Source organism: Pongo abelii, chromosome 16, assembly GCF_028885655.2.
Source record: "Pongo abelii isolate AG06213 chromosome 16, NHGRI_mPonAbe1-v2.0_pri, whole genome shotgun sequence".
Taxonomy (NCBI): domain Eukaryota; kingdom Metazoa; phylum Chordata; class Mammalia; order Primates; family Hominidae; genus Pongo; species Pongo abelii.
The window spans coordinates 13216824-13287522 of NC_072001.2; the positions used below are offsets into that span (position 1 = coordinate 13216824).

General features: G+C 48.2%; 2 protein-coding genes and 1 pseudogene across 4 annotated transcripts; 2 read left to right on the top strand and 1 right to left on the bottom strand.

Annotated features, from left to right (window-relative positions):
• Positions 1 to 14861: 14861 nt before the first annotated feature.
• LOC112129091 (tubulin alpha-3 chain) lies at positions 14862 to 22994 on the bottom strand. The gene is made up of 5 exons (XM_024232771.2): positions 22827 to 22994; positions 20382 to 20604; positions 19306 to 19454; positions 17998 to 18678; positions 14862 to 15244 (listed from the first exon to the last, which is right to left on the bottom strand). Exons 1-5 carry the CDS (start codon positions 22827 to 22829, stop codon positions 14948 to 14950), a joined length of 1353 nt encoding a protein of 450 aa, XP_024088539.1. The 5' UTR covers positions 22830 to 22994; the 3' UTR covers positions 14862 to 14947.
• A 31-nt stretch (positions 22995 to 23025) lies between these two features.
• Positions 23026 to 28522, top strand: LOC129050067 (uncharacterized). Of its 3 annotated transcripts, none has more exons than XM_054531340.2 (3): positions 23026 to 23173; positions 26228 to 26345; positions 28042 to 28522. In XM_054531340.2, exons 2-3 carry the CDS (start codon positions 26313 to 26315, stop codon positions 28246 to 28248), a joined length of 240 nt encoding a protein of 79 aa, XP_054387315.1. In that variant the 5' UTR covers positions 23026 to 23173; positions 26228 to 26312; the 3' UTR covers positions 28249 to 28522. The 3 variants fall into 3 exon arrangements, with proteins under 3 accessions (XP_054387315.1, XP_054387317.1, XP_054387316.1); XM_054531342.2 differs by having other exon boundaries at positions 23107 to 23696; positions 28042 to 28434; XM_054531341.2 differs by lacking the exon at positions 23026 to 23173 and adding an exon at positions 25604 to 25777 and having other exon boundaries at positions 28042 to 28433.
• An 11849-nt stretch (positions 28523 to 40371) lies between these two features.
• LOC100441797 (L-lactate dehydrogenase B chain-like) lies at positions 40372 to 41408 on the top strand (annotated as a pseudogene).
• Positions 41409 to 70699: the final 29291 nt, after the last annotated feature.

Consider the following 70699-nt stretch of genomic DNA (forward strand, 5'->3'; position numbering starts at 1 on the left):
GGAGAGCACCATGCACCTCTGAGAGGTAAGAGATGACCTTAGCACCATTCCTCAGAGGAAGAAACCAAGGTTCAGAGAGGTCAGGGAACATCCCAGAAACACAGCACAGGTGGCCAAGCCAGTGCAACTTATGCACACACCACCTCAGTCCCACACAAATAGCCCACTCTGCTGGCCCTGGTGGGTGGGAGTCGGGGCCACCCCAGCCCTTCTCCAGACAGGGATGGGGAGGAACAAGAGATGGCAGCACGGTAGGGCCTCTCTGGCCAGTCTGGAGAGAGGCTCTGGGAGCCAGAGATCAGCTGGCAGCCCTGCCGGGCCATCTGGACAGGGTGAAAAAGCAGCTGCCTAGCCCTCCAGAGGCCTCACATCCTATGTAAGCAGGAAGGGACTCCGCTCACCCTGCCCCCACCATGCCCTGGGGTGAGGTCGCTATGGGTGATGCCTGAAGAGGGGTAAGAGGAGGAGACGGCAGCTGCAAGAAGCCGCAAGGGCCACCCACTATTTCAACTCCTCCAGGCGGCTGGTGGAGTGGGAGTGGGAGGAGAGTGAGGCCTGCTCTGACTTCAGGCTTTTGGCAGAGACATGCAGATGCTTCAGCAGCAGGTGCACCACCAGCACATGCTCCTCAGTGGGCCCGAACCACTGCTAGGTGGAGGAAGAGAGGGTCAGGGATGGGAAGGACTGCGGTGCCCACGGCACTCGGCCTCCAGGTCTGACCACATCCTGCCCTGGGCCATTTGCTCTGCTTCCCCACAGGAGGCATGAGATGAGCCAGGCCGGCAGTGGGGCCACCATGCCCTGGGACACCACTGTGCCTGGCACCCAGCAGATGTACTTTGCACTGCTTGGTCTAAACTGCAACCAGCTCGTGGTAGGGAAGCACTTGGCCTAACACCCACAGAGCCCACCCTGGGGAGGGCTCGCTAAGCAGACACATCTGCAGGGGGTCTCCCAGCACTGACCCCTCCCCTTCCCCACTGCTGTGCACCTGCAGTGGGTGGCACAGGATAGACCTCACCAGGCTGTGCCCTTGGGCACTGCTTGACCCTCAGGGCAGGAGAAGGCCAGTGTCACCCCCAAGCTTTAGACCCAGGGTCTCCCACCTGCCTCCCAAGTGTGTGCAGAAAGCACAGGGAACCCAGGCGCGGTGCCTCAGACCTGGAATTCCAGCACTTCGGGAGCCCAAGACAGGAAGATCGCTAATGCCAGGAGTTTGAGATTAGCCTGGGCAACACAGGGAGACCCTGTCTCCACGAAAGATTTTTAAAAGTTAGCTGGGTGTGGTGGTGCACACCTATAGTCTTAGTGACTCAGGAGGCAGGGGTGGGAGGATCACTTGAGCCCAGGAGTTCGAGGGTGCAGTAAGCTAGGATCATGCCACTGCACTCCAGCCTGGGTGACATAGTAAGACCCTGTTGAAAAAATAAAACACCATGGCTTCACTTTCCTCCCCAATTCCTTCCACCTGCTCCTCATCCCAGACATAGCCCGACTAGGGCTCAGCGCAGGAGAAGCTCCAGGCATCACTTCCTCTGTTGCCCATGGACTTGTGGTCAGGAAAGCCCCAAGACAAGAGCACTGTCAAGTGTATAAGCCAAACTTTTGATTTGCAACACACAAGCAGGATCCCGGAGACCTAGCCGGAGAGGAAAGCCTTTTTGCTGGCTGTGGGCTTCCTCTGGTTGCTCAGCATTAGGAGGGCAGGTGGGAGCATCCACTGGATGAGGCCAGGGGAATGGGGGCACTGAGGGTGGGATGTGAGTCTGAGTGGACATGCTCGCCTCTCCACGCTTGCCCCCCAGCCCTTTGGGCCTCAACACATCTGTGCTGCTGAGGCTGGTGCAGGGCATGGCCTCCAGGTATATCCTGGGATGCTGCAGATCTTGCAGGGGTCACTGCCCACATCACAGTCCACTCAAGTCTCTGTCAGAAAAATGTCCCACAGGTCCAGGTGACACCCCGCAGATAGTGGCTGAGTCTGAGGATCGAGCTATGGGGTGAGGGGTATTTTCTTCTTTCTTGAGACAAGGTCTCACTCTGTCACCCAGGCTGGAATGCAGTGGTGTGATCTCGGCTCACCGTAGCCTCTGCCTCCTGGGCTCAAGGGATTCTTCCACCTCAGCCTTCTGAGTACCTGGGACCACAGGTACATACCACCACACCTGGTTAATTTTTGTATTTTTTTTTTTTTTTTTGTAGACACAGGGGTCTTGCCATGTTGCCCAGGCTGGTCTCAAACTCCTGAGCTCAAGCAATCTGCCTGCCTCACCCTCCCAGAATGCTGGGATTACAGGCATGGGCCACCATGCCCTGCTATTTATTTCTATTTATCTATACTGTTAGGTCTTTGGGCAATAAATTTGCGCTGTTTTGGAAGGATGGACTAGGCATGGTGGCTCATGCCTGTAATCCCAGCACTTTTGGGAGGCTGAGGCAGGCAGATCACTTGAGGTTAGGAGTTTGAGACCAGCCTGGCCAACATGGTGAAACCCTATCTCTACTAAAAATACACAAATTAGCTGGGCATGGTGGCATGCACCTGTAATCCCAGCTGCTAAGGAGGCTGAGGCAGGAGAATCGCTTGAACCCAGGAGTTGGAGGCTGCAGTAAGCCGAGATCATGTCACTGCACTCCAGCCTGGGCAACAGAGGGTGACTCCATCTCAAAAAAGAAAGGAAAATAAAAAGAAGAAAGGAGAGAAGTATGAGATGGAATACTTGTACCTATACTGCCTGACTAGAAGAGCACCAGCAGGGTGGGTCCAGCGTCCTTCTCCAGTCTCAGCCCTGGCCATCCTTCCGATCCTGACCTGGGATCCTGAGTCATGACATCCTCCTTACAGTCAGGGGAGCAGATGACCTCCACATGGGAACTGGAAACCCGCCTTCCCCGACTGGTGCACTCACCCCATCTCACCTGGTCCTTCAGAAGAGTATGGAGGGCTCACTGCCCCTGCCCCCAGCAGTCACATGGAACCCTCTCATGCTATTTTTCCACAGGTTTGCTGAGCCAAACTTCTCCCCAAGCTTTGCACCCCTCCTGGGCCACATTCCCACATGGAGTCCCTGGTTACAGTTGCACCTGTTTGCTTCTTAAGGATGTGTCCGCAAAGCCCCACGTTTCCTACTTGGCACAGCCTTATAGTACCTCAGCTCACCCGGCATGGGCCTCACTAGTCACCCCTCCCACCATAGGGTTTGCCAGATGCTTCCTGGACACTGCCTTCCCCACCTGGCCCAAGCCCCCTGGTCCCTCTTCTGCAGTGGCTCCTGCAGAATAGGGTGTCCCCATGTGCTGCAGCTGCCATCCCAGCCCACCAGCACTCAGGGCCCAACACGTTCTCTCATCTTGTGCTCAAATTCCCATTCATGTGTGCTCCTTACTGGGTGAACAGGACATACCCCTGGCTGCGAGCACCACTTGTCTCTCCCTGCTCTCACGGATCTGTTAACTCTGCCATCCCTGAAGTCCCCTACGGTCTGAACTTTGCTTCACTAACCCCAAATCCATCCACACACTTGTCATTCCTGCCTAGACAACCACAGCCTCTATGAGGTCACCACTTAAACTCATCCATTTCTGAAGGTGTGTATGAGTGGCCAGAGCTCCCCAGGTGAAGGCTGGGCCCTGGCTGGGCTGTCAAGGACTGACAGCCTCTGTGGGCTATAGGGTCAAGCCCCAGATTCTTCCCATCCCCCTGCCTCACACATAGGCTCTGTGTCACAGCACCTCCAGACAGACACTTCCGAAGAAGGCAGAAACCACACCACCCGGAAGTCCCAGGCCTCTGTATCTTCCCAAGTGCCAAACCCTGCAGAGTTGGGGTGAATCTGGCCACTGCAGAGGCCTGACAACTCCAGCTCTTCAAACCTGGGCCAAGCACGGGGCCCCCAACACCAGAGAGCTTGTGACACCTCCACTGGCTGGGAGCCTGGCCAGCCAGGGCCATACACCTCATTCTGCCTCATAGTCACACTCCTGCCCACACCAGGCTACTCTGCGAAGCCAGGGGCCAGGCCAAGCTGGACGCTGACCCCCGCCTCTTCCCAATACAGGGGTTTCATTCTGCCTCGATCTAGACTCTCGAGTCACCTGTGGCTGGACCCTTGCTTTGCCAGGCGCGGACATGCACTCCGGGCAAGGGTAAGGGAATAGAGGACCACAGCCAGTACTTCGTAGGCTGTGAAGAACCTGGAGGCTAAGTTGGGCGGGGCTGTGAAGGGTGCTGGAGACAGTAGTGCAGAATCTCCAGCTGAGAGAACCAACAGAGAAGCAGGAAGACACAGAAGAGCAAGGACAAGAGGTTGGGGTGGGGAAGGGGAGAGATGGGACCAGACATGGGAGGGCAAAGTGGAGAGAGAAAGCAATGAGAATGAGGCCGGAAGTGAGGAGAAAAAAACACTACAGTTAGTGACAATCCAAACACAGTCCCAGCAGCCATGGGTCAGTGCAGGACCCCCCCGCCACAGCCAGGCCAGGGCTGTGGCCACACACTCATCAGCCTTGGAGGCCCGGGCAGAGAGACCCTCCAGGTCACCTGGGTGGCCACTCAATGTTGCTGGGGCCTAAAGGCCTCTCCAGTTCATTGGAAGGGCCCAACTCACTGCCCTTCCAGATGGGACCCACTCTCCCCAGTGACTCAGGCCACACTATGTCACACATGCACATCAGAGGTCGTCAAGGGCCTTGGGCCCTCACTGGCACATGCCAGCCACCAAGACCTCAAGATCCTGGGGCTCAGAAAAGAAAACCAGTGGGGCATATTCCAGGAGGTGGACTCCACCCAGAAAAGACTGGATTTCCCTGGGTTGTCTTGAGAAATTTAAGACATGATCAGTTCCTATGTGTCTAAAACCCAATCAATGTTCCCTCCATGAGTGGCTGTCTGAGAAGTAAGGACGAGCACAGGTCTCCTTAGGGCACAAGGCCCTGCCCTCCACTGCTACAGTCTGGAGGTCAGCTGAGGTGTGCACATCAGTTCTGACTCTAGGAGGCATCCTCTCCTACAGCACCAGAAACTTCATCCTCCAGATATGGCAGGCTTCCAAGGGCAGGAGCCCCCAAGGATCTGGCCAGAACCACACACACCCACAGGTAGCAGGAGCCTGAGGCTCAGCTGGCTCCCAGCCAGGACCCTCCAACCTACACGCCCCACAGCACTGTGGCCTGCCAAAGCACCTCTTCAGCCTAGCACAGCCAGAGCCAGCCTGGCACACATCCTGCCCTGACAGCACCATGCCTTCTGTCCAAGCAGTGCATCCACTGGGGTCCATATCAGGAGAGATCAGAACACACCTATTAGACATCAAGACAAGCAGAGCAGGGTGGGAAAGAGCAGGGCGGGGAGGTGTTCTCCACAGCCTTCCTCTGCCATACCTGGGGCTCGGGCAGGAATCAGACATACAGTTCCCCCCGTTTGGTGTGTCCACACTTGCAGAAACACAGCGGCCTGCAGCACCGTGGCCATCCTTCCTGCCCACAGGGCCATCAGAGAGCAAGCACACACCCTGGACTCAACCAGGGAGAGGAGGATGACCCCAGGAGTCTCACTCCGTGCATCTGGAAATAAGGGCTAGCAGGAATGGGCAGGGATTTCTGTATGGCAGGTGCAGCACAGGCCCGGGAAAGGGTCCTTAGGGGACACAGACATTCATAGTTGCCTTTCTCTGACTGCCACCCACCTAGTTTTCAAGAGTAAGCGAATATGGGGAAGAAAGGAAAGGCACCTCCTACCCTCTACAGGGACAGCCACCTGTTCTTCCCTCTGGCCCGTGAGGACACAATCTTCACAGGTGACAGCCCAGAAGAGCCTTTCTGGCTAGCCTTTGAAAGATGTGTTTCCACTCGCTCAGAAGACAGAAGAAGCAACAGGAACACAATACAATGTAGCAGTCCCCGCCCCTGCCAGGCCAGAACCACATGCAGGTGCACTGAGTGTCCCGGAGCCCCGCTGGAGGAATGGGCCCTGGGAACAACCAGGCCCCCAGGCACTGGCCAGGCACATGCAGCTAGTCTGCTCTGGAAGCAGAAAGGGCACTGCAGGCTCTTTGTGACTCAGGAGGCCGAAGATGGGGCCCTCAGCTTTTCCCCATTCTCCCATGTGATGCTGAAGGTGATGATTTGGGGGACCCTGTGCTCTGAGACAGCCTCCACACTGCAAGGCCTGGCTCCGTAGAACTGGCTGCAGAGACCGTGGCAGAAGCAGACCCACAGCTCTTCCCCAGAATCAGAGGAAAAGTGACAGGATGCTCTTCTGAAGTTCAATTCCATCACCCACAGAGCCTTTATTCTGGAGGAAGCCCTCAAGAATTTTGTTAGTGACAAAGCCAAAGTCCCCAAAGCACAATGATGCACAGACACTGTGGGCACCAGACTGCGTGGCTGATGCTGCTTCAGCCAGAGTCCTGGATGTGCGTGAGTCAAGCTGCTCCATGGAGGGTGACCGACTGGGGATCTACCACATTCTCACTCTGACCAGTCCAGAGGGATGTTAGCCCCATGGACAGCAACAATAGGAGTGACCCAGGGCCTCCACCACCTCCATGCATCTGTGAGTCGCATGCTTCCCAGAGAGGGAACAGGGAGAGGTGAGGCAGAGGGAGAAAAAGCAGGCCAGGCCACATGCAGGAGGGCACCAGGCCCCATCCACCATGAGAAAGGCTGCTTGTTCATGCTCTGGAGGAGGTGGGGGAATAGGGGAGACGGGCAAAGGAGGCTCCAGGTCACCATGGTGGGCAGGCGTCTGCCCCAGGCAACCACTTCATGGGAAAACACAAAGTTGCTGCTGATGGTCAAGGAGACAGACGAGAATGGGCTCCCAGAGATGTCACGGCTCCCCCACACCCAGAGCAAGAGCACCACAGCCTCATGTGTTCCCCTGCCAGGGAGGGGGCTCCAGAGAGACCAGGCCTCAAGTGTCTACACATCAGGGTGCAACGCCCCCTGCCCTCCACCGGGAACTAGAGAACTATGCCCACCTCTTGTTTGGCTTCTGAGTGAGGGGTGGGTGGTGAGTCTCTATTCCCACCATCCAGCCTGTGCAATCTCACTCAGGATAAGAAGCAGCAGGCTGAGCAGGGTCAGAAGCAGGAGGTGGGAACAAAAACTGTGGAAACATACCTTGGCATGAGGGGACTGCATTTTTTGGCACATCTCCAAGGAATACTGGTGAAGCCACATTTCAACAAAAGCCTGCAAAAAGGCATTAGCTAGTCAAATTATTCTCAACAATGGTGCCACGACCGTTCAGTGGGGAAAGGACAGTGCCCCCAACAAGAGAACTGGGAGCACAGAATAGCCACGTGCAGAACAGTAAAGCTGGGTCCTTCCTTCACACCATCGCCAAAAACTGAAAGTCGGTAAGCAGCCCAAGGACAAGAACTAAAACCATAAACTCTCAGAAGAAAACACGGGAGAAAGCTTCATAACACTGGATTTGGTGGTGATTAATTAAATATGACACCCAAAGCACAGGCAACAAAAGAAAAAAAAAAAAAGACAAGCAGACTTCATCAAAATCACTCAGGTATCAAAAGATACTACTGAGAGAATAAAAAAGCAACCAGCGGATGTCATGGCTCATGCCTGTTGTCCCAGCACCTTGAGAGGCTGAGACAGGTGGATCACTTGAGGCCAGGAGTTCAAGATCAGCCTGGCCAACATAGTGAAAATCTGTCTCTACAAAAAAAACAGAAATTAGCTGGGTGTAGTGGGACACACCTATAGTCTCAGCTACTTGGGAGTCTGAGGTGGGAGGATCGCTTGTTCCCAGTAGTTTGAGGCTGCAGTGAGCTGAGATTGTGCCACTGCACTCCAGCCTCGGCAACAGAGTGAGACCCTGTCTCAAACAAAAAAGAAAAACAGAAGCAACTCAAGTGTCCACTGGGAGATGAATGGATACACATAATGTGGTACATCCACACAGTGGAACACTATTCAGTCTTAAAAAGGAAGGACATTCTGACACAGTTTGTAACATGGATTAATCTTGAGTCCATTTTGCTAAGTGAAGCATGCTAGTCACACAAATCAGTACTGTGTTTCTGCAGATCTAGGAGTCAAATCTGTAGAAACAGAAAGCAGAATAGTGATTGCCCGGGGCTGGGTGGGGAATTGTTTAATGGTTCGGTTTCTTTTTTGGTTGTTGTTAAAAGATATGGGGTCTCATTATGTTGGCCAGGCTGGTCTCAAACTTCTGGCCTTGAGCAATCCCTCCCTTCTTGGCCTCCCAAAGTACTGGGATTACAGGTGTGAGGCCTCCATGCCAGAGCTGATTCAGTTTCAAGTTTTGCAAGGTGAAAAGCATTCTGGAGATGGGATGCGCAGCAGTGTGAACGTACTTAACACTACTGACTGTACACTTGGAAATGGTTAAGACAGTATATTTTATGGTATGTATATTTTAAAATTAAAATTTCTTTCTTAATTAAACAAAAAGGGCCGGGTGTGATGGCTCACACCTGTAATCCCAGCACTTTGGGAGGCCGAGGCAGGCGGATTGCCTGAGGTTAGGAGTTCGAGATCAGCCTGAACCAACATGGTGAAACCCAATCTCTACTAAAAATGCAAAAATTAGCTGGGCATGGCAGTGGATGCCTGTAATCCCAGCTACTCGGGAGACTGAGGCAGGAGAATTACTTGACCCAGGTGGAGGTTGCAGTGAGCTGAGATCTCACCATTGCACTCCAGCCTGGGTGACAGAGACTCCATCTAAAAAAAAAAAAATTAATGCTTTGGTCTGGAAAACAACAGAACCTTCCAGTTCTGCCCTGTAAGCCTGTGTCATGGTCTCCTGCCCACTTCACAGCCAGCACAGCCCACAGTCCACACACCCGAGAGCCATCTGGGCACCATGGCCCCCTCTGAACAGGAGTGATGGTTCCTACCATTCCACCCCTGGAGGAAGCTGTGAAATGACATGGAGGCTTCAAAAAGCACAGCACCCCACATACTAGGAGTTCTGTACAAGGTGGGAGAAAGAATCCTATCTTATCTACATGCCAGGCTGTCAACAGTGAGGCTGTGGCTACCAGGTCAGCCCTAGGGTCCAGTGTAAGAAGAAGCACCTGCCAAATCTTTCTAAGGTGTGCCTAGAAGACACAGCCAGGACCTGAGAGATGGCCAGCACTCAGGAAGTGAGCCAGCCCACACCATCCTGAGAGGCTGCAGCCCCTCTGGGCAGACAGGGGACTCTGTCACCTACTACTCACATCCTCTGAATCAATTGAAGGCCTGTGGAGGCTGCACAGACCCCTCACCACTCAGTCATAAAAATGCTACTGGGGCAGGGCTATATATCCACATGGTGGTAATCACAGGAAACATCTCCAGCAACACAGGAGATGGACACTAAAAGACTCTGCAACAATTATATCACCATGGGCAAAATGAAACAACTCCCATGGACAGGGGATCCTGGGATGAAAAACACTGTCAATGACATATGATTTATTTTATGCTTTCTAAATGTCATAGCAGGAAAATATCAACAATTTAGAATTAGCCCCTGGCTGAGGGGCCGTCTCTGGGACTCTCCTGCACATAGTGGAAGGTGGCTGAACACTTCTTTCTTTTCTTTTCTTTTGCAGTGGCACAATCTCAGCTCACTGCAGCCTCTGCCTCCCAGTTCAAGTGATTCTCCTGCCTCAGCCTGCTGAGTAGCTGGGACTACAGGTGGCTGCCAGCATGCCTGGCTAGTTTTTGTATTTTTACTAGAGACAGGGTTTTACCATGTTCACCAGGCTGGTCTCCAACTCCTGACCTCAGGTGATCCACCCACCTCAGCCTCCCAAAGTGCTGGGATTACAGGCGTGAGCCACCGTGCCCACTGGCTGAACAGTTTCTTTTGAAACAGAAGTTGAGACCAGCCCAGCTCTCACTGGGACAGAGTTTCTGACCTCCAGATCTCATGGGATGTGGGGTCTGCATTCACAGACGTCTGATGAGAGATATTTCGCTTCAGGAGGCTAGTGTGGTGGAGGCTGTAGGAAGCAAAGGGCATGGCTGGTGTCCTGAGGGAGACACAGAAACAGGTCCAAGTTACAGGCTGCTGCTGGCCTAGCCAGGGGAAATCTGGACATCAAAATCAATGGCAGTAGGGACTGACTGCAACTTGTTCAATAGCACAATGCTCCCCCTTGCCCCGTGATCCACACTGATATCCCTGAATAAATAAATAGCAAAGAGGAGTCTTCCTTACCACAGAGTGACCACAGACCCACTAATCAATGTAGGAGGGATGAAGTTAGACAGCCACCATTTGGCAACTGCCCTATTAAGAGCTGATTTGGTCCAGAATCAACACTGAGGTCACGCATGGGGGCTCATACCTGTAATCTCAGCACTTTGGGAGACCAAGGCAGGAGGATTTCTTCAGACCAGGTATTTGAGACCAGCCTGGGCAACAAAGTGAGACCCTGTCTCTAGAAAACTATCAAAACATAAAATAACTGGGCATGGTGGTGTATGCCTGTAGTCCTAGGTACTTAGAAGGCTGAGGAGGGAGAATGGCTTGGGCCCAGGAGTTGAGGCTCCAGTGACATATAATCATGCCAACTTCACTCCAGCCTGGGGTGACGGAGCAAGACCCTGTTTCTAAATATGAAATTTCCAGCCTGGGCAACATGGCAAAACACTGTCTCTACAAAAATACAAAAATTAGCCAGGTGTGGTGGTGCCTGCTAGTAGTCCCAGATACTTAGGGGGCTGAGGCGGGAGGATCACTTGAGCCCAGGAGGTTAAGACTGCCGTGAGCCAAGATCACACCACCTCACTCCAGCCTGGGGTGAGAAAACAAGACCCTGTCTCAAAATAAAATTAATTTGAAAAAAGGAGAGAATCAACAGTAGATGCTAATAGTAGTGTTAATTACAAAGTCTCCATACATCTTCCTGGTAAATCGTCATTACCATTTTTTTTTGACAGGGTCTTATTCTGTTGCCCATGCTGGAATGCAATGATGCAATCACAGCTCACTGCAACCTCAACCTCCTAGACTTAGGCCTCCCAAGTGGCTGGGACCACAGGTGCACACTGCCATGCCTGACTAACGTTTTCCTTTTTAGTAGAAACAAAGTCATGTTGTGTTGTCCAGGCACTGATTACTAATTTTTTTTTGAGATAAGATCTCGCTCTGTAGCCCAGACTGGAGTACAGTGGCATGATCTTGGCTCACTGCCACCTCTACCTCCAGGGTGAAAGTGATCCTCCCACCTCAGCCTTCGAAGCAACTGGAATTGCAAGTGCATGCCACCATGCCTGATGTAAATTTTGGGTAGAGATGAGGTTTTGCTATGTTGTCTGGGCTGATCTTGCACTCCTGAACTCCAGTGATTTCCCCTGCCTTGGCCTCCCAAAATGCTGGGGTTACAGGCATGAGCCACCACGCCTGGCTTCATTACTATTTAATCTGGGCACAAAGTATTTATTTTACACAGACAAACCAGGCCGACACTCTTTTGCCCAGTGATAAAGCTAACATCACCAGCAATGGGGCAAAGGGGCACTGCAGGCCTCCTGATGAGACACTTGGCAAGGACCAGATGTCCCACTGCAGTGCTATTGCCAACAAAGCCCAAGCTGATAGACAGCCCAAGGGGCGGCCCCAGGCAAGCCCCAGCAAATATCAGACAGCCCAAAGGGTGGCCGCATGCTTTGGAGGGGTCAGGATCAGGGAAGACAGAAAGGCCGAGGGACGATTCTGACTGAAGGGGACTAGAAACATCACTGCACACAGTCGGTGAGGCTGTGCCGGACTCCAACTGGGTAACGGGCATGAATGGAGTAGCTAGTAATGAACCCCAAGTGGGCTCTGATGACTAGGTGTGGCCTAGTAGCAATACTAAATTTCTGGTGTGGTTATAAGCACTGTGAATATATAGGATAATGCATTCATTTCTAGTAAATATACTGAAATATTAACAGGTCAAGGGGTGTCGTATCCTGTAGCTTACTCATATTGGCTTAGGGAAAAAAAACACATACAATAGAGATGGGATAAAACAGATGCAGCAAAGTGTTAGCAATTTGGAAATCTGGGTGAAGCATCTATGAAAGTGTTTTGTTTTGTTTTTTTTCTTTTTTTGGTTGAGACAAGATCTTATTCTGTTACCCCAAGCTAGAGTGCAGTGGCACAATCATAGCTCACTGTAACCTTGAACTCCTGGGCACAAGTGATCCTCCCACCTCAGTCTCCTGAGTAGCTGGGAGCATAATTGTGCATCACCACGCTTGGCTAATTTTATTTTTCATAGGAACAAGGTCTCCCTATGTTGCCCACGCTGATCTCGAATTCCTGGTCTCAAGAAATCTTCCTGCCTTGGCCTCCCAAAGTGTTGAGATTACAGGCATGAGCCATCATGCTTGGTCTGAAAGTTCTTTTTATTATCTGTGGAAACTTTTCTGTAAGCCTGAAATTATTTCAAAATAAAAAGTTAGCTAGGTGTGGTGGCTTGCACCTGTAATCCCAGCTACTTGGGAAGCTGAGGCAGGAGGATTGCTGAGGCCAGGAGTTCAAGACCAGCCTAGGCAAAACACAGCGAGGCCCCCTCCTATATCTCTACAGAAAAAAAAAAATTTTTTTTTAAGTTAGCTGGCTGTGGTGATGCATGCCCGTACTCACTGAGGTGAGAGAATGGCTTCAGTGATGATTGTGCCACTGCCCTCCAGTCTGTGTGATAGAGTAAGATCCTATCTTTAAAAAAAAATAATGGCTAGGCCAGGCGCAGTGGCTCAAGCCTATAATTCCAGCACTTTGGGAGGCTGAGGTGGGCAGATCACTTGAAGTCAGGAGTTCAAAACCAGCCTGGCCAACATGGTGGAACCCCGTCTCTATTAAAAATACAAAAATTAGCTGGGGGTGGTGACAGGTGCCTGTAGTCCCAGCTACTCAGGAGGCTGAGCCAGGAGAATCACTTGAACCCAAGGCAGCGGTTGCAGCGAGCTGAGATTTTGCCACTGCACTCTAGCCTGGGAAAGAGAGCAAGACTGTCCTCTCAGTCAGTCTTGCTAATGCTGTCAACAGCCTGAGCCCAGGGAAATCCATTAAAGTAAAGCTCTGGCCCAAGTGTCCTTGCAGATCTTTCTTGGCTATCTTCACAAAAAAGAGAAAAGTAAGCAAATTACAAATCAAAAAAACTCTGAACCCGTGGTCTTCATCTGAATGAGACTCTGGTGGTCAGAAGGAAAGTCTCAAGCATTCAGACTGTGACAGGAACCCAGTTGTGGAATCAGCAGCTAAACCCAAGAGGAAGAGGCTTGGCCACTGTTTGCAGAACACTTGGGTAAGTAGGAAACAATGCAAGAGCTTCCAAAATCAAAATCAGAAATCTGATTCCAGGACTTGGTGACTGCAGTACTTCCTGCCTGTCACTGTCTGGAGCAGCTCAAATGTACAGTCCAGCATGAACACACCTAGAGGATGAGGCGGCGAGCCCCTGCTGCTGCTGCCACTGCTGGCACCGTCAGGGCAGACCAGGTTTGCTGTCCAGGCCAGGTGTGGACAGGCCGTGCCTACCTTTCCCTAAATGGACCTGTGGTGTGTGTCCTTTCAAAACGTTCCCTTGGCAGTGTGCTCTCTGCATGGCTTTGCTCCTGGGACACATCCTAAAAGGTCCCCTGCACACACTGCCAAGGGCTTCTGGGACATGACCTGTCTTTAGTGGTTCTGGGCCTCAGGACTCAGGGCTGATGCAGGGCCTCTAGCTGAAGCAGCTTTGATGGAAATGTGTAGACACCAATGTTGCTCAAGGAGCATGAGTACAGTAGATGCTGCAGTTACGGGGCTCGCCCATTCCTAATCATTGTGCTTTGTGTCTCCTCACAAAGAGAGAAATAAAGGCAGCACTGCCCTCAGGGGAACATCAGCCCTGGTGGAACGCAGCGGGCACAAAGGATCCAGCCAGAGGATGCCCCACCTGCCCAGCACTACCAGGCTGCCCAAGGGGGGCGGGCGTGGGAAGAGCCCTACACGGAGAAGCACCTAGGATAGGGCACAGACTTGTCACATCACTGTCCCCAGCAAAGGCTACGTGTTGTCTCCTTCAGTTGATGATAAACCTTTCTGAGATGCAGAGCATCCAGATCAGACGTTCTCTACCTTTTTGTTTTTATTATATTAAGGCACAGATTTAGAATGACATTTTTGTGCCATTCCTCGTTGTGCCACAGCTGAACTAACCAGGTCCCTTCACCATGGGGCAACTTCCTGGACCTGATTTGGGTTCTGAGAAAAGGCATCTGGATTGCCAGGTCTTTTATAAAGACCTCACCAAGCTTCACTTGAACTGAAAGGTGGGAGGTTTTCTACCAAGCCCATTGATTGACAGTGCTGAGGGGCAGAGTGGCCGTGTGTGTGCACAGAGGGCAAACACTGTCTTCCAGGTTACTGTGGAAGGCTGGCTGTGTTGTGACCTTCTGTGGGCACGAATGCTGTGCAGAACACAGTAACACTCTTTCCCCCTTCTAAAATGTCCTGACCTTACATATTTGACCCGCAGCTTTAGGGATTTCATGGACAAGCCCCATCCACAGACCTCAGATTTAAACACTCCACTTCTAGACTCTTCTTTTTAGCCAGCATCACCCATCAATAGAGAAGCCCTCAAAATTGCAAATTCAATTGAAAACCCTGACTCTGCTTTCCTAGAATTTACGAAATCTATACACTGAACACTTGGCTTTGAAGAAACAGTTTTCTCCATGTCAAGTTATTTCTGTAGCAGCTCCTTAAGTATGTACTGTCCCGCTGCACCCAACCCCACACCAGCAGGGCAGGCTGGCACCCCACCACTGTCTATGCCGGCTCTGGGGGTCCCACTTGCTCCTGCAGGCAGAGCTAAGCAGCACAACATACAGAGGTCTTGGTTTTATACAGAACCTTTAATTGCAAAGAACTTGAAAGCAGCCATGCTGGGGGTGGCAGTGGAGAACCCACCACACCCGCCCCTCAGTATTCTTCACCTTCTTCAGCCTCAGCTTCCACGGAATCCACGCCCACCTCTTCATAATCCTTCTCCAGAGCTGCCAGGTCCTCACGGGCCTCGGAGAACTCCCCCTCCTCCATGCCTTCTCCCACGTACCAGTGCACAAAGGCCCGCTTGGCATACATGAGATCGAACTTATGGTCCAGGCGAGCCCAGGCCTCCGCGATGGCCGTGGTGTTGCTCAGCATGCACACAGCCCGCTGCACCTTGGCCAGGTCTCCCCCGGGGACCACCGTGGGGGGCTGGTAGTTAATGCCCACCTGCCCGAGAAGAGGAAGAAACAGTCCGTGAAGCTTATATCAAACCTAGAAATGGTGGTTACTTTTCCTCGAACAGAAGACACCCTGTAGGTGAACAGGAGAATTCTCAGTTCACCCCACAAATGTCACTAAGCCCTTCTCTGTGCCAGGCAGGGTGACAGTTCCAGACAACATATGTTGCCCAGGCTGGCCTCAAACTCCTGGGCTCAATCGATCCACCTACCCCAGCCTCCCAAAGTGCTAGGATTACAGGCATGAGGCAGCATGCCCAGCGTTTATTTTTTTAATTTTAGAATAAGGTATTTTCTAAAGGATTTTTGTGCCCCTTTCCTGGGTGGTAGAATTCATGTGGAAAAGGTAGGTTGAACTTAGGAATTTTATGGGCATTTTGGGGAATCTTGTAGGTGGTGTATATATTTTATTTTAACTTGGGCATTACTACAAACTGCTTCACTACATCGTTCACTCCACTGTCTCATGAAGGGTTTGATTTAAAAAAAGAATGAAAACAGCAACAGTTACAGTGGCTCACACCTGTTATCCCAGCTCTTTGGGAGGCCAAGGTGGATTGCTTGAACTCAAGAGTTCAAGACCAGCCTGGAAAACATGGCAAGACCCTGTCTCTACCAAAAATACGAAAAATTAGCTGGGCACAATGTTGTGCACCTGTGGTCCCAGCTACTCAGGAGGCTGAGGTGGGGGAATCGCTTGAGCCTGGAGGGCAGAGGTTCCAATGAGCTGAGATCTGACCACTACCACTGCCTGGGTGACAGCGCAAGACCCTGTCTCAAAAAAAAAAAAAAAAAAAAAAAAAGACTGGGCGCGGCAGCTCACGCCTGTAATCCCAACCCTTTGGGAGGCTGAGGTGGGCGGATCACAAGGTCAGGAGATCGAGACCATCCTGGCTAACATGGTGAAATCCCATCTCTACTAAAAATACAAAAACAAAATTAGCCGGGCGTGGTGGCAGGCACCTGTAGTCCCAGCTACTCGGGAGGCTGAGGCAGGAGAATGGCATGAACCCAGGAGGCGGAGCTTGCAGTGAACAGAGATTGTGCCACTGCATTCCAGCCTGGGTGACAGAGCGAGACTCCGTCTCAAACAACAAAAAAATACACAAAAAACCAGCAACGTCTTTATTTCTCTTCTGGGAAGCCTAGTAATTTTGGCCTGGGTTTGCCTCAAGACACAAAATCTGTCCCCACCTTCCACTGACACAAAAGAAACCTTGCTGTCCTCTTTCAGCTTTATCAATAGTTGGTTACTAAATCTTGTGGCATTTCTCTGTTGGGCCTGTGCGGTCCTTGTGCTGTGCTTTCCCTGCTGCCTCTGACTCAGATCCCCACCGCCTCTGTGGGGAGCGACCACTGCAGTCAGCTCTGACTGGGATTTCCTACCTTGGGTGTCTCTTCCTCTCCTTCAAGGGTTAGCACAGCTGCTGGACTAGCCACCTAATTTTGTAAGTTCTTGTCCGAACATAGCCACCACACCCCTTCATTTGCCGATTGATTTTGCTATCCAACAGCAGAGAGGGGTAGGTATGACAGAGGTCTTGTGACCTCTAATGCCTAGAATTTGTATGATCTTGTCTTTTTTTTTTTTTTTTTTTTGAGACAGAGTCTTGTGCTGTCACCCAGGCTGCAGTGTAGTGGGGTGATATCTTCTCACTGCAACCTCCACCTCCTGGATCCCAGTGATTATCCTGCCTCAGCCTCCTGAGTAGCTGGGATTACAGGTGCCTGCCACCATACCGGGCTAATTTTTGTATTTTTAGTAGAGACGGGGTTTTGCCTGTTGGCCAGGCTGGTGTCAAACTCCTGACCTCAGGTGATCCGCCTGCCTTGGCCTCCCAAAGTGCTGGATTACAGGCATGGGCCAATTTTTGTATTTTTAGTGGAGAGCTGTGATCACCACACTGCACTCCAGCCTGGGTGACAGAGTGGGATTCTGTCTCAAAAAAGTAAATAAATAGGGTCGAGCACAGTGGCTTATGCCCGTAATCCCAGCATTTTGGGAGGCTAAGGCGAGCAGATCACTTAAGGCCAGGAATTTGAGACCAGCCTGGCCAACATGGTGAAATCCCTTTACTAAATACACAAAAATTAGCTGGGGTGTGGTGGTGCATGTCTGTGGTCCCAGCTACTCAGGAGGCTGAGGTGAGAGAATCACTTGAGCCTGGGAGGCAAAGGTTGCAGTGAGCCGAAATCACACCACTGCACTCCAGCCTTCTCAACAATAACAACAAAAAAGTAAGTAAGTAAAGTTCATCACAGATATATAGTGTAATGACTCAGAAAGGGAGTTCAAAAGACATCACTGGGCCAGGTGCCGTGGCTCACGCCTCTAACCCCAGCACTTTGGGTGGCCGAGGTGGGTGGATCACCTCAGGTCAGGAGTTCAAGACCAGCCTGGCCAACATGGCAAAACCCTGTTTCTACTAAAAACATAAAAATTAACCAGGCATGGTGGTGGGTGCCTGTTGTTCCAGCTGCTTGGGAGGCTGATGGAGATTGAAGTGAGCTGAGATCACACCACTGCACTCCAGCCTGGGCGACAAAGCTAAACTCTTTCTCAAAAAAAAAAAAAGACATCACTGAATTAATGATCACTCTGGTTCACTAATTGATGCCCACGCGCCTAGCCCATGGAACAAGGGTAGTCTCCTCAAAGGATGCGAGCCTTCAGGGGCAGCAGTACTCTGTGTGTATGTTGCTTGCTGAAAGGTACAAGGCCTCCACACCACCCAGTCATACCTTAAATCCAGTCGGGCACCAATCCACAAACTGGATGGTGCGCTTGGTCTTGATGGTGGCGATGGCTGCGTTGACATCTTTCGGGACCACATCCCCCCTGTACAACATGCAGCAGGCCATGTACTTGCCGTGGCGAGGGTCACACTTGACCATCTGATTGGCTGGCTCGAAGCAGGCATTGGTGATCTCGGCCACGGACAGCTGCTCGTGGTAGGCCTTCTCGGCTGAGATGACCGGGGCGTAGGTGGCCAGGGGGAAGTGGATGCGGGGGTACGGCACTAGGTTGGTCTGGAATTCCGTCAAGTCCACATTCAGGGCCCCGTCGAATCGCAGGGAGGCCGTGATGGAGGACACGATCTGCCCAATCAGACGATTGAGGTTGGTGTACGTGGGACGCTCAATGTCCAGGTTGCGCCGACATATGTCATAGATGGCTTCATTGTCGACCATGAAGGCACAGTCAGAATGTTCTAGGGTTGTGTGAGTGGTCAGGATGGAGTTGTAGGGCTCCACCACGGCCGTGGAGACCTGGGGGGCTGGGTAAATGGCAAACTCTAGCTTGGACTTCTTGCCGTAATCCACTGAGAGCCGCTCCATGAGAAGAGATGCGAACCCAGAGCCAGTGCCACCCCCAAAGCTGTGGAAGATGAGGAAGCCCTGCAGCCCCGTGCACAGATCCGCCTGAAAGAAACCAAACAACATGAGCCAATGCCCGTGGATGCCACACCACCAACCTCCACCAAGCCAGGGCCACTTCTCTGCCTCTGAAGACTTGATATGGATTCAAATCATCCATAATAAACACGCAGTACACTCTGAAGCAAAGAAAAGCAGACAAAGATCTACAGACAAATCCCCATGCATACTTCAGACTAAGACCATTGCAGACTCAACAGGACTCAAGATGCTGGTCTAAGGTTTTTTTTTGAGACAGAGTCTCACTGTGTTGCCCAGGCTGGAGTGCAGTGGCATGAGCTCCGCTCAGTGCAGCCTCTGCCTCCTGGGCTCAAACCATTCTCCTGCCTCAGCTTCCTGAGTAGCTGGGACTACAGGCAGGCACCACCACGCTTCACTAATTTGTGTATTTTTAGTAGAGACAGGGTTTCACCACGTTGGCCAGGCTGGTCTCAAACTCTTGACTTCAGGTGACTGCCCACCTTGGCCTCCCAAAGTGTTGGGATTACAGGCGTGAGCCACCAGACCTGGCCAAAGTGCTGGTCTAAGTTTTGACAAAATGACCTCCCCTTCACAACCCAAGATCTACCGTCCTGTGCAGGACAATGGTCACATGAAGCCTTCTCTTCTTACCAGTTTGCGGATGCGGTCCAGGACCAGGTCGACGATCTCCTTGCCGATGGTGTAATGGCCTCTGGCGTAATTATTGGCCGCATCTTCCTTCCCGGTGATCAGCTGCTCTGGGTGGAAGAGCTGCCTGTAGGTTCCTGTGCGCACTTCATCTACAAAAGAGACCGTGTGTACTGTGAATCTTTAAGGCCTGTACTCACCAAGATGGACACATTCCAGGACTGTTCACTTCTACAAAGTACATGCTGTTCAAAGTACATGACCTGCATGTTGCAGGTCAACAGTGGCAGTGTCTGGTAGAAAATGTCTCTGTGTGATAACCAAACTGCGATTTATGACTCTAGGAAGTTCAACTCAGCTTGCAGTATAAACGTTAGCATGACCAGTTCCCAGGGAAGGGAAATAAGCTCTAGCAACCCCACACAGGTAATTCTACAGGTACATAATTCTTTCCTACATGTAGCTACATCAAAGGCTGTAAGTTAAAAACTCTTACAAACTGGGAAGTCACCAGGTCAATGTGACTTCTGCAGGGCAGTCCCATCAGGGCACCCTGTGTGGCTGGGGCCCCACGGGCTTTCAGATGACACTGTCATCTCATGTGGGGCCACTGAAAGGGGCTGTCTCTTTGCAGCTCTTCTTGGAAACTAACTTGGGCTTCTAATCTGGAGGAAGCAAATGCATGTTCTGTACTTAACCTTCTATGCCTAAGATGCAGGTCAGGACTCTCGTGCACCAGCATTAGAGTGCACAGCATTCAGGATGGAACCAATGCCGTTGTGCCCTGCAGGCAGGGCCACCTGAACAGGGCTGAGGCAGCCACGACGGAATCTCTCCACAGCCCATCTTACTGCCGGCAAAGCAGCTTTTCCCTGTAGGTCAGGTTTTCCTAAATTAGGAGCGGAGTCTCACAGACACTTTAATCATGAACCTTTCAGTTTATCTCTTAACAACATCATGGGAACATGCTTCTCTCTCATACCTTCTGCAGAAGGATTCAAAGGAGCCCACATGGGGCTTTACCAACGATGCTCTCCCACCCTCCTAGAAAAGCTGCCATCCAGGGCCCTAGCACCTACCGACCACAGTGGGCTCCAGGTCCACAAACACTGCTCTGGGCACATGCTTGCCAGCCCCAGTCTCACTGAAGAACGTGTTGAAGGAGTCGTCCCCACCACCAATGGTTTTATCACTTGGCATCTGACCATCGGGCTGAATTCCATGTTCAAGGCAGTACAGTTCCCAGCAGGCATTGCCGATCTGGACACCTGCCTGCCCCACGTGGATAGAGATACACTCGCGCTGTGAACCACAACATAAATGTAGACCCATTCATTTCAAGGCAACTTGAAGCTATATGGCATGCAAGATATTCTAATTTAATATCTGTATAGTGCTTCAGTATCTGGTGCTTTCACAATTGATAATTCCTAGGAGGGTTAGGTGACTGACCCCTTTATCCCCATTAAAACTTACTTGCTCTAAACCATCCTAGCTACTAAGTTCCAGAGGTAGGCCTAGAACCTAATGTTTGCCACTACACAAAAATTAGATTATTTTAAAATGTGGAAGCCATGTAAGGTCATTAATCAACCCCACATTATAGCCAGTCACAGTAATGCTCTGAAGAATACACAGCAGTTTTTGATTATGTCCTGATCAAAGGATAAGGTAATTGGGTTGGGTAAGGAAATAAGACAGTAGGTCCCAGGTCACTGTGGTCCAAACCCAGATGTTCAGTATGTGTCCTCTCTCTGCCCGCGCCCGCCCCCCCGAGATCTACCGTCCATCATTCACCACCTGCTCTGTGCTCCCAGAGGCTGACCCATGAGGACGGCATCAGAGGCCTTCCTTGTCCTCTGGCTTCGTGATGGTTTGGTCAGTGACAGGCAGCAGCAGGAGACCAAAAGGCTGGAGGAGAGTGGCATCAGGGTACTCTTCCCTTGGCCCCTTCCTGCTCAACTTTCATGGGTGATCCAAATCCCTCCATCAAGGCCACAGTTTTGGCAGGTGGCCCTCTTCATAAAGTTACCCTCTCAATTTTCTGTAAGCACTCCCTCCCCTCCACCCCTTGAAGCCTAGGAGTATAATGGCTCCCAGACGTCATCAGTGCTGGGACACTGCACTGTCCTTTGGTGGTTTCTTCAAGCACTGCCAAGCCGGATGTGGTGGCTCATGCATGTAATTACAGCAGTTTGGGAGGCTGAGCAGAGATTGTTTGGGACCAGTTTGAGACCAGCCTGGGCAACTATGAAAAATTTTTTGGTTTTTTTCTTTTGAAACAGAGTCTCACTCTGTCGCCCAGGCTGGAGTGCAGTGGCACAATCTCAGCTCACTGCAGCACCTGTTTCCCAGGTTCAAGCGATTCTCTTGCCTCAGCCTCCCAAGGTAGCTGGGACTACAGGCCACTACGCCCAGCTAATTTTTTGTATTTTTAGTAGAGACGGGGTTTCGCCGTGTTAGCCAGGGTGGTCTTGATCTCCTGACCTTGTGATATGCCCACCTCGGCCTCCCAAAGTGCTGGGATTACTGGCGTGAGCCACAGCGCCCGGCCAAAAAATTTAAACATTAGCCAGGTGTGGCGGTGCATACCTGTAGTCCCAGCTACTCAGGAGGCTGAGGCAGGAGGATTGCTGGAGCCCAGGGGTTCAAGGCTGCAGGGAGCCGTGATCATGCAACTGTGCTCCAGCCTGGGCAACAGAGTTGTTGCTGAGCTGTCTCCAAAAAAAAAAAAAAAAAAAAAAAAAAAGATACTTGACAAACCACATGGCCACAGCTATTCAGACTTGGAACTTGGAAATCTATTCTTTACATGAATGCGATGGTTGCTTTTTCTTTCTTTCTTTCTTTTTTGAGGCCGGGTCTCTGTCGCACAAGCTGGAGTGCAGTGGCACCATCATGACTCACTGCGGCCTCGAAGTCCTGGGTTCAGCTGACCCTCTCACCTCAGCCTCCCGAGTAGCTGGAACCACAGATCCACGCCTCCACCCCGGGAATTTTTCTATTTTTAGTAGAGAAGGGCTTTCGCCATATTGGCCAGGCTGGTGCGGAGCCCCTGACCTCAGGGGATCCCCCGCCTCTACCTCCTGTCTGAGCTTTAATTCCTGATCTGAGCAATGTCCACAGCCCCAGCCTCCATCAGCAAGGCTCCTTGGGGGTTCTCAGTGGTTTCCAGTAGCACAGAGACGTTTGGAGACCGGAAAGCGGGAGCAGCACCCTCCTGTCTTCATGAGGCGACACCACTGTTTGCTCCCTGGGGGATGGGACACGGTCAATGCTCCCCGTCCACTGACTCAAGGCCGGCAGCTTCATCTAAAACAAAAGCTGCCGTCCCTGCCCTGGAGCCCGCAGACCCAGTAGACAATCCCGTGTCCTCGTGTCCCGCCCTGGGCCCTGCGTCCTTCTCTGGCCTCCTCTCTGCTCCCTGGCCCGCAACAGCATCCCTCCGTCCAGCTACCTCAGGAGGCCAACTTCGTCCACCCCCGAGCCTGGGCGTCTGCGGGGCAGGAGTGACCTGGCCTTACCATGTTGAACTCCGCCGCTGCTGCAGCCCAACGCTACTACTTGACCTCAACCGCCGCTGCAGCTGCGCACGCCCAACTGCAACCTCCCCCCACGCGCTGTCTGGGATTGGCCCGCTGGTGCCAGGCCACCATTGGTCCGGAGCTCCTGGGAGGTGGGCCAAGGCTCGGATCCCAGTTTCAATTGGCCGTTGCTCAACACACGTAGTGGGGCGCCCTCTGACTGGATGCAGGATTGGCGGGAAGGCAGTGGGGTCAGAGGGCAGCGCGTGGGCTGAGACGATTCCGAGGGTCCTCTGACCCGGGTTGGAGCAGCTACTGCGCCTTTGTGGGTCGAGGAACATTGCTTTGTAAGTAAGCTCCCAGCCTGGCAGTGGCTTGACCACGAATTTGTGCGGCTGCCTTCTCCCCGGTTGCCCCAGGCCGGCTCCTCTGGAGGTGCCTTATTCAGATCTTTGCAAACAGGGCCGCCTTTGAGAGGCCTTCCGGGCATCTACCTAAGTCACAGCAGCACCGCAATCACCCCACCTTCCCACCCAGCACCCGGGAAGTGCCGGGATTCGATCACTTTTGTGATCTAAAAAGGATCTGAAATCCCATCACTTTGGAGGCAGAGGCGGGCAGATCACCTGCGGTCAGGAGTTCAAGACCAACCTGGCCAACATGGTGAACCCGTCTCTACTAAAAATACAAAAACTAGCCGGGCATGGTGGGCGTGCCTGTAATCCCAGCTACTCAGGAGGCTGAGGCAGGAGAATTGCTTGAATCCGGGAGGCAGAGGTTGCAGTGAGCCAAGATCGCACTGCAGCCTGGGCAAGACTCCGTCTCAAAAAAAAAAAGAAAAAAAGAAAGAAAAGAAAAGAAGAAGCAGAGGTAAAATTAATATAAGTGGAGAGGCGGAGAGGTTGGGCCGGGCGCAGTGGCTCAGGCCTGTAATTCCAGTGCTTTGGGAGGCCTCCGCGGGAGGATTGCTTGAGGTCAGGAGTTTGCAACCAGCCTGGGCAACGTGGTGAGACCCGCCCTGCCCCCGTTTCTACAAAAAATAAAAATAAAATTAGCCGGGCATGGTGGTGGGTGCCTGTAATCCCAGCTACTTGGGAGGCTGAGGCACAAGGATCCCTTGAATCCGGGAGGTGGAGGTTGCAGTGAGCCGAGATTGTGCCACTGCACTCCAGCCTGGGTGACAGAGGGAGACTCCGTCTCAAAAAAAAAAAAAAAAAAAACAGTTATTTGGGCCAAGTTTGAGAACTGCAACCCTGGAGATGCAAGTTGCCTTGATATACACTCTAATTAGCAGCAATTACAAATGGGTTTTTAAAGGAAAAGAAGAGGCAGTTTCTAAATTGTTTACCAAGAATTTTAAAAATAGAGACAGAGTTTTGCTGTGTTGCCCAGCCTGGTCTTGAACTCCTGGCCTGAAGGGGGCCTCCCACCTTGGCTGGCCTGGCCAGAGGAATGTATATTAAAATAACATAAGCTATTTATTGGCTCTGTATTATCTTTTTTATCACAAATTCCAGTAACAGGAAGATAAAGCTAATCAGGAACAAAATGCCTTTAAATAGTCGCTGGGGCATGGGTATGAGGTGTGTGACTGAAGTCCCATATTCCTGTCTCTCTGGGCCTGATACATTCTGCACACCTCGCATAACTCAAAGTGCTTTGAACACTTTTTTTCTCTCTTCTTTAGTGAGAGGGACCGGGTTTACAGGCGCCAGGAAAGGGGAAGGCACAGCCCTGTCCTGGGAAGAGCAGAGTAGGGACACAATGCCCATTTTGGAGGAGTCTGGAACAGTCACCTGATTCTTCCTTATGTATTTATTGTTTGTTTATTTATTTTTTGGACACTGGTTCTCACCATGTTAACCACGCTGGACTCAAAACCCCTGGGCCCAAGTGATCCTCATGCCTCAGGCTTCCTTGTAGGCTGGGACTACAGGCGTGTAATTCTTCCCAGTTTGATTCTTCCATTTCTAAAGATCATCTTAACAATGTGTATTCAGTTCTGACAAAAGGCCTGGAGGAGACGTGCTGGCTTACCCCCAGCTCATCACCAGGATGCAGCACCCCATCGTGGCATCTCCCTAGAGGGTGGCCAAGCAGGCTGTTAACTTTCCCTCCTGAGAGGAGAGAACAGAAGAGAGAGGGAGCTCCCCCAGTGGGATGGGACTCATGAGGTCCAGGAGCTGAGACTTTTCTGTGGGCTTTGGGGACCTCTGAACAGTGCGATCAGGTCTGCCCTTAGAAGGATGTTTTGGCACAAAGGGGAGGGGCAGGGAGGGAGTTCTGTGGAGAGCCAGGGAAACCAGAGGAGGCCTCTGGCCCCCTGCCTCTTCTCCCCAGAAGGGTGAATCCTTCCATCTTAGTCGGCTCCAGGTGCCCTAAAAAAATACCATGGGCTGAGTAGCTTAAACAGTAGAGTTTTATTTTCTCACAGTTCTGGAGGCTAAAAGTCCCAGAGGCGTCTTGTCCTGGCTTGCACACAGCCGCCTTCTCACCATGTCCTCCCACAGGGTGGGGGAAGGCAGCACTCAAGCTCCCTGGTCTCTTATAAGGACACGAATCCTACCGGATCAGGGCCCACCCTTATGACCTCACATAATCTTCATCATTTTCTTATAGGCCCCATCCCCAAATACAGTCACACTGGGGATTGGAGCTTCAGTGTCTAATAATGGGTGGGGGGGACACAGTTCAGTCCACAGCCCTCCCGTCCCTCAGGGCTCCAACCACATCATGCACAGAACTCAGCTGTAGCCTGTATCACCCGGTGCTCTTCAGTACAGTCGTGTGTCCCTCAGAGGCTGGGATACGCTCTCAGAAAGCCATGATCAGGCAATTTCGTTGACATGAGAACATCATAGAGTGTACTTAGCCCAACCTACATGGAGCAGCCTACTGCACACCTAGGCCACATGGTACAGCGTATTGCCCCTCAGCTACAGATCTATGCAGTAAGGATTTGTGTATCTAAACACAGAAAAGCTACATGAAAAATATGATATTATAATCTTATGGGACCACTGTTGTATATGCTGTCTGCTGTTGTCTGAAACATCATTATATGCCACATGACTGCAATGTTTATTTTTCTGATTATAAAAGTAACACATATTCCCAGTAGATAGTGTAGAAAATTAGCAACAAAATATTCTACCGTAAATGACAAAAGAAAAATTGAGTCTTGGACGTGCCCATTTTTACTGTAAGTTATGATTCCATAACTGACTTGTAGTAAACAGTATTTCTGGCCCCTAAGTATTGCTGCCTTGTGTATTTTATTTAGTATACAGTACTAAAAATAAGTGTTCTCAATTATTAAATACTTGCAGTAAGTCAGCTAACAAAGTTTACATATAGTCACTACACAGAAAGGAGCACAAATTATTTCCTCTTTTGCTCAGATTCAAACAGGCTTGAGTGACAACTTGAGGACAAGGACACTGTGCCAAGATTTTACGCAGCAGCTGGCAGGGCCAGAGAGGCAGCATGGTGTGGCAGGAGAATGAGGAACTGCGCAAGGTAGGTGGCTCAGTTCTGGGTGAGAAAAGCTTACGAGACTTTGCAAAGTTTTGTAAGGTTGAGTTCATACAGATGTCTAAAGACCTCCCTGGGACTCCCACTCATGGACTGTCCCTGCTGCATGCAGGACACCAGGGCCAAGCCTGGTTCTAGGGACCAGCCAGTTGCTGCATAGCTCGTGTCAGTGGGATAAGCTTGGCTCCCAGTCATGGGTGCCTGTTAGAGCCCTGCCTGCAGCAGGCACCCACTTCACAGTCATCTGTCATCTCCAGTTCAACCCCACAAAATAAGCAGCAACTCCCCCACCCCTGCCAATTTTGAATGAGAAACTATGTCTGTGTTATCTGCAGTGACATGCTGCACCTGACACCAGTGACACTCCCTTCTCTCTCCACCATACCCCCTGCTCTTAGAAGGGGCATCTTTGTGATGACAGGGAGCTGCAAAAGAGACTTGTTAAAATGTGGGTAATTCCCCCATAACTCTTTCATAAATTTGGTTTTTAGTAAGATATGTGAAACTTTATGTTCAAATGCCAGTATAGTAATAGCACAATTAGGTTCTGTTTTCAAAAATACATTCATTTATACACTTAAGTCCTTGGACCTATAGTTTGTGATCTGTCCTCTAAAATGTGCCAGATTGTAAACCCAAATTGCTTCTTAAGATCATCTGTGGTGTCATTCCCCTGCATGACTCGTCTGGGACTGCTGCGTGGGCTGGGTGGTGTCTCATTGCTTAATGTAGTCACAATAACTCTGAGCTAGGCAGAGAGGCCTGGGGAGGCCTTTCCTCCCTCACTTCCAGTCTTAGACCAGCAGATGTGACAGTGACTAAACAACCAGATTATTGAGCAGATTGGCTGCAGGGAGGCCCGAGTCATCAGTGTAGCAAGTGGTAAGGTTGATGTCAGTGCAGCTGACCTCACGGCAAGTCCCACTGTGGCTCTCCACCCAGGGAGATTTTGATTTAAATATTTTTCTTCTTAATTTTCTTTTCTTTCTTTCTTTTTTATTTTTTTTAAGAGATGAAGTCTCACCATTTTGCCCAGAAATTGATCTTGAACTCCTGGGCTCAAGTGAGCCTCCCACCTCAGCCTCCCAAAATGCTGGAATTACAAGCATGACCCACCGTGCCTGGCCTGATTTAAATCTTAAGTACTCTGTGTGTGTGTGTGTGTGTGTGTGTGTGTGTGTGTATTTCTGTTTCCGCTTATGTTTAAGTGTGTGTGTGTATTCCTGTTTCTGCTTATGTTTAAGCAACTAGATTGAGTGCCCAAATGCTTTATTCACCTTTGCAGTTGTGTAGATGACATCAGGCAGAGGTTGATGTTACAGAGCCAGCTGTCCTGCTGTAAGCTATTCAATGCAGTTGCAGGGTCTTGCTTGGTGTGGAGTTGGTGCTCAGCACCTGAGCCCAGGTGGTCTTCCCATTGAATGTTTGGCTGGGGTGAGGTGAGCACAAGGCTTTTTCCAAACAGGGGATTTCTCCGATCTTTGGCTTTAATCTGTAACCAGCACTGGCTGTCACTTGTAACTCTTTAATATGGTGTAAGACTAAACCTTCCAGGCTTTTTTAAGCAAACATAAAACATCTATAATTGTGATTTTTTTTAAGCAATATGGTGAAGGGACTAAACCTTCCAGGCCTTTGTTAAGCAAACATAAAACATCTATAATTGTGATTTTTTTTTCAGCAATTGGTTGAAGCCTCAGAGTTATTGGAATCCCAGGCCAAAGAACTCAAAGATGCCCATCAGCAGCAAAAGCTGGCCCTGCAGAACTTCTTGGAGCTCAGTGAGCTGGTAGCAGAGCTCTGCTCCCAGAAGCAGAAGGTGTGGGACAAGGAGGGGGAGACGGAGGTGGCCATGCAGAAAGTCAACACGATGTGGCAGGAGATCTGAAGATCCAAGAAGCTCAGAAAGAGGAAGCTGTTTAGATGGTTCAGCGATGGTATTGATTGGACTTTTTAAAAATTTTTATTATGATACTTTAAGTTTTGGGGTACATTGTATGACCTTAATACAACATCTTTGAAAACTTGAGCTGCATTATGTAAATTACTTTAAAATGGATCTTAAGTTTTTGTGAAACCAAGTAAGTTGATATGCTGAGCATTTATTTTGTTCTTATCCTTCAATAGCTATCTGTGAAATTATTAAAAGAGGTTCCTGTGGTACTAAGTTTTAAAAATTCCCTTTTGGCCAGGTGCAGTGGCTCACGCCTGTAATCCTAGCAATTTGGGAGGCTGAGGCAGGCGGATTGCCTGAACTCAGGAGTTCGAAACCAGCCTGGGCAAAACGGTGAAACATCATCTCTACTAAAAAACACACAAAAAAATTAGCCAAGTGTGGTGGCGGGCACCTGTAGTCCCAGCTACTTGGGAGGCTGAGGCAGGAGAATTGCTTGAACCCAGGAGGTGAAGGTTGCAGTGAGCCGAGATCGCACTACTGCACTCCAGCCTGGGCGACAGAGCGAGACTCCATCTCAAAAAGAAAAAAATTCCCTTTTAAGTAAGTAGAGGGTATTTATGCTCTGCTGTGCTGTGGCCTGGCTTAAGTGAGTAAGAGCACCTGCAGTCCATACAAGGCCGGTGGCAGCAAAAAGGCAAATCTGCCTAGGACGTTTCAACCCACTTGCTTTAGACCAGTGCTTCTGAAGCATCTTGACCTCAGCACTCCTTTACACTCTTACAAATTATTAAGGACCCCAAAGAGCTTTTACTTACGTAGATTGCAGCTCTCAATATGCACCATGGCAGAAATCAAAACTGATAATTCTTTCAATACAACGAAAACCCATTACATTTTAACATTTGTACTGAAAAGTAACTATTTATTTAAAAATTTAGTGAGAAGAATGGCATTTTTATATTTTTAGTGTTTCTTTTTTTTGAGACAGAGTCTCACTCTGTTGCCCAGGCTGGAGTGCAGTGGTGCGATCTCAGCTCACTGCAAGCTCCACCTCCCGGGTTCATGCCATTCTCTTGCCTCAGCCTCCCGAGTAGCTGGGACTATAGGCGCCCACCACCACGCCTGGCTAATTTTTTTTTTTTTGTATTTTTAGTAGAGATGGGGTTTCACTGTGTTAGCCAGGATGGTTTCGACCTCCTGACCTCATGATCCACCTGCCTCAGCCTCCCAAAGTCCTGGGATTATAGGTGTGAGCCACTGTGCCCAGCCATTTTTAATGTTTCTTTAATATCTGGCTTAATAGAAAACACTTGGGTCCTCATGTCTGTTTCTGCATTCAATCTGTTTTGATACACTGTTCTGGATGAAGTACATAAAGAATTCCTGGCTCCTACAGAAGCTAATTATTCAAAGATGTTCCTGTGGTACTAAGTTTTTAAAACTCCCTTTTAAGTAAGTAGAGGGTATTTATGCTCTAATGACATCTCAGGATCCCAGTGTTGTCAGCCCCCACTTTGAGAACTGCTGCCCTGGGTATTCTGAATGTTCTGCTGTTGATGAATGACATGTTTTAAGCAATGCTCAGTTTAAAATTTGATTAACGGCCAGGAGCAGTGGCTCACACCTCTAATCTCAGCACTTTGGGAGGCCAAGGTGGGCAGGTCGCTTGAGATCAGGAGTTTGAGACCAGCCTGGGCAACATAATGAAACCCCATCTGTACTAAAAGTACAAAAAACTAGCTGGCTGTGGCCAGGTGCGGGGGCTCATGCCTGTAATTCCAGCACTTTGGGAGCCTGAGGTGGGTGGATCACCTGAGGTTGGAAGATTGAGATCAGCCTGACTAATATGGTGAAACCCTGTCTCTACTAAAAACAAAAATTAGCCAGCCTGCGGTGGTGCATGCCTGTAGTCCCAGCTACTTAGGAAGCTGAGGCAAGAGAATCTCTTGAACTCAAGAGGCAGAGGTTTCAGTGAGCCGAGGACACACCACAGCATTCTAGCTTGGGCCGAGGACACACCACAGCATTCTAGCTTGGGCCACAGAGGGAGACTCTGTCTCAAAAAAGAAAGAAAGAAAAAATATATAGCTGGGGTTGCGGCGTGCACCTGTGGTACAAGATACTCAGGAGTCTGTAGTGGGAGGATCACTTGAGCCTGGGAGGTGGAGGTTGCAGTGAGCCAAGATCACACCACTGTACTCCAGCCTAGGTGACAGAGTTAGACTCTGTCTCAAAAAAATTCTATTAAAACCTACTTAATGAATTCCACGAATGAGAAGGCCTGGAAGCACATGCTCATGTTCCTTTCAAGTTCAGGGCTTTTTGCTTTTTAGCCACAGAATACCTATTTGTTTTCTTTTTAGACAGTTTATTTTAGAACACAAATATATTTGTTGTTGTAGCCAGTTACAACTTGAGTTAATGAAACCCCTAACTAAGGATTACCATTCCACATATGGGTGCAATGAACATTGCCTGCGATTTGCTCTCTAATGGTTTGGGTGTAGGCAGAGGTGAAGCAGGCTTGGCTGAGTTGCTCACTGTCAAAGCTGGCTGCCAGGCACATGGGGTTCATTACTCTCTCTTCTGTGTGTGTTTGAAATTGTGCATTTAAAAAAATGAATCAGTGTTTTGCAGATATCAGAAGTACTTGTTTTCACAAGTCAGTCTCCTTTCTTGAAATCTAATCTCAAGTATCAACTTAAATTAAAATTTGAACTTGCTTTATTACTAATTGACCATTTCAGCTGAGCCCTGAAGTGTATTTCTGAAACTTTAATTTGTGATAAGATTTGATGAAGGCAAAAATATACAAAGGTCTTGTTCTCTTAGAGGTCCGTTGGGTGAAGATCTAACTGGTGAGGCTGTGCTTGCTTTGTGTTAATGAAAAGCGCATCTTCCTTTTGTAGCTGGAAGCTCAGCTCTAGAACCCTGTTGCCGAGGCCTCAAAGGAGTGCAAACTTCGTGAGCACGGTGCGGACCAAGCAAGCAGAAAGTGAGCCCAAAGCCCTCGAGGTGGTTCTGGGTTAGGGTCTTTACTCTTAACCAAGACAGAAAGCTCATCCTTGCTGATGCCATCATGTGGACATCACCTTGTGTAATGTGCTCGTCCCGGCTGAGCATTACCCAAGGCAGTTCCAGACAAGACAGGGATGTGGAGAGGTGGGGTGGGATCCTGCCTTTTGATTGCTTTCATGTTTGAAAGCCAAGTATATTAATCCATTCTCTCCCAGTTATAAAGATTTACCTTAGCCGGGCATGATGGCACATGCCTGTAATCCCAGCTACTCAAGAGGCTGAGGCAGGAGAGTTACTTGAACCCGGGAGGTGAAGGTTGCAGTGAGGCAAAGTCACAACACTGCACTCCAGCCTGGGTGACAGAGCAAGACTCCATCTCAAAAAAAAACAAAGAATTACCTGAGGCCGGGTGTGGTGGCTCATGGCTGTAATCCCAGCACTTTGGGAGGCTGAGGCAGGTGGATCACCTGAGGTCAGGAGATCAAGACCAGCCTGACCAACATGGTGAAACCCCATCTCTACTAAAAGTATCAAAAATTAGCTGGGCATGGTGGTGGGCACCTGTAATCTCAGCTACTCGGGAGGCTGAGGCAGGGGAACCACTTGAACCTGGAAGGCGGAGGTTGCAGTAAGCCAAGATCGTGCCATTGAACTCCAGCCTGGGTGACAGGGTGAGACTCCGTCCCAAAAAACAAAAGAAAAAAAACAAAAAGAATTACCTGAGACTGGGTAATTTATAAAGAAAAGAGGTTTAATTGGCTCACAGTTTTTGCAGGCTATACAGGCTTCTGCTTCTGGGGAGGCCTCAAGAAACTTGCAATCTGGTGGAAGGGGATGCAGCCGCATCTTACGTAGACAGAGCAGGAGGAAGAGAGCAGGGAGATGCTACACACCTTCAAACAACCAGATCTCATGTGAACTCACTCACTATCACAAACACAGCAAGCGGTAAATCTCCCATAATCCAGTCATCTCCCACGAGGTCCCTCCTCCCACATTGGGGATAACAGTTTCACATGAGATTTGAAATTATATCACCAAGTTTTGTTTTTTTTTCCTATATAAAAGTTTCAGGCAGTTCACGGTAAGTCCTAGTAAACCAACAACTAATCAGCTCCTATCCTGGTTCAGTCCAATCAATCCGTATCCTTCTTCATATCCTGGTTTCCTAAATTCAGTGCAGTTCAGTTTTAGAAAAGCTCCTTAAAGCCCATGACTTGCCGCTGACCAAAAAAAAGGCAGGCAGGCCATCCGTCGGGGCCCCTGCTGGGACCAGAGGGTGCAGTGGAGGCCAAGGAGGGACTGAGCACAGAAGGCCACAGTGGCTAGGCCTAGGCAAGAGGTCAGTGGACGAGTCTCCTGGCAGTGTAGCGTGGCCTGGGTCAGCAGATGGGTCTCCTGGCAGTTGTAGCGTGGCCTGGGTCAGCGGACGGGTCTCCTGGCAGTGTAGCGTGGCCTGGGTCAGCGGACGGGTCTCCTGGCAGTGTAGCGTGGCCTGGGTCAGCGGACGGGTCTCCTGGCAGTGTAGCGTGGCCTGGGTCAGCGGACGGGTCTCCTGGCAGTGTAGCGTGGCCTGGGTCAGCGGACGGGTCTCCTGGCAGTGTAGCGTGGCCTGGGTCAGCGGACGGGTCTCCTGGCAGTGTAGCGTGGCCTGGGTCAGCGGACGGGTCTCCTGGCAGTGTAGCGTGGCCTGGGTCAGTGGACGGGTCTCTGGCAGTGTAGCGTGGCCTGGGTCAGTGGATGGGTCTCCTGGCAGTGTAGCGTGGCCTGGGTCAGTGGACGGGTCTCTGGCAGTGTAGTGTGGCCTGGGTCGGCGGACGGGTCTCCTGGCAGTTGTAGCGTGGCCTGGGTCGGCGGACGGGTCTCCTGGCAGTGTAGCGTGGCCTGGGTCGGTGGACGAGTCTACTGGCAGTGTAGCGTGGCCTGGGTCAGTGGACGGTTCTCTGGCAGTGTAGCGTGGCCTGGGTCAGCGGACGGGTCTCCTGGCAGTGTAGCATGGCCTGGGTCAGTGGACGAGTCTACTGGCAGTGTAGTGTGGCCTGGGTCAGTGGACGGGTCTCTGGCAGTGTAAGCATGGCCTGGGTCAGTGGATGGGTCTCCTGGCAGTGTAGCATGGCCTGGGTCAGTGGACAGGTCTCTGGCAGTGTAGCGTGGCCTGGGTCAGTGGACAGGTCTCTGGCAGTGTAGCGTGGCCTGGGTCAGTGGACGGGTCTCCTGGCAGTGTAGCGTGGCCTGGGTCAGTGGACGGGTCTCTGGCAGTGTAAGCATGGCCTGGGTCAGTGGATGGGTCTCCTGGCAGTGTAGCATGGCCTGGGTCAGTGGACAGGTCTCTGGCAGTGTAGCGTGGCCTGGGTCAGTGGACGGGTCTCCTGGCAGTGTAGCGTGGCCTGGGTCAGTGGACGGGTCTCCTGGCAGTGTAAGCATGGCCTGGGTCAGTGGACGGGTCTCCTGGCAGTGTAGCGTGGCCTGGGTCAGTGGACGGGTCTCTGGCAGTGTAGCGTGGCCTGGGTCAGTGGAAGTCTCTGGCAGTGTAGCGTGGCCTGGGTCAGTGGACAAGTCTCTGGCAGTGTAGCGTGGCCTGGGTCAGTGGACAGGTCTCCTGGCAGTTGTAGCATGGCCTGGGTCAGTGGACGGTTCTCCTGGCAGTTGTAGCGTGGCCTGGGTCAGTGGACGAGTCTACTGGCAGTGTAGCGTGGCCTGGGTCGGTGGACGGGTCTCTGGCAGTGTACCGTGGCCTAGGTCAGTGGACGGGTCTCCTGGCAGTGTAGCGTGGCCTGGGTCAGTGGATGGGTCTCTGGCAGTGTAGCATGGCCTGGGTCAGTGGAAGGGTCTCCTGGCAGTTGTAGCGTGGCCTGAGTCAGTGGATGGGTCTCTGGCAGTGTAGCATGGCCTGGATCAGTGGACGGGTCTCCTGGCAGTGTAATGTGGCCTGTGTCTCCTCCTGTGTGAGGAGGGTGTGATGGGTCTCACCTCTTCCTCCTGCCTCAGTGACCTGTCAGCTCTTCCTCTAGCACATGTGCCCAACATATCTGTTCCTTTCTGTCGTCTTTGCTGCTGCCTGGTCCAGCCACCAGCAGCTCAGCTTGGCTGGACCTCAACATGCTGGTGCCTGGGCCTCCATGCCCCTTTCTTGGCCCTTGAGTCTCCTCTCCACATGGCAGCCAGAGTGAGCTTGGCAGGCTGAAGTCAGAACATGTCACTTTCACAGCCAGGGCCCTCATCACTCCACAGCTCTCCAGCAGCCTGGAAGCACCTCTCCCACACCTTCCTCACCACCGCTCCAGACACACTGGCCTCTCTCTGTGCCATGAGCACCTGCAGTACATTCCCACCTCACCCCCTCACCCAGGCCTTGTTCTTTGCCCCTGGCCTGATACCTCACTTAATAGGTGACCACCTCATAGATGCTGTCCATAACCATCAGGCATGCTCTCCATTCCTTATGACTCAGCCTGTGTTTGTGTCTCATCTGCTCCTTTATTGGTTGGCTGTCAGTACCCCCACCCATGAGAGCAGACACCCCAGTCACCAGAAGAGGGCTGGGCACAGAGTCAGCCCTCAAAAGAGTGTTGCATGGATGAATGAACAGAGGGTGGGACAAAGCTTCTGGGGTCCCCGGAAGATCTGGGCATGTCTCCCTGCAAGGCAGCCCCTAGAGTTTGGATCTCATTATCCAGGTCAGCAACATCATTCGGGGTAGTCCGGCATGCAAATAGTCCTTGGGAAGGTGTCTGTACTTGCCAGGGATAAAAGGAAAGTGTGAACCCCAAAGACACACAGATTCATCACTTTATGTTAACCTTCCTCTGCAGGTGAAGCAAGGAGGCCCGGGACCAGGTGCCTCTTTAGAGCATCTGCAGTAGATTTCCAAAATAAAATGCAAGCTTGAGATGAACACCTTATTTTATGAAGAGGAATTGGTCAGACATGAGGCCTCCCATGTGCTAGCAGTGAAAAACCTGAAGGAGGTGCATGATTCAGAAAGCCACCAGTTGGTCCTGAAGAGAGAAATCTTGATGTTAAAAGATAAATTAGAAATGTCAAAAGGAGAGCAGTAGGTTTTCACGTGTTCCTCAGTACAGAAAATAAAAGCTTATGCCCACGCCATAGATATGAATATTAGTGAAGTTATGAGCCCCTAAAACTGTTTATCTCATTCATCTTCGCAGGCATAATAAGATGGAGGAGGCAGTAGATATGAGGAAAGATAAATATGCACAAGAAAGAGCAGAGCTGTTTGAAAACAAGAAACTGATGCTGAAAATGAGAAAGTAATTAAGGCCAGGCACAGTGGCTCATGCCTGTAATCCCAGCACTTTGGGAAGCTGAGGAGGGTGGATCACTTGAGGTCAGGAATTCGAGACCAGCTTGACCAACATGGAAAAACTGTGTCTCTACTAAAAATACAAAAAAATTAGCTGGGTGTGGTGGTGCAGGCCTGTAATCCCAGCTACCTGGGAGACTGAGGTAGGATAATCGCTTGAACCCGGGAGGCAGAGGTTGCAGTGAGCCAAGTTCGCGCCACTGCACTCCAGCCTGGGCGACAAGAGCAAAACTCCATCTAAAAAAATAAAAATAAAAAAATAAGTCTGAGTGATCACATTGTATGCAGATTGTAACTTTTTCATTCTTGAGTCTTAGAAGTTTAGTTTCTTTTTGAAATACAGTCATGTGCTGCATAAAGATGTTTCAGTCAAGGACAGACTGCATATACAGCAGGGGTCCCACACAATTATGATACAGTTATATTTATTTATTCATTCATTCATCTACTGAGACAGAGTCTCACTCTGTTGCCCAGGCTGGCATGCAACGGCACGATCTCGGCTCAGTGAAACCTCCACCTCCCAGGTTCCTGTGATTCTCCTGCCTCAGCCTCCCGAGTAGCTGGGACTACAGGTGTGTGCCACCACACCCAGCTCATTTTTGTATTTTTAGTAAAGATGGGTTTTCACCCGTGTTAGCCAGGATGGTCTTGATCTCCTGACCGTGTGATCTGCCCGCCTTGGTCTCCCAAAGTGCTAGGATTACAAATGTGAGCCACCATGCCCAGCCAATACAGTATTATTACTGTACCTTTTCTATGTTTAGACCCTAAAGTCCTCACCACTGTGTTACAGCTGCCTGTGGTATTTAGCACAGTACCATGTTGCACAAGCTTGTAGCCTGGAAGCAATAGACTGTACCTCATAGCCTGGGTTTGCAGCAGGCTCTGCTGTCCAGGCTTGTGTAAGTATACTCGAGGGTGCTAGCACAAGGACAGATTTTTCGGAGTGTATTCTGATTATTACATGATGTATGACTGCATTTTAATTCCTTTTTTTTTTTTTTTTTTTTTTGAGACAGAGTCTCACTCTGTCACCCAGTCTGGAGTGCAGTGGAGCATTCTCGGCTCACTGCAAACTCTGCCTCCCGGATTCATGCCATTCTCCCGCCTCAGCCTCCCATGTAGCTGGGACTACAGGCGCCCACCACCATGCCTGGCTATTTTTTTTGTATTTTTAGTAGAGACAGGGTTTCACCATGTTAGCCAGGATGGTCTCAATCTCCTGACGTCATGATCCAATCGCCTCAGCCTTCCAAAGTGCTGGGATTACAGGCTTGAGCCACCATACCTGGCCTGTATTTTCATTCTTTTTTGAGACAAAGTCTCACTCTATCTCCCACGCTGGAGTGCAGTGGAACGATCTTGGCTCATGGCAACCTTGTCCTCCCGGATTCAAGTGATTCTCCTGCCTCAGCTTCCCAAGAGTACCTAGGATTATAGGCATCCAACCCTACACCCAGCTAATTTTGGTATTTTTAGTAGAGATGGAGTTTCGCCATGTTGGCCAGGCTGATCTCAAACTCCTGACCTCAGGTGATCCACCCGCCTCAGCCACCCAAAGTGCCAGGATTACAGGCATGAGCCACTGTGCCCGTGGTGAATAGCATCTTTTAACTGAACAAAAACAACCTATTTAATAGCAAGGTGTGGTGGCTCATGCCTGTAATCCCAGCGACTCAGGAGACTGAGGCATGAGAAGCACCTGAACCTGGGAGGCGGAGGTTGCAGTGAGTTGAGTTGGTGCCACTGCACTCCAGCCTGGGTGACAAGAGCAAAACTCTGTCAAAAACAAAACAAAACAAACAAAAAAACCCTATTAAAGAGATAAAATATGTTACTTCATTTCAAAATTAAAATACAGGGCCGGGCATGGTGGCTCATGCCTGTAATCCCAGCACTTTGGGAAGCCAAGGCAGGTAGATGACCTGAGGTTAGGAGTTTGAGACCAGCCTGGCCAACATGGTGAAACCCCGTCTCTACTAAAAATGCAAAACATTAGCCGGGTGTGGTGGCAGGCACCTGTAATCCCAGCTACTTGAGAGGCTGAGGCATGTGAATCGCTTGAACCTCGGAGGTGCAGTTTGCAGGGAGCCGAGATCACACTACTGCACTCTAGACTCGGTGACAGGGTAAGACTCCATCTCAAAAAAACAAAAACAAAAACAAAGGTGCTAATTACCTGAAATCACCAGATCTATCAGTTTTATTATTATTATTATTATTATTATTATTATTATTATTATTATTAGAGATAGAGTTTTGCTCTTGTTGCCTAGGCTGGAGTGCAATGGCATGATCTCTGCTCACTGCAACCTCTGCCTCGCTGTTCAAGCGATTCTCCTGCCTCAGCCTCCTGAGTAGCTAGGATTACAGGCATGCACCACCATGCCTGGCTAATTTTTGTATTTTTAGTGGAGATGGGGTTTTGCCATGTTGGCCAGGCTGGTCTCAAACTCCTGACCTCAGGTGATCCACCCACCTCAGCCTCCCAAAGTGCTGGGATTACAGGTATCAGTTATCATGCCCAGCCAAGGTCTATCAGTTTTAGATTTAGATTTGAATTGAAATGTGACTTAAATTAGATACAATTTAAAAATCCATACCATGAACCTACGTTTGTGTTTGGAAACATGTTCTAAACTAGTTTGGAAAAATTTCATGACAATCAAAATTTTCAAAATCTTCAAAAGAACTTCCAGTGTTAATAATGCTAGCATACTGCAGGATGCCACATGAGGAAGTTATGGGGTAAAATTGTCTCATGTCAGCTTTGTTCCACTGTGGATAAACTCACATGCCAGAGGGTGTGTGGTCAGGGCTGTGCATTACAGGTGAGGCCAGGTGACCTCTTGCCATTGGTGATCACTGTGATTTGTCAGACTCCACCTCTTCATGCGGTCACCACTCCAGCCTTGGATGCCAAGGGCAGTGGTGCTAGGGCAGGTGGCCAGCTGGGAGTGGAGTGGGCGTCTGTGTAGAGACACGAGAGGTGATAGGATCCAGCAGTAAGAACCATGGGAACCTCAGGCCAGACAGAGTGCACTTTTTGAGTAAAGAACTTGTAAGGAGAGTGAATCCTGTGGAATATGTCTTCATCCCACTATTTCTTTCCTTGTTATCACAGACCAGCTCAGCCAGTGAGCAATAAACACAAGCATTGAAGCCAGAAGCATCCCCATCCATTCCTGTGGCTGTGAGCAGAGAACCACAGGAAGTAAGACAGCGTTGTTCTGCTGATGCTCTCACCTGAGGTCTGCCCTCATGTCCAGGTGACACAGCTGCCCTTGGTGACCAGAAGCCATTCACCTTGTCCATGTGTAACAGCTTGCAGTGAGGACCTCTGTCCAGGCATGCAAGCCCACCTCCTTTTGAGAATGACTGTCAGTCCCTCAGCTAGATGAGGGAGGCCTCTGCAGATGTCTCAACATTGCAGCAATTTAGAAATGCAGAACTGTTCATGATGAATGAACTCTAGAGAGAAGTGAATCCCATATGGGGTCTAATGTCCTAATGTCTCAGAGCAGTGCTGAAATGGGCCAGTGCTCACCTGTCCTGCTCATCTCCCTGGACATGGATCAACCCCTGCAGAGGTCACCTGCTGTGCTATTGCCCATTACACCGGCCCTGACTTTGAAGGAACCAAAGGTAGGAGCCTTGATTTCACCTGAGATGCCTTCTTAGTTTTAGAAAATAACTTTTGTGTAAGTAAAATGAACTCACTCATTTTTACATACACACAGTAAAGACCCTCATGTTCTGTTCTGAATTTGTTGAGAATGATGTGTAATTCAGGAAGGTGTCAGAACCTTGCCTTTTCTTGATTATATCAATGCTACACAAATGCATTTATTTATTTATTTATTTATTTATTTTTGAGACGGAGTCTCACTCTGTTGCCCAGGCTGGAGTGCAGTGGGATGATCTCAGCTGACTGCAACCTCCGACCCCTGGGTTCAAGTGACTCTTCTGCCTCAGTCTCCTGAATAACTAGGATTACAGGTGTGTGCCACCATGCCTGGCTTATTTTATTTTATTTCATTTTTTATTTTTGTAGAGACAGGGTTTTGCCATGTTGGCCAGGCTGGTCTCCAACTCCTGACTTCAAGTGATCTGCCCACCTTGGCCTCCCAAAGTACTGGGATTTCAGGCATGAGCCACTATGCCCGGCAACTAATGCGTTTTATTTGGTAGTGTTCAGTGTTCAATTTCCCCAGTCCCCTTTTCTCACTCCCAAAACCAGATTCCTCTCTCCAGTGGTCACTGTATTGTATGTATCAGCTACCTTCTCCAAATGTATTTCCATTTATCTCTTTGCACTTAGACAGCCTTACAGAACCATGTGGCTTGTGGGTGAGAATTATTTCCCTAGCATTAATGCTGCTATCCTGAATATGCAGTTCTGAACCTTGTCTTTTTCACAGATGCATCTTGGAGAGCTGTGCACGGTGGTACACACAGGGCTCCTGATCCTTTGTACTGATCTTGGCTTCTCCTGGAGCATTCCCCTTTTTTCTTTGTATAAACATCAACACAGAACATAAAATCTCCAGTTGTGACAAGACCCTAAGTTTCAAGCTTAGTGAGCATTTAGTCCTAGGTACTAGGATGGGTTTTGTTTTGTTAATGCAGACATGGCCTCTGTTTATTGTTTCAACCACAGGCTGCCATGCCAGCTAGAGATGAGATAAGCAATATTTTGATGTAGCTGACATTGTCTTCTCCACATAACTATTACAGCAGTCTTCAGAGCCTTCTGTCTCCTGTGCACAATGGCAACTCTTAAGGAAAAACTCATTGCACCAGTTGTAGAAGAGGCAACAGTCCCAGACAATAAGATCACTGTACTGGGTGTTGGACAAATGGGTGTGGTGTGTGCTATCAGCATCTGGAAAAGTCTTTGGTTGATGAACTTCTTCTTGTGGATGTTTTGGAACACGAGCTTAAAGGAGAAATGATGGATCAATCTGCAGATAGGAGTATATTTCCTCAGACACCTAAAATTGTGGCAGATAAAGATTATTCTATGACTGCCAATTAAAAGATTGTAGCGGTAACTGCAGGAGTCCATCAGCAAGAGGGGGAGAGTCGTCTCAATCTGGTACAGAGAAATGTTAATGCCTTCAAATCTGTTGTTTCTCAGATCATTAAGTACAGTTCTAATTACATCATAATTGTGATTTCCAACCCATTGGCCGTTCTTACCTATGTTACCTGGAAACTAAGTGGATTACCCAAGCACCTTGTGATTGGAAGTGGGTATAATTTGGATTCTGCTAGATTTTGCCACCTTGTGGCTGAAAAACTTGGCATTCATCTCGGCAGCTGCCATGGATGGATTTTGGGAGAACATGGTAATTAAAGTGTTGTTGTTCAGAGTGGTGTGAACATGGCAGGTGCTTCTCTCCGGGAATTGAATCCAGAAATGGGAACCAACAATGATCGTGAAACTTGGAAGGAAGTGCATAAGATGGTGGTTGAAAGTGCCTATGAGGTCAACAAGCCAAAAGGATATACCAACTGGGCTACTAGATTAAGTGTAGCTGATCTTGTTGAATCCATGTTGAAAAATCTATCCAGGATTCATCCAGAATGAACAATGATGAAGGGGATGAAGGGCATTGAGAATGAAGTCTTCCAGAGCCTTCCATGTATCCTCAATACTCGGGAATTAACCAGCATTATCAACCAGAAGCTAAAGGATGATGAGTTTGCTCAGCTCAAGAAAAGTGCAGGCCAGGCGCGGTGGCTCATGCCTGTAATCCCAGCACTTTAGGAGGCCGAGGCGGGTGGATCATGAGGTCAGGAGATCAAGACCACGGTGAAACCCCGTCCCTACTAAAAAAAATACAAAAAATTATCCAGTCGCGGTGGCAGGCACCTGTAGTCCCAGCTACTCGGGAGGCTGAGGCAGGAGAATGGCATGAACCCAGGAGGCGGAGCTTGCAGTGAGCTGAGATCGTGCCACTGCACTCCAGCCTGGGCAACAGAGCGAGACTGTCTCAAAAAAAAAAAAATGAAGAAGAAAAGTACAGATACCCTGTGGGACATCCAGAAGGACCTAAAATATCTGTGATTACTGAGCTGTGTAGGCTGTAGAAATTTTAAAACTACAATGAGATTAACTCTGAGCCTTTAGTTTTCATCCAGGTACATGGATCACAATTTGCTTTTGTCTTCTTCAATATGTGAATTTGGGCTCACAGACTCAAAGCCCATTCTTGATTTAATGCAAGGACTCATAATAAAATTAATTATTATAGTATGCTTCTAAAAAAAGAAAGAATTTGTGTGAGACTAATTAAGGGTTTTGCTTTTGAACTCAGACTCTTGTAGAGTCAGGGTCCACGTTGAGAGCTTGTTTATGTGATTAACATATTTGAGACCCAGCAGCCGCTCTGCAAAGTGCTCTTGTGTCACTCACAGTCATGATGGTCCAGCCCATCTTTCCCAGCCTCTTCCCACCACTGCTCTCTGGAGTTTGTGTTGATCACTCCCTTACTTCTTTCAAATGGTTTCACTCCTATCTGTGTTTTCTTGAGAACAGTATTGGTTTTTGCTACATCTGAGTTTATAAGCAGGCAGCCCTGCCTAATCTGCAGCATGCTCCTCCGTTCAGCCTTAGGTCTTTCTCCATTGCCAATGGAATCATAATGTGTCCATTTTCCTGAGGAGGGAGAGTGGGCCTTTCCAGGGTTTTGCTATGGTGAACTGTTTTCCTGTAGATGTTTCTTGCAAGTCTCTTGGTCACATGCGCAAGGGCTGCTCTAGGTGCAGCCCAACCAAAAATGTGGCCACAAGAGCCAGTTGGTGTTGGTCCTCCAGGAGGCCAGGAGCTCAAGCCAGAAAGAGCATCAGCTCTGCCACCACGGTGTTCCAGCCCAGCCAACCTCTTTTTTGGTACCAGTGCTCCCTGACCAAATGAAGCTTATGTTTGTTTATTCTCTGGCTGCAGCTCCATCAACTGCATAGGTGATTGTTTTCACCAGTTTTTGTTTTGTTTTGGTTTTGTTTTGTTTTGTTTAGTACAGAGTCTCGCTCTGTCACCCAGGCTGGAGCACGGTGGCACCATCTTGGCTCACTGCAACCCCCACCTCCCGGGTTCAAGTAATTTTTGTTGTGCCTATGCCTCCTGAGTAGCTGGGATTACAGGCATGTGCCACCACCTCCAGCTAATTTTTGTATTTTTAGTAGAGACAGGGTTTCACCAGGTTGGCCAGGTTGGTCTGAACTCCTGTCCTCAAGTCATCTGCCTGCTTTGGGCTCCCAGTGTCCTAGGATTACAGGCATGAGCCCGGTTGGCAGGTTTATTTTTACAAATGCTAAGTCAAGGTTTTTGGAATTGTGGATCTCTGCTGCACCAGGAGCTCTGGTGTGCTGCTGGGGCTGACCCGAGTCATCTATTGAGAATAATTACAAATTGTACAGTCCATGGCTGTTCTATAAAATCAGAGAGGAAAATAATTGTAGAAAATCTTCTATTGTCAAATCATCTAGAAGGCTGGGCACAGTTGCTCATGCCTGTAATCCGAGCACTTGGGAAGCTGAGGCGGGCAGATCACTTGAGGTCAGGAGTTCGAGACCAGCCAGGTCAACATGGTGAAACCCCCTCTCTATGAAAATACAAAAATTAATCAGGCATGGTGGTGCGCATCTATAATCCCAGCTACTCTGGAGTCTGAGGTAGGAGAATTGCTTGAACCCAGGAGGCAGAGGTTGCAGTGAGCCAAGATCACGCCACCGCACTCCAGCCTGGGCCACAAGTGAGACTCTGTCTCAAAAAAAAACAAAAAACAAAAACAAAAAATGAAAACAAAAACAAAAAAAAGTCATCTAGAGATACTCAGGATTATTTGCCTCTGCTTCTAGTCATTGTTATGAGTATTTTCTAGATTCTGTCTTGTGTTCTTGCCCTGTGCTTGGATTTGGTATGATCATATTCCCTCAGTGCTGGCCCCATTCTACAGATGAGTAACCAGCCTGAGGTAACCCAGTGCTGCATGACTGTCCTGGGGCTGGAGCCCAGACCCGTGCTGGCTCGGGACACACACTCCTAACTATGGGTCAGTGGGCAGAGTTGTTCTGCAAGAACAGCTGTGGTATTTTCCTTCATGTTCCGTGATAGCAGAAGCATTTTCTTTTGTTATTTCAACTCGTGAGCATTTCGGTTGGCTGCCAAGACCTGTGCATGTCACTGTGACCACTGACCTGTAATCAGTGTGCAGGCTGGTTGCTGTGAGGAGGTTTGGAAGCTCACCCACATAGGAGAGCCCCAGGCTTGCAGGGATAACAGGAAGCGAGCTTCTGCAGGAATGCTTTCCTGTTTACAAGGCCCCCCCTTGCCCTGGGGTGCTCCTTTGAGCAAGCTGAAAATTTATCTAACACCCAAATTCCTGTGCTTTTGTGTAGCTTGTGTTCTACAAGCTATTTTTACCCTCTTGCATATCTGGGTTTTTTGGTTGGTTGGTTGGTTGGTTGGTTGTTTTTTGATGGAGTCTGTCTCTATTGCTTAGGCTGGAATACAATGGCGCTATCTCGGCTCACTGCAACTTCTACTTCCCAGGTTCAAGCAATTCTCCTGCCTCAGCCTCCCAAGTAGCCAGGATTACCAGTGCGGGCCACCATGCCCTGCTAACTTTTGTATTTTTAGTAGAGACAGGGTTTTGCCATGTTGGCCAGGCTGGTCTCGCACTCCTGGCCTCAAGTGATCTGCCCACTTTGGCCTCCCAAAGTGCTGGGATTATAGGCATGAGACACCACGCCCAACTATCTGGGCGTTTCTTGGTGAGACCTGGTAATTATTGAATTGCCTCCTCAGCGCGTACGTTTCACAGTGGCTTCTCCTCTGTAAGAAGCAAGCTTTGAGGGTGGCGTTCTTTCTCTTTTCTAGTGTGTTTCTTTGCATGCCATATGTCCTCCTGCACAGACGGTGCTTCCTAGGTGTGCCCAGTCCCTCCTGAGCAGTCCAAAGGGCTTCGTGGCAGGGACATACAGTGAGTCATAGGAACAGCCTACAGAGGCCACGCCAAGGTGGGAAGGTGTGGAAATGCAGGTTTTCTTCCATTCGATCAGCCCTCAGTGACTGTGAGGTGTAATAACCAATAACCACGCCCAACTGCTCTTACAAACAGTCCCAGTGCTATGGCAAACAACCCTGCTGCCAGCCCTGGGAGGCCTCCCCTCCTGGGCACAGAGGGTGTCAGGGTGGTGCGGCTGCTGCTCTGAATGGTATGGGGCTCTGGAAGCCCCAGGCAGAAGCTTGCTGACAGAAGTTTGGGGCTCCTGGGCTCCCTGCCTCCTGGGCTGAGCATCAGGGCTCCCAAACTCAGTGGTGTCTGAAGGCCACTGTGCTGTGCCGCTCTCTACGTGCTTGTCCAGCTGTGTGTGTCATGGCGCCCTGCATGGGGAGACCTACCACTGGCTGAACTGCCACCTTTCCCTTCTACCACCTGCTGCCATGCACAGGCCCCTCCCTGGCACTGCCCTGAGCCTTCCTGGGCAAACATATCTCTGTCCAGACAGGTCTGCCACCAGCCTGGGCGGGGCACAGGGAGCACTGTCTCTGGCAGCTAGAAGGAGATTGTGAATGAGTATTATGGGGCCCAGTGGCCTCCCTGGCCTGGTAGAATGTGGACAGTTTGTTTTCAGGTCCTGAAGCCCACTGTGGTGAAGAAGGGATGGCAGCAGGCATCCATGGTCATCTGTGACTGCAAGCTCTTCTGCACGATCTGCCTGAAGGAAAATCCACCCAGCCTGGATCTCAGGTCTATGTTCGAGGCCAGGCAGGTCTCAGGGCTCCTGGGGAGAGGTGGAAGCTTGAGGAGAGGCTTGGGCCAGGGTGAGGGAATGCTCAGGGGGGTCAATTTCCCTGAGTTATATGAGGAGTTGGGTTCTGTTTGCTACTCACTGAGACCTCATTGTCCCTGGTAGGACAAGAGAGTGACAGCACCTACTGAAGACAGCCATGCAGGGAGAAGACTATGGGCCACGACAGGCAGCCCAGCACCCAGTAGGGGCTGCTCGGGACCCCTCAGCTCTGAGCCAGGCAGCTGTGGGAACAAGCAACTCAAATGGAAGCAGAAAGCATCTCTCTCCTTCCACAGTCCGATAGGGGCAGGCCCCTGCTGGCACACTGACATCCATGAGTGTGGGCGAGCATCGGGCAGCAGGTGGTTTGGGGTCAGCAAGGGTTTGCTTCCTGTTCTGCACCAGGCACTGCAGTGAGTCAGGACTGAAAAGTGTGTGTGCGAGTGTCAGCCACTTTTGAAAAATGAACTCTCAACTATTGGAGTGAACTGTGGCATTCACATGATGGGGTACTATCCAGCACCCAGTGATGCATTCAGACAAACAGCAGAGGTGCCATGCAGTGCGGGTGTGCTGATCCAGGTTGCAGGAAGCATCACAGCGGCTAAGCCAGGCCCTAGGCAGAAGACTCCCTGAACGGGGGCCGAGCTATGACTGGCAGTGCCGGTGACATCTCCAGTCACTTTGCCACAGTCCAGCTGTGCACACAGGGTTGGTGCTATGGTGCACACACGTGGTGATGCCTGTGTGATTTGCCTTCCCACAACGGTGGGGTAAAGTGCCAGCTGGGTCCTAACTCCAGCTACGTAGTGCTGGCATCTGACCCCCAGATCAGAGACACCCCGAGAGGTGGAGGACACAGCCTCACCTTGCAGTGAAGGACACCAAACACCACACTGTGAGGCAGCCCACTCAGTAGGGCCCCAAGGCCTTCTGTGTCCACAAGCAGCCCCTCCCTGTCCCAGCCGAGGGGGCCTGGCCCTGAACTGCTTGGCACGAGGAGGGAGAAGAATTATAGGAGTGACTCCTATGTTGAAATAACAGTTTTATCTCTGAGAAACTGCAAGATCTTCAGAAACTGATGTGACCAGAAGCCTAGAAGACAAATGGACTAGGGGCCCCGAGGCACATTCCTGGGGTGCTTACTGTCCCCACCGAGTTAGAAATAAAATTTGGAGAGTATACTTGGAGCAAAATATCTTCTCCCAGATGTCGGTGTCATAACCTTAAGACATGAATTGGTGATAAGTCATCTAGAGATCCTGGGCACTTTGCTGAGTCAGGATGGAAATGTAGCACGGTTTATTCGGGGTGGGCATTTCCTATTATGGGATGTGGACTTCAGTAATAACCCTGAGGGCTGTGGGCAGCTCTGAGCAGAACAAGGTGCAGCCATGGTAGAAAGCAGGCCTTGTGGGCTGGAGGCTGCGGAGGACTTCATACCAGTCGGGGAAAGCGCTCTGTCCATGCCCAGGGAGCCAGGTGAGTCGAGAAGCTTGGGGCAGGAGTAGATGGATCCACCCTGGTGTGCTGGTCCTGTGTACACTTTAGTGTTCTAAGCGTGCTGTGGGTGGAGGAAGGTTAGGATACTCATAACCCCTGGATCCCCTCCTCAATGCCAATGGCCACTCTCACTGTCTCACCACTCCGGTGATGAGATATTCAGGTTTCTTCCTCCACTGTCCTAGAGGTCTTGACCTTTCTAGCACTTTTCTGAGCCTGTGTGCACTGATCCTGACTCTATTCACAGCACAGCAAGATCCAAAGCTGTTGCAGGATGATCCCTGGAAGTTTTTTTGCTTGATGATGACCCTGATCCTGCTTCTCTTGGTCCTTACCCTTGGTGTGGTCCTGTTTCAAGGTAAGGTGGCCAGGCCTGTGGGAATGGGTGATGGGAAGGCACCAGGCCCCTCCTAATCCTGCCATCCTCAGAGGAGGGCCTGTCAGTGATGAGCAGGAAGGGATGGCTGGCCTGTTTTAGGACATAATGATTTTAGGAAGAAACTGTTCTCCCTACCCTAGCCAGGAGATATTAGAGGTAGGAAAATAACCCAGTAACTTAAAGATCTAGAGTGTATCATTTTATCCTCCCATCCCCCCAGTCTTGTAGTTTATGTACAAGATGCAGCAGGAACTGAAGTCACTGGATGCCCAGTGTGAGTGTGAATTGAAACGGTGGGCCTCCTCCCCACCTCCCGCCCCTTCCCCTCTCCAGGTCTTGACCATTTTTCCTCCATAGGTCACTTAGCTCTACAGGGTCTGGCAGATGCTGGACATAAGTGAGACACTTTTGGGGGAGAAATGTTCTGGCAGATGGTAAGGGGGCATGAGGTGGGGTGGAGTGAGGGGGCATGAGAGTTGGGAGAGGATGGGATGTTGCTCTTCACAGTATTGACAATAGTAGGTTTTGCTGCCTGTGAATCTATGAGGGCTTATTTTTAGATGGAATCTCACCATCTCCCAGGCTGGAGTGCAGTGGTGTGATCTTGGCTCACTGCAAGCTCCACCTCCCGGGTTCACACCATTCTCCTGCCTCAGCCTCCCAAGTAGCTCGGACTACAGGCACCCGCCACCATGCCTGGCTAATTTTTTGTATTTTCAGTAGAGATGGGGTTTCACCATGTTAGCCAGGGTGGTCTCGATCTCCTGACCTCTTGATCCGCCCACCTCCACCTCTCAAAGTGCTGGGATTACAGGCATGAGCCACTGTGCCTGGCCTCTATGAGAATTATTTTAACCAAGCCCCCACTCGCAGTTGATGCTGACATAAAGTTTGAGTCATTCTTCCTCAATATTCTGCCTTGATCATGTCCACCCTGGAATGGATGCCCGGGTAGTTCATGTGCTCCCCATGGCAATGTGTGAAGGATGCAGCTTGTGGGTCAGGTTGAAATCATCCTGCTTTGTTGGAGGCTCAGTTTGGTGGCTGGTGCAGCTCCCAGCCCCAGAAGAACTGACCTGCCTTCCTCTGCAGCATCCTCCTGTGAGCCCTGCCCGACAGCCTGGTTGGCATTTGAGGGCTCCTGTTACAACTTTTCCACAAACACACACACACCTGGTTCCCAGCCAAGGATCACTGTGCTGAGGAGGGAGGTCATCTGGCCATCATCAACAGCCAAGCAGAGAAAGTAGGAAGAGAGAAGGAGCATTTTAGGGACTTTTCAAGACATTGCAAGCTCCTGTTCCTGACCCTTGTAGAAACGAGTGCAAATTCTTCATTCTACTCTTTGTAATTTACATTGGCTTCAGGACATAGAGTGGTCATTATTCATTGGTGCCTGGCTTCTGAGCAATTATTCACACTGCCGTCTCTCTGGAATGCCCTTTCTCCTTTAATCTGCATGGATGATTAGTACTATTTCATAAGCAGCTCAAACATCATCCATTAATATCCTTCCCTTGATCTCCTTAACTCTGGACTCTACTTGCAGATATGGCACCATTACCCCACACATGAGGAATCCCCCGGGCAAGGACTGAATCTTACTTGCTTTTGAGTCCATAGTGCCTGGCACCAGGCTCCACATACAGCAGGACTGCGCCTTTGTCAGTGGAATCCATTTGATTGCCAGCACTGTTGCTTCTGAGCACAGCCCAAATTCCTTGCCCTGTCTTCCATGCCCTTGAATGATACTCCTCACTACCACTCATCCATAGCATGCTCTTATTCCCTCACTAAACCATCAGAAACATCTGGAAGGCATCTACCTTTGGTATCCCCATTTTACAGATGAAAAGCCTGAGGATCACAGGGGCCATGATTTACTAGGCATATATTCCATGGTCAGGTTGGAAACAAGATTGATCCAGAGATTTCATCCAGTGTATGCAACTGCTACACTGGACAATGCTCCCTGCCTGTGGGGACATCTAGGTCTGGTCTCATATGTCTTGACTCAACCTACCCTCTTTCCATTTAGAATTCCTTGAGTCTAGCTAAAGATGTTGCCTACTGAATTGGCCCTAGGAAAGGATACTCAAAAGGCATCTATAAGTAGTAAGATGGCTCAGCCCTCACCTTCATGTGAGTATATGTGTGGGGACTCAGAGCCCCTCAGCCCCAATCAGATTCCCTCTGGAGCTGGGGAGATAGTCATCCATTAGATGGTTTCTCCACTATCTCTATTCTTCTTTTTCTTTTTCTTTCTTTCTTTCTTTTTTGAAACCGAGTCTCGCTCTGTCACTAGGCTGGAGTGCAGTAGCGTGATTTCGGCTCACTGCAACCTCGGCCTTCCAGGTTCAAGTGATTCTCCTGCCTCAGCCTCATGAGTAGCTTGGACCATGGGTGCACACCCGGCTAATTTTTGTATTTTTAGTAGAGACGGGGTTTCACCATGTTGGCCAGGATGGTCTCGATCTCTTGACTTCTCGATCTGCCCACCTTGGCCTCCCAAAGTGGTGGGATTACAGGTGTGAACCACCATGCCCAGCCTCCATTCTAGTTTGCTATAAACCAAACTACTTATCTATGGTTCTGATGCTTAATTTTATTTGTTAGTTGCAAGCATGTGTGTTTGTGTGAGTGTGTGCACATGCTTGCAAACTATAGATTAAACAATATCAAATAAGAATTCATTTTTCAAGATCATCACAATACCTGTAAACATGTTAAAGAGGAGAGCATGTTTTTTGGAGGAGGGTAGAGAATGTGAGATTTCCAGGCTTATTAAGAAGTAGACTGCCTCTGGAGTTATCTAGAGCTCCTAATGAGCACACTGGAAGAAAGTGCCTGGGGAATCCACTCTTAACTTTTCAGCATGGCATTTAAAACCCTCCTAGACCAGCTATCACCTGTCTTTGAGCTTTCCTTGATTTCCACGCACCTTCCAAGAATTTCACCCCAGCCTGCAGGACCTCTCCTGAGAACTTCTGGTAGTCTTCATGTCATTGCGTCCACTTCAGATCAAGGCTCAAGGTTTCTGGGCTGATCAATTGCTGTAGATCTAGTCTTACCCTTCTCAACCTATGTTCTACTCAAGCCCACGGTGCCATCTTTCTACAATGTGTCTTTGACATGGCTTAGAAAACACCCAAACACCCAACATACATGGACAAAGTGCAGACTGTTTTCCATGGCACCGCTCAGCACCCACACATTGGTGACCACCGATCTTGACATTCTCACCTACTACCCTCCCACGTGCTGTCTGCCTCTTTACACCAGCTAAGTGCCGAATGAATCCTCTTTTAAGACATTGACTGGTGTCTTATTCTGGTGTTGCTCTTGCCGTGCCATCTGCCTGTGACACTTTCTTTTCAGTCTGGTGAATTGCAACATGACTTTCGTAGAAGAGCCACCGTGTGCCCAGCATGAATTAACGAGAATCTCCTACTGTCCCAGCCACACTCTCTTGAGATTTTTGTGATTCTATCTCTATTAGGATCTTCCTTTGCTTATGCACGTGTTACCCACCAGACAAGCTGCGGCTTGAGGGGAGAGAGGGTACACACCTACATGTCTCTTACATACCTACATATCTCCAGTACCCATCAGAACACTTGGTATGCAGCAGGTGCTCAACTTAAGAAAGAGGCAGGGACTCATTCCACAGATTTAGCACCTCTTGTATGCCGGATACCGAAAGGCCTCATGTCCTCAAACTTAGACCCAGGGATCCAGAGCTGTCGGGTCACTTATCTATTTCAGCCTCATTTGTATCATGTACAATGCAAGAGTTTGCATGAGATGATTGCTATGAGACAGTGGCACTCAACAGGAGATGGTTTTCCTCTTAGGGATCCTTGGCACTGTCTGAAACTATTTTGGGTTGTCTCGATGGGGATGGGGATGCACTGGCATCGTGTGGGTGGAGCCCAGGGATGCTGCTCACTACCCTTCAGTACAGCCCCTCACACACGTGATGATATGGCTTCAAATGTCAATAGTTCACTGTGCTCAAAACTCTGCTATAAAATATAGCGAGTATTTTTTATTTATTGGGATTTCTCAACAATCCAAGAGGTTGTCGGACCTTCACTCTGGTGGACAGATCTTCCTCTGGGATCTTGATGGTGAGGACCCAGCTAGGCATGGCTTAGTGTGCCCTGTCCCTGCTTGTGATTTGGAGACATAACTAATTCTAGTTCATGTTTTCACAGTAATTGGCAGCCTGAAAAATCTTATACATATGAATGTGTCTACATGGCGAAGTCTGGTTCCTGGCTCACAGATCTATGTGAGCACTATTGGAAGAAACACTGGATCTGCAAGAAGCCACAGATTTGCTGAGTTTGCTTCTTTTCTCTGTCCCCAGGCTTGTGAAAGATTGTGCTCATATGTGATCTCATAATGATTTACTAACTGCTCTGCAGAACAGGAAGTCTCTGAGCCTCCCCAGGCTTGTGAAAGATTGTCCTGATATGTGACTTCATAACAATTTACTAACTTCTCTGCAGAATCGGAAGTCTCTGAGCCCCATTCTCCCTGGTAGGACTTTCTCCTTTTTTGCCTCCACTGTAATTCTGTGTAAGGAATGTGTAAAAGGACACCTTGAAGAAACAATAAGCACAACATAGTGTGTAGGACTGTCTACAGAACAATCCAGCTTTCCTAGACAGAAAATGGCATGAATAAAGGAGAATGATTGCCAGAATATAAAAAAATTATAAGAGGCACAACTAGATAAACCTGTGTACCGTGACTGGATTTTGATTTGAAGAAAAATTCTTGAGTAAATCACAACATTTGAGTATGCAATGGATATCTGGAAGTATTAAGTCTTTTAAAAATTAATTTATTAGCTGTGCTAATAGCATGGTCGTTTTCTGTCTTTATCTATACCTATATCTAGCTATGTATCTGTCCATCCTATCTATCTATCTGTCTATCTATCTATCATCTATCTATCTATCTATCTATCTGAATTATATGGTAGCAAATCATACTATGAAATTATGGTAAAGTTTTGTACTATGTGAGATTTTACTTAAAATAATAAATTTAAAAAATGGATAGCTTATGTATAAAAAAACAATTAGTCAAGTGATTATAATTGTTGAAGCTGAGACACAGTTCATTATATATACATATTTTTCCTTTGTGTATGTGGCTTTTTCTGTATAACATTTAAGTTAATCAATGTAATTTATAATAACTCATATAAAGTTAACATGATTCAAAAAGAAACTCAGCAAACTAGTAGTAGAAAGAAAATGCGGCTGGGTGTGGTGGCTCATGCATGTAATCCCAGCACTTTGGGAGGCCGAGGCAGGCAGATCACTTGAGGCCAGGAGTTTGAGACTAGCCTGCCCAACATGGTGAAACCTTGTCTCTATTAAAAATACGAAAAAAAATAGCCAGGCATGGTGGGTTCATGTGATTCTTGTGCCTCAGCCTCCATTGGCTGAGAAAGGAAATGGCTTAACCTAAAAAAGGTACCTGCCCAGAGTCTTACCATCAATATCATACTGAACAGTGTGGTGTTAAGAACATTTCATTTAGGCCGGGCATGGTGGTTCACACCTGTAATCCCAACACTTTGAGAGGCTGAGGCAAGCAGATCATGAGGTCAGGAGATCAAGACCATCCTGGCTAACACGGTGAAACCCTGTCTCTACTAAAAATACAAAAAATCAGCCTGGCATGGTGGTGGGTGCCTGTAGTCCCAGCTACTCGGGAGGTTGAGGTAGAAGAATGGTGTGAACCCAGGAGGCAGAGCTGGCAGTGAGCCGAGACCGCGCCACTGCACTCCAGCCTGGGTGACAGAGCAAGACTCTGTCTCAAAAAAAAAAAAAAATTCATTTTAGCTCAGGCAAAATACATGGGTTCTTGCAGTTACAACTTCTCCTGAACATTATAATGAGGGTCCTAGTAAGGGCAGTAAAACCAAAAGGAAAACAAAAACAAACAAACAAAATAAACAAAAGTACTTAAAACTGGAAAGGAAGATACAAAACTGTCATTGTTTCACAGATGACATTATTGTGTTCTCAGAGACCGAAGGATCTATGCATACCTTTAGAATCTTAGGTGTGTAGCAAGTTTTCTGAATTCAAAATCAGTACAGAGATTAATTGGTCTTATAAACCAAGAACAAACTAATAGAAAAAGAAATATTTAGAAAAGATAACATTTCCCATAGCACAGACAGATTAAGGGGCCATAATGACTGCAGATAGTTCAATGTCTTTGAGTGAAAATTCCAAATTTATGTATGAAGATACAAAAGTGGACCTAAATAAACGGAGAGTTATATCACATTCATGGTTAAAAACTCAATACTATGAAGATGTTAATTATTATTGTTCTCAAAAGCTATATTGTCTGGGCAGGGTGGTTCACGCCTATAATCCCAGCACTTTGGGAGGCTGAGGTGGGTGGATCACTTGGGGTCAGGAGTTCGAGACCAGCCTGGCCAACATGGAGAAACCCCATCTCTACTAAAAATACAAAAATTAGCTGAGCATTGCTGGGTGTGGTGGCTCATGCCTGTAATCCCAGCACTTTGGGAGGCCAAGGGGAGCAGATCACAAGGTCAGGAGATCGAGACCATCCTGGCTAACATGGCGAAATCCCATCTCTACTAAAAAAATACAAAAAAATTAGCTGGGCGTGGTGACAGGTGCTTGTAGTCCCAGCTACTCGGGAGGCTGAGGCAGGAGAATGGCGTGAACCCGGGAGGCGGAGCTTGCAGTGAGCTGAGATTGCACCACTGCACTCCAGCATGGGCGACAGAGCAACAGTCCATCTCAAAAAAAAAAAAAAATTAGCTGGGCATTGTGACAGGCTCCTGTAATCCCAGCTACTTAGGAGGCTGAGACAAGAGAATCGCTTGAAGCTGGGAGGTGGAGGTTGCAGTGAGCCAAGATCAAGCCACTGCACTCCAGCCTGGGTGACTCTCAAAGAAAAAAAAAGAATTTGCTTGGTTTTGTTTTTTTGCAGGAATTTCAAGAGCCTTTACTCTGCTAGTAAATGTTGAACAATGTCCAAGAAGGGTAGAAACAATGTAGCATTCATCAACCTTTGAGGACACAGAACCCTCTCAAGCCCATCAGATCATGTACCAGGTGCTGCACCCTACAAAGCAATTTTTAAATTGAGTTTTACTTCAATAGCTTTTGGGATCCAAGAGGTTTTTGTTACATAGATGACTTATAGAGTAGTGAATTCTGAGATTTTAGTGCACTTGAATAGTGTACATTGTACCTAATAGTGTACTTTGTAGTTAATGTGTAGTATTTTATCCTTAACCCCCATCCCACCCTCCCCATTCTGAGTCTCTGAAGTCCATTATACCAGTCTGCATGCCTTTGTGTACTCATAGTTTAGCTCTCTATAACAAATGAGAACAAGCAGTTTTTGGTTTTCCACTCCTGTGTTACTTCACTTAGAATAATGGCCTCCAGCTCCATGTAAGTTGCTACAAAAGACATTATTTCATTCCTTTGACTGGTTGAATAGTATTCCATGGTGTATGTATGCCACATTTTTTTTAATCCACTTGTTCATCGATGAGCACTTCTGTTGGTTCCACGTCTTTGCAATTGTGAATTGTGCTGCTATAAACATACCGGTGCAAGTGTCTTTTTCATATAATGACTTCTTTTCCTTCAGGTAGATGCCCAGTAGTGGGATGTGTGTAATGAACCATCCCAAAAACCTACTGACTTAAAACAGCAAACTTTATTTGGCAACAGATAACTAAAACGAGGGTAAACATCTTGGAGTATACTCTATGGGGAGCCATGAATGTCACAGTTCATCACATCTTAGAACGGAAGCTCCCTGACCTCAAGGGACCAGGCAGATTTGGACGTGGAGGTGTCAGCTGCTGGTGGGCATGAGGTGGACAGCCCATCTCATGTGACGTCTTCCCCTGGCAATATCCAAGCTTTCTGGATCCTGTGCTGCCCCGGGAAAGAGACCCTCCCACCTACCCACCCAGCCAGCCGCCACCACCACCAGCAAAAACAAAAGCAAGAAAGGCTGAAATGAAAGATTTTCTCAGGCAGGTGTGTATGACAATAGTGTAACACAAGAGTGTGACTGTCATTGTGGAGATTTTAGATAGGCCCGGACCGGGCCAGACAGGCTCTCCCAGGATTCAGCTTTGGTTTTGTATGTGCATGGATGTCATTGGCGTTTCCCAGCCATCCTAATAATACCGTGATGATATTGTGGGTTTGTTACACCACTCCCAGAGAACAGCACAAGCACATGGTTGTGAAGCAGGGCCGCTGTTTGGACGCCAGTGCCTTTCCTGCTCGATGCGGAATCCTTGCCTCACCTTTGCTCATTAAATCTTACCACCCTGCACGAGGAGTCTTGCACTGTCTTTGCTTTATCAAAGAGGAAACCAAGGCTTACGGAGGGTTCTCCCGACCATTCCCAGAGCTGTTCTCATAGTATGCTCCATGGCCATGTAAAGGAACTAAAGCAGTACCTCGTCATGAACCAGACAGAAATATTGCTCAAAATCAAACTCCTATGTCATCACAAATAATCAATTGTTTAAAGTATTATCATTATTATACTTATTTATATTACATATTTTTCACTTGGGCAATTTCTCTGCCCTGGGTTACGAATTATACGAGTGAAACATGGGCCCCACACATAATTTCAGATTTCACTCTTCCATGAACTAGTAGAGCTGAGTGATTTTGTTTTAACTGCTGCTGTTGCTTTATTGGCACTATTTTGCCACACTGTGGCAATGTGGAGATCCAGTTACTTAGGGTTCAAAATCACTTGAGGTATGATTATCTTTTAACAGTAGTTTTAACCTACAAAACATTTAATAGTAGCATCTACGTAGCTGCCTAACTATTTGCTGGTCCTAGGTAATTATTTGTTGGGAGACTTTAGATTTATTGCATTGATCTCCCTCCTAGTTATAAGTCTGTTCAAATTTTTTATTCGTTTATTTATTTATTTATTTATTTATTTACTTATTTTTGAGACAGAGTCTCGCTCTGTCACCAGGCTGGAGTGCAGTGGCGCCATCTCTGCTCACTGCAACCTCTGCCTCCTGGGTTCAAGTGATTATCCTGCCTCAGCCTCCCAAGCAGCTGGGACTACAGGCATGTGCCACCATGCCCGGCTATTTTTTTGTATTTTTAGTAGAGATGGGGTTTCCCCATGTTGTCCAGGATGGTCTTGATCTCTTGACCTCATGATCTGCCTGCTTCGGCCTCCCAAAGGGCTGGGATTACAGACGTGAGTCACCGCACCCGGCCTATTCATTTATTATTCAGTTTTGGTAGGTTGCGTATTTCTAGAATTGGTCCATTTTACCTAGGTTATCCAATTTGTTGAAATATCTCTAGATAATTCTTTTTTTTTTTTTTTTGAGACAGAATCTCGCTCTGTCGCCCAGGCTGGAGTGCAGTGGTGCGATCTCGGCTCACTGCAGACTCTGCCTCCAGGGTTCCCACCATTCTCCTGCCTCAGCCTCCCAAGTATCTGGGACTACAGGTGCCTGCCACCACGCCATGCTAATTTTTTGTATTTTTTTTAGTAGAGACGGGGTTTCACCATGTTAGCCAGGATGGTCTCGATCTCCTGACCTCATGATCCACCCGCCTTTGCCTCCCAAAGTGCTGGGATTACAGGAGTAAGCCACCATGCCCAGCCTAGAAAATTCTTAATAGTCTCAGGCATGAAATTCTTATAGATGTAATCCCCTGTAATTATATAGGGGCCCTATTAAGCTGTTGGTAAGTTAGTGGGGAATAAGCGTATTCTATAGTCCTATAATTGGCCTTATGATTTGTGAGCCTTTGCCTGTGGGCTGTGACTTTCACAAGTACTTTTTAGTCCTTCCACCTCAGTTGAGGCAGAAAGGGTAGAGGGGAATGGCGATGGGTGTTTCCTTTTTCTGAGATCATTTGGGCTCTAGTAGGATCCCAGTCACTTATGTTTTGTTAAGATAGGTTATTTTAAAGGCATATCATGTTAAGAAGCATGCTCCTGGCTGGGCGCGGTGGCTCACGCCTGTAATTCCAGCACTCTGGCAGGTCAAGGCAGGTGGATCACTTGAGGTCAGGAGTTCAAGACCAGCCTGGCAAACATGGTGAAACCCCGTCTCTACTAGAAACAAAAATTAGCTGGGCATGGTGGCACATGTCTGTCATCCCAGCTACTTGGGAGGCTGAGAAAGGAGAATCGGTTGAACCTGGGAGGCAGAGGCTGCAGTGAGCTGAGATCGTGCCACTGCACTCCAGCCTGCTGTGGCAGAGTGAGACTCCGTCTGAAAAAAAAAAAAAACAGGAAAGCATGGTACTGACATAATTTCAAATGGCTGCCTTTCCCCAGGCAGATTTTCCTCTTTTCCTCTACCTCTGCAGGATGCACAAAGGGTTTTTTTCTCTGATCTTCACTTTCAACCTAGAATACTTTCTGGAGGTAAAACTCATAAGCACATGAGGACCCCTGTGAATGGGTCCTCTCCTATTTGATACTGTCAAACTTGTCTAAACTCAGCCTTGAACAAGTGGCCAATTAAACTTTGCATTTCCTACTTGTGTAGTGGTTCACACAGAGCTCAAGGCTCAAAGTTTTTACTTAGGTAGGTCGTGATTTTAGGCATCTTTCTGTCTCTGCAATTTGGGGCAGGGATATTCCGTGTCACAGTTTTCTGATGAATCTAAGATGAGTTATAGATTTTAAATCAGTTCAGATTTTTTTTTTTGAGACAGAGTCTCACTCTGTCACCCAGGCTGGAGTGCAGTAGCATGATCTCGGCTCACTGCAACCACTGCCTCCCAGATTCAGGCAATTCTCGTGCCTCAGTCTCCTGCGTAGCTGGGATTACAGGTGTGCACCACTATGCCCGGCTAATTTTTGTATTTTTAGTAGAGACAGGGTTTCACCATGTTGGTCAGTCTGTCTTGAACTCCTGACCTCAAGTCAACCACCTTCCTCAGCCTCCCAAAGTCCTAGGATTACAGGCATAAGCCACTGTGTCTAGACAACCTTAGATTTCTTCAAGAATTTTTGTACTGATCTTCAATATTCTGGTCTTCCTATTTGTTTCCTAAAATCTAGACTTAGAAAGTTATAATTAATAATTAGTTTATCCAAACAATATGGTATTGGATGAAATATTTTTTCCATCTGAAAATGTATTTTGTCCCATTCTCACAGCAGTGCCTAAGGGATCGACCCCTTAAAAACACTGGGGACTGACTAACTAATTTCCCTGGTAGACATTTTATACGTATTGTCACAAGTTGATAACTGAGAAATCGAGCCCATTGCATGGAATTACATCAAGAGAGAATAATCAGAAGCTTACAAGTGGTTTGCTGCAGACCGGATTTAATCAAGAAGCAAAGAGGCCGGGTGCGGTGGCTCACGCCTATAATCCCAGCACTTTGGGAGGCTGAGGCAGGTGGATCACGAGGTCAGGAGATCGAGATCATCCTGGCTAACACGGTGAAACCCCGTCTCTACTAAAAAACACAAAAAATTAGCCGGGCGTGGTGGCAGGTGCCTGTAGTCTCAGCTACTGGGAAGGCTGAGGCAGGAGAATGGTGTGAACCTGGGAGGCAGAGCTTGCAGTGAGCTGAGAATGCTCCACTGCACTCCAGCCTTGGCGACAGAGTGAGACTCCATCTCAAAAAAAAAAAAAAAAAAGAAGCAAAGAAAACTAATGATCAATATTTGCTGATGCAAACAGCACAATGTGAAAATTTCTATTAGCTGATGTCAAAGCAGAATGGAATAAATCAAAAGATTGAATATGTTCTTAGAAAATAATGTCACCTAGATGCCACTTCTTATAAATGATATCCTTATAAATTTCCATAAATTCCCAATGTTTTTTGTACTCAGCAAAAACTACATTTCTAAACCTATAAAAACAGCATATCTAACAATTGTCAGTCTTCTGAACAACAGTGTGAGGGCTTGCCTAACACACATCAAGGATTTTCTTTTTTTTCTTTTCTTTTTTTTGACAGAGTCTTGCTGTTGTCACCCAGGCTGGAGTGCAGTGGCATGATCTCAGCTCACTGCAACCTCCACCTCCTGGGTTCAAGTGATTCTCCTGTCTCAGCCTCCAGAGTAGCTGGGATTACAGGTGCCTGCCACCGCACTTGGCTAATTTTTGTATTGTTAGTAGAAACGAGGTTTCGCCATGTTGGACAGGCTGGTCTTGAACTTCTGATCTCAGGTGATCCACCTACCTCGGCCTCCCAAAGTGCTGAGATTACAGGCAAGAAACACTGTGCCTGGCCTACATATCAAGGATTTTCAAACTGATACATGGAAGAGCATAGAGTTAGTAGGGACAAACAAACAGGTGAAGAAAAAGAAGAAGAGTCTTTAATCAGCTGGCATGTATACTGAAAGCTGACTGAAGATAGAACCAGCACTGTAGACTAGTGGGGGAAATATTAAGTACTTTAAAACCTAGGGCAAAGTTCATTGGTATTGGTATTTAATTGGAAATGCATTGTATTCCCCTCTATTCTCTGTACAAGATTCAAGGCACTATAGATTCAAATATGAAAGATAAAAGTAGAACACTTAGACTCACAAGCCAATGTTTATTTGACAGAGGGGCCAGATTATTTCTTTATGTTGCTTAAGCTGGAGTGCAGTGGCTAGTTACAGGCACGATCATAGCGCACTGTGGCTTTGAACTCCTGGCCTCACGCACTCCTACTGTCTCAGCCTCTTGAATAACTGAGACAACAAGCACCTGCCATAGTGGCCAGTTTCAGCAGTTTTTTTATATAAGAAGAAGGGTAATCAATAAAGGAAAAGGGACTGACAAATTTTAATGTATCGAACTTAGGAGACTTAAAAGACAAGAAACACAGTGTAAAGAAATATGCAATATACACAGTACAAAGGAAATTAGCATGCAGAGTAGAAAGGAATGAACACACAATTACCAAATAAGAAAGTAAGCATAAATATGCTTAACAGAAGATAAAAGACCATATATGAAAAAAAGAATCAATCTCCTTGGTAATGAGGAAATAGCCCAACAAAATGGTATACAGCTAATATTTGACATGGATTAGAAGGACAAATAGCAAGCAGAGACTCCTAAGTGGTGATGAGCACAGCAGGCACAGCCCTCTGTGAGCCTGGTGACCATGGCAGCCCCGGTGGGGCCGCGAGTGTCTGGGCTCCTAAGGAGGCACCTGCGGCTCCCACAGGACCGATGAGGACGCCAAGGTCAGGAGGCCCTGCTGCCATTGCGGGACGGCCCCTGCAGCCCCCGGCTTTCCGTGGTTCTCTGGGCCCCTCTGCAGTGGGGACTGGATCCTGAGGGGCCGAGCTTGAGGGACCCCGAGCTCGGGCCAGGACGCTTCCTTTGCGGATGGTGAAGCTGAGGCCCAGAAGAGGGCAGGGGCAGCTCCCAGGGCTCCCCAGGAAAAGGGAGCCGACCTCGGGGTTGGGGTCACAAGGAGCGCTCCTGTGACCTCTAGGGAAGCCCTAGAGCCGGGGAGGAGGAGACACCGGGGGCTTTTCGTCCACCCCTGGGCAGAGGCTCAGCCTGTGCCGCGCGACCCAAAGCCGCTTCCAGCCAGCGGGAACCGCGGCCCTTTAAGAGGGGGCGGTGCCTCAGCCTGGGCGCCAGAGACAAGAGGGCGGCGGGGGCCTAGTTGTTGGCTTCAGAGCAAGGCCTGGGGAGGGATGTTGTCGTCGTGGTCACATCAGGGCCAGGGCAGAGGCAGCGGCGGCGGCGGCAGCTTCCATGGGGCGGTGGAGGACGACGCAGCCTCATCGGTAAGTGGCGGGGGCTTGGAGCCCACAGGGGACTCGTCCAGGACGGCCCGGCTCCTTCCCGGCGGCTCCCAGCCTCCGGGCCCTGAATTCCTTGTGGGCTTCTGGGTGCGAGTGGTCTGCGTGGGGGCCTTTTTGGGTTCCGTGGCAGCTCCCGCACCCCTGCTGGGAAAGCTGTGCTCCGTCCCACCCGCGTCTGGCTCAGGGGAGCGCCCTGGCCCGGAGCCGGCGGCGAAGCGGCGGGGTCTGGTTCCCTGCGAGCCACACAAGCTTCCAGGCTGGGGTCTGCAGTTATTAGTATCATTATTACTATTTTTGAGAGGGAGTCTCGCTCTGTCGCCCAGGATGGAGTGCAGTGGCGCGGTCTCCGCCCACTGCAAGCTCCGCCTCCCGGATTCACGCCATTCTCCTGCCTGAGCCTCCCGAGTAGCTGGGACTACAGGCGCCCGCCACCACGGCCGGCTAATTTTTTTTTTGTATTTTTTAGTAGAGACGAGGTTTCACCATGTTAGTCAGGATGGTCTCCATCTCCTGACCTCGCGATCCACCCGCCTCGGCCTCCCAAAGTGCTGGGATTACAGGCAGGAGCCGCCGCGCCCGGCCAGGGTCTGCAGTTATTATTGAAGCCCCAGGACGTTTAGAAAGAGACCTCAGTAGAGCAGGGGACGTCGTATTTTCAGTTATTTGAGGATAATTTCCAGTCCCACCTGCAGCGTATAAGACCCTGTTGCTCCAAAATTATAGGAGCATTCCTATTTTTAAAAACTGTTGGCCGGGCGCGGTGGCTCACGCCTGTAATTCCAGCACTTTGGGAGGCCGAGGCGGGCGGATCACGAGGTCAGGAGATCAAGACCATCCTGACTAACACGGTGAAACTCCGTCTCTACTAAAAATACAAAAACAAAATTAGCCGGGCATGGTGGCAGGTGCCTGTAGTCCCAGCTACTCGGGAGGCTGAGCAGGAGAATGGTGTGAACCCGGGAGGCGGAGCTTGCAGTGAGCTGAGATCACGCCACTGCACCCCAGCCTGGGAGACAGAGGGAGACTCTGTCTCAAAATAAAACAAAACAAAAAAACCCTGTAATCTTTGTAGGAATATTTATTCCAAAAAGTGTGAGATACCTGCCTGCACTTTTGAATTACAGTTTTCTGATGAAGAGTGATTTTGAGGATCTTCTCGCTTACCTGTTGTTCAGTTTGATGTATACTTTGCAGAATTGTCTACTCAGGTTCTTTGCCAAATACTAGATTGGATTTTTTTTGCCACTTCATTGTGTGTGTGTCTGTATGTGTGTGTGTCTGTATGTGTGTGGGGGGGGGGATGGGGGTTGAGACAGAACCTCGCCCTGTCGCCCAGGCTGGAGTGCAGTGGCACGATCTCAGCTCACTGCAACCTCCACCCTCCACCTCCCAGGTTCAAGCGATTCTTCTCCCTTAGCCTCCCCAGTAGCTGGGATTAGAGGCCTACACCACAACGCCCATCTAATTTTTGTATTTTTAGTACAGATGGGGTTTCACCATGTTGGCCAGGCTGGTCTCGAACTCCCGGCCTCAAGTGATCCACTTGCCTTGGCCTCCCAAAATGCTGGGATTACAGGCCTGAGCCACCTAGCCCGGCCTCTCAAAGCTCTTTATTGAGCAGATGCTGCTTTCCACATTGGGTCTTTGTAAAAGTGATGTGACTATGTATATGTTTGGGTTGATGTTTTTTTGTGTTCTCTCTTCTTGTATATGGCTGTAGGTTTTTGTGCAAGTACCATATATCCTGCATAACCATAGCTTGGCAATGTAATTTGGTATCGGGATTCTGAGTCCTCAGGCTTTCATTTTCTTTCTCAGGATATCCTTTGGAGATTTAGGGCCTGTTGTGGGTCCTTGTGATTTTTTGTGTTGTGTATTATTAATATGTATTTAATTTCACTTTCTTGGCACATCATAAAGGTCCATAATTAGGGTTACACTGGGACATTTGGATAAGTCTGTGTATTGGGTAATGATCAGATCATGGTGTTTGCCATTTCTGTTTCCTAGCACAGGTATTATTCTTGTGTGGAGAGAACATTCAAAAGCCTTCCTTCCAGCTCCTTTGAAATCTGCAATACGAAATTGTTAACCAGAGTCACCCAGCTGTGGAATAGAACACCAGACTGTTCCTTTCATGTAAGGGGAACTTCATTTCCATAACCAGTTCCTCCCCATTACGCCTCATCCCTCAGCCTCTGGTAACCAACAATGCCCTTTCTGTTGTTTATGATAATGTTTTTTAGATTTCAGTGATACTGGGCACTGTTTGTCATTCTCGGCCTAACTTATTTAATATAATGTGTTCCAGGTTCAACTGTATTGCTCCAAGTGTCATGTTATTATTTTGATGGCTGAAGTGTTTTGCCTTGTGTATATATACACCAGAGGTTTTTTAAATCTTTTCATCTGTGGACAGACAGGTAAGTTGGTTGCATTATCCTGGCTTTTGTGAATGATGTTGCAATAAACATGGGAAGTCAGATATCTCTAGATAATACAGATTTCATTTGTTTTGACGGTTTATCCAGAAGATGAATTGCTAGATTGTATGGTATTTGTATTTTCAATTCTTTGAGGAACCTCTAACTTATTTTGTTAACTTTTAACTTCAGGGGTACACGTGGGAGTTTGTTATATAGTTAAACTTGTGTCGTGAGGGTTTGTTGTACAAATTATTTCTTCAGCCTAGTACCCGTTAGTTATTTTTCCTGATCCTTGCCCTCCTCCCACCTCTGCCTTCTGATAGGCCCCAGTATGTGTCCTTCCCCTCCATGTGTCCATGTGTTCTCATCATTTAGCTCCCACTTATAAGTGAGAACATGTAGTATTGGGTTTTCTAGGAACCTCTAACTCTTTTCCATGGTTTACTAATATTCATTCCCATTGGCAGTGGATAACAGCGCCCCTTTCTCCAGATCCACAGCATAATTCTTATTTTTAGAAACTTTTATTCTTTTAGCAGTATTCATTCCAATAAGCAGGAGATATTATCTGAATGTGTTCATGAATTACATTTGTGGAATTCATAGTGTTGTTGAGGTTCTTCTGTCTTACCTGTTGGTCTATTTTACGTGTCCTTTGCAGAATGGTCTGTGGAGGTTCTTCGACAAATAGGTTTTTTTGCTACTTTTTAGTGTTTTTTTCCTGTATACAGGTTCAAGAACAACCCATTATATGATTGCCTGAAATGCTTGCCTATTCTTTAGAATGCTTTTCAATTTGTAACATAGGGTTTGCTTTCTTTTTGTTTTTTTTTCTTTGAGATGAAGTCTTGCTTTGTTGTCCAGGCTGGAGTGCAGTGGCGCAATCTTAGCTCACTGCAGTCTCCACCTCCTAGGATCAAGGGATTTTCCTGCCTCAGCCTCCCAAGTAGCTGAGATTACAGGTGCACACCACCACGCCTGGCTAATTTTTGTATTTTTAGTAGAGACGGGGTTTCATCATGTTGGCCAGGCTGGTCTTGAGCTCCTGACCTCAGTTGATCCACCCACCTTGGCCTCCCAATGTGCTGAGATTATAGGCATGAGCCACTGTGCTTGGCCATAATCTGGAACATAGTTGTTTTTTTTTTCTTTTCTTTTTTTTTTTTTAAAGTTCAGGAGTACCTGTGCAGGTTTGTTACACAGGTAAACTTGTGTTGTGGGAGTTTGTTGTACAGATTATTTCATCACCCAGACATTAGCCTAGTACCCATTAGTTATTTTCCTTGATCCTGTCCCTCCTCCCACTCTCCACCCTCTGATAGGCCCAGTGTGGTTGTTTCCCTCTGTGTCTCCGTGTGTTCTCATTCTTCAGCACACTTATAAGTGAGAACATGCAGTATTTGGGTTTCTGTTTCTATGTTAGTATGTTAAGAATAATGGTCTCTAGTTCCATCCATGTTTCTGCAAAGGACATAGCTAGTTCATTATTATTATTTTTTTTTTGAGATGGATTCTCACTCTGTCGCCCAGGCTGGAGTGCAGTGGCACGATCTCAGCTCACTGCAAGCTCCGCCTCCGGGGTTCACGCCATTCTCCTTCCTCAGCCTCCCAAGTAGCTGGAACTACAGGCGCCTGCCACCACGCCCAGCTAGTTTTTTTGTATTTTTAGTAGAGATGGGGTTTCACCGTGTTAGCCAGGATGATCTCGATCTCCTGACCTTGTGATCTGCCTGCCTTGGCCTCCCAAAGTCCTGGGGTTACAGGTGGGAGCCACTGCACCCAGCCTAGTTCATTTTTATAGCTGCATAGTATTTCGTGGGGTATATGTACCACATTGTCTCTTTCCAGTTTACCACTGATGGGCATTTAGGTTGATTCCATGTCTTTGCTATTGTGAATAGTGTTGCAGTGAACATACATGTACATGTGTCTTTATAATGGAACAACTTATGTTCTTTTGGGTATATCCCCAGTAATGGGATTGGTCTGTCTTTAGGTCTTTGAGGAATCACCACAATGTTTTCCACAGTGGTCAAATGAATTTACACTCCCACCTGCAGTGCATAAGCATTCCTTTTTCTTCACAACCTTGCCAGCATCTATTATTTTAATTTTCATTTTTTAAAATTTTATTTCAATGGTTTTTGGGGAACAGGTGGTTTTTGGGTATGTTGGGGTGATCAGACCCAACACCAGGCTGTGGAGGTGACAAAGTCCCACGGAGTCAAAGGAATGAGAAAAGACAAGAGAGAAAGTGGGACCAGGGGGCCAAAGCTAGTATGGCCCCCCCCACCCCCCTCCCTGCCCAACCCCCGCAAGCTCTGGGACCCCATGCTGTTTGTTGGTGATCAAACAAAGAAACAGGTGGTGAGGATGTGGGGGTTGAAAGGAAGTGATGTATCAAGAGTGAATGAACTATAGCTGTGATGGTTTAGCATTTTCTTTGAAACATATGGCTACTTGAGATAATGGGAGTGCTAGAAGCAAGGAGCCAGCAAGTCTGGACACATTCCAAAGGCCAGGAGGAGTTTTACCCTGGACGTGTTCCAAGCTCTGCCTCAGCTTCTCTCCCAACGCTCAGCTTTTCTCCCAGCAGGTTACATGGTTAAGTTCTTTAGTGGTGATCTCTGAGATTTTGGTGCACCCATCACCCGAACAAGTATGCACTGTACGCAGTGAGCATCTGTTATTATTTATATATATATCTTTTTTGAGACAGAGTCTCACTGTGTCACCTATCTCAGCTCATTGCAACCTTCACCTCTCGGGTTCAAGCAGTTCTCCTGCCTCAGCCTCTGGAGTAGCTGGGATTACAGGCATGTGCCACCCTGCCTGGCTAATTTTTGTGTTTTTTTTTTTTTTTAGCAGAGACGGAGTTTCACCATGTTGGCCAGGCTAGTCCCAAACTCCTGGCCTCAAGTGTTCCGCCCGCATGAGCCTCCCAAAGTGCTGGGATTACAGGCATGAGCCACCACGCTGGGCTGACAATGAGTTTTTTCCTTCAGGTTTTGTGTGTGTGTGTGTGTGTGTTGCCCTTCTTTCAAAGTGGAACACAGATTCAGGGTCTCAAAGTACACCCTCAACCTGTGTTTTCATTAAAGGCATTTTATGGTTTAAGGTGTTTTGATTTGTTCTGAGATCATTTTTGAGTTGATTTTCATACATCATGTAAAATAAGGGTTCAGTTTCTGTCTTCTGCATATGGATATCATTTTTCTCATAGCTCTTTACTGAGTGGACTCTGCCTTCTACATTGTGTCTTTGTGGTGTGCTTTTATAAAGTGAGTTGACTATGTATACAGCTGGGTTTATCATTTGCCTCCCCTTTTTTGCCCATGATGGCTGTAGGTCTTTGTTTTTATGCAAGTGCCATGGGATTTTGCATAACTGTAGATTTGCAGTGTCATTTGATATCAGAGATAGTGAGTCCTCACACTTTTGTTGCATTTCTCAGGATTTCTTTGGCTATTCAGATCTTTTGTGGTTCCCTGTGATTTTTAGCAATGTGTATTCATTTCTGTTAATTTTCATATCATAAAGGTCCATAATAAAGGAGTATTCTGGGACATTTTCACACACGTATATATTAGGTAATGACCAAACTGAGGTACTTAGCGTCTCTATTCCTTCATACAGGTATCATTTTTGGGTGGAGAGAACATTGAAAATCCTCCCTTCTTGCTCTTTTGAAAAATATATTATTTTTAATCACAGCCACCAGGCTGAGGAAGAGAACACCGAAATTTATTTCTTTCATGTTAGGGTAACTTTGTTTCCATAACCAATTCCTCCCCATTCCCCCTCTATCCCCCACCCCCAGTAACCAAAATTGTGCTTTCTACTTCTTTAAGATAAATGTTTTAAGATTCCACATGAGTGATGACACGCACTGTTTGTCTTTCTGGGCCTATCTCATTACATTTAACATAATGTTTTCCAGGTTCATCTGTGTTGCCCCAAATGACATTGTTTCATTATTTTGATGGCTGAAAAGTATTCCCTTGTGTATATATACTAGAGTTTCTTGATCCCTTCATCTGTGGATGATCAGGTAGGTTGATAGCATAATCCTGACTTTTGTGAATGGTGCTACAAGAAACACTGGAAGGCAGATCACTCTGGAAAATATAGATTTCATTTGTTTTGAATGTGTACCTAGTAGTGGTACTGCAGATGGTATGGTATTTATATTTTCTATTCTTTGCAGAACCTTCAATTGTTTTCCATAGTGTGAATACTAATCTACATTTCCACAAGCAGTTTTCCTTTCTGGAACCACACTAGCATTTGTCTTTTTGAATATTTTTATCTTTTTGGTAATACTCATTCCAGTTGGAGATAGAATCTGAGTGAGGTTTTGAGCTCCATCTTTCTCATGATTAGTAATGTTAAACACGTTTTTGTAAATGTTGGGTCAGTTTCATGTCTTGTTTGCACAAACGTCTGTTCATGTTCTTTGCCTAATTTTTGGTTATTTTTACATTGTTTTGTTTTGTGCCAGCTGGTAGTGGTACTGGCTTATACCTTTTCAAAAACAACCCCTTACAGGCTGTAGGCTTTCCCAAATTTTTCTTTCCTTTTTTTTTTTTTTTTTTTTGACAAGAGTATCTCTCTGTCACCCAGACTGGAGTGCAGTGGCGTAATCTTGGCTCACTGCAACCTCCACCTTCCAGGTTCAAGAGACTCTCCTGCCTCAGCCTCTGGAGTAGCTGAGACTACAGATGCCCACCACCACGCCTGGCTAATTTTTATATTTTTAGTACAGACAGTGTTTCACTACATTGGTCAGGCTGATCTCGAACTCCTGACCTTGTGATCTGCCCGCCTTGGCCTCCTAGAGTGCTGGGTTTACACGCGTGAGCCACTGTGCCCGGCCGTCCCAAACTTTTCTTATAATGTTTAGGGTGCTTTTTCATTTTGTTCATTGTTTTCCTTTGTTCCTACAGCTTTTCAATGTAGTTAGAAATCAGAGAGTATGATACATCCCACATAGTTTATATTTCTCAGGATAGCTTTGGAAATTCATGGTGTTTTATGTTTCCACATGAATTTTGACATTGTTTATATTTCCTAAAAAAGATTTGCCAAATATTAAATGTATATAATTAGAGAGCACAAGGCACATTTTGATCTGTGCGTACGTTGTGTAATGATCAGATCAGGTTATTTAGCATATTTTTATATCATATAGTTATTATTTCTTTGTGGTGAGACATTCAGAATCCTTCTATCTAGCTATTTTGAAAAACAAGGTACAGTACTGTTAACCATAGTCACCCTGTTGTGGAATAGAACAGGAGAATTTATTCCTCTCAGGTAAGCGTAACTTTGTACTCATTTGCAATCCTCGTCCAGTACCCTCCTCCCCCAAGTATAACCACTATTATACTTTCTACTTCTATGAGATAAAGTTGTTTAGATTCCACATGTGTGAGATCATACAGTATTTGTCTTTCTTTGCCTGGCTCATTTCGTTTAACATCATGTCCTCCAGGTCTCTCCATGTGGCTTTAGATAACAGGATTTTCTGAATTTCTGTGGCTAAAGAAGATTCTCTTGTGTGCTGCAGTTTCTTTATCCTTCTTCTGTGGATGGACAGGTAGGTTGATTCTATATCTTGGCTATTGCGAATAGTGCTGCAATCACCATGGGAAGGCTGATATCTCTTCAACATAGGGATTTCAAGTGCTTTCAGTGTATAGGCAGTGGCGGGATTGCTAGATGGTATAGTAGTTGTATTTTTTTTTTTTTTTTAAATGGAGTCCTGCTCTGTCACCCAGGCTGGAGTGTCGTGGCGCGATCTCCACTCACTGCAAGCTCCGCCTCCTGAGTTCACACCATTCTCCCGCCTCAGCCTCCCGAGTAGCTGGGACTACAGGTGCCCGCCACCATGCCTGGCTAATTTTTTTTGTATTTTTAGTAGAGATGGGGTTTCACCATGTTTGCCAGGATGATCTCGATCTCCTGACCTCGTGATCCACCCGCCTCGGCCTCCCAAAGTGTTGGGATTCCAGGCGTGAGCCACCGCGCCCGGCCTGGTAGTTGTATTTTTTATTTATACAGGAACCTCCAACTTTTTTCATCATGTGTACAGTAATATACATTCCCACCAACAGTGAATACAAGTTCCCCCTTTCTGCAAATCTACACTGGCTGTTGCCTCTGTAAGCATTTTTTTTTTTTTTTTGGTTGTTTTGGTAAGATTCATTCTATGTGGAGTGAGACTCTATCTGAGTGTGGTTTGGACTTGGATTTGTGTGATGATTAGTGAAGTTGAGCAGCTTCTCTTTGACTCATTAGTCAATTTCATGTCTTCTTTTCAGAAATGTGTCTGTTTGGGTCCTTTGCCCAGATTTAACTTGGGTATTAGTATTTGTTCTTTCTTCCAGGCAGTGGTGTTAGTTTCTTGGATATTTGCAGCAGCTCTAAAGGTTTTCCTAGTCCCACGTGGTAGTGGGGATTTTTAGTTCCAACAGAAAAAGAGTAAAAAACATTGTCAAGCCAATTGCATTGTCTATGGGTTTCTTTCCCCTACTTTTTCCTTTTGTTTTCTTTCCTTTTGGCAACCTGTGTGGAAAGATTCAAGTTTTGCTGAAGTACATGCTCACCCTATGTTTTCTTCGAGAAGTTTTGTGGTTTTTATTATTGGGTTGAGGTCTTTAATATATTTTGCATTGATTTTTGTGTCTTGTGTAATACGAGGGTCCTACTTCAGTGTTTTGCACATGAACATCCAATTTTCTCACAATCATTCATTGAACCGACTTCTTCCTTTCCTATTGTCTTTTGTGTGTGTGTGTGTGTGTGTGTGTGTGTGTGTTTGAGACAGGGTCTTGCTCCGTCACCTAGGCTGGAGGACAGTGGCACAATCTTGGCTCACTACAGCCTCTGTCTCCTGGGCTCAAGTGATCCTCCCACCTCAGCCTCCCAAGTAGCTTGGAGTACAGGTGTTTGCCACCATGCCCAGCCAATTTCTTTCTTTTATTTTTTTTTTGACAGAGTTTTGTTCTTTGTTGCCCAGGCTGGAGTGCAGTGGTGCAGCCTCGGCTCACTGCAACCTCTGCCTCTCGGGTTCAAGCAATTCTCCTATCTCAGCCTCTCGAGTAGCTGGTATTACAGGTGCCTGCCACCATACCTGGTTATTTTTGTGTGTGCGTTTTT

Bases quoted from the DNA above. Each gene is read 5' to 3' on its own strand.
- LOC129050067 (XM_054531340.2), top strand. From the start codon at position 26,313: ATGGTGTGGCAGGAGAATGAGGAACTGCGCAAG. The intron at 26,346-28,041 runs GTAGGTGGCTCA...TTTTTTTTTCAG, and splicing joins AGAATGAGGAACTGCGCAAG to CAATTGGTTGAAGCCTCAGA.
- LOC112129091 (XM_024232771.2), bottom strand. The intron at 18,679-19,305 runs GTAAGAAGAGAA...GGTTTCTTTCAG, and splicing joins TGGACCGCATCCGCAAACTG to GCGGATCTGTGCACGGGGCT. The intron at 15,245-17,997 runs GTATGACTGGGT...CTTCTCGGGCAG, and splicing joins GGTGCCCGACTGGATTTAAG to GTGGGCATTAACTACCAGCC.